At 33.3% G+C, this 72,089-nt stretch overlaps 2 protein-coding genes across 5 annotated transcripts; both read left to right on the plus strand.

Annotated features, from left to right (window-relative positions):
• Positions 1–7,867: 7,867 nt before the first annotated feature.
• LUM (lumican) lies at positions 7,868–15,300 on the plus strand. The gene is made up of 3 exons (XM_016160516.2): positions 7,868–7,999; positions 10,326–11,214; positions 13,999–15,300. Exons 2-3 carry the CDS (start codon positions 10,350–10,352, stop codon positions 14,151–14,153), a joined length of 1,020 nt encoding a protein of 339 aa, XP_016016002.1. The 5' UTR covers positions 7,868–7,999; positions 10,326–10,349; the 3' UTR covers positions 14,154–15,300.
• Positions 15,301–25,921: 10,621 nt separating this feature from the next.
• KERA (keratocan) lies at positions 25,922–52,793 on the plus strand. 4 transcript variants are annotated; one of them, XM_016160509.2, is made up of 4 exons: positions 25,922–26,612; positions 46,135–46,185; positions 47,641–48,534; positions 52,356–52,793. In XM_016160509.2, the coding sequence occupies exons 3-4, from the start codon at positions 47,649–47,651 to the stop codon at positions 52,526–52,528; spliced, it is 1,059 nt and encodes a 352-aa protein (XP_016015995.2). In that variant the 5' UTR covers positions 25,922–26,612; positions 46,135–46,185; positions 47,641–47,648; the 3' UTR covers positions 52,529–52,793. The 4 variants fall into 4 exon arrangements, with proteins under 4 accessions (XP_016015995.2, XP_016015997.2, XP_016015994.2 ...); XM_016160511.2 differs by lacking the exon at positions 25,922–26,612 and adding an exon at positions 45,654–45,961; XM_016160508.2 differs by lacking the exon at positions 25,922–26,612 and having other exon boundaries at positions 45,654–46,185.
• Positions 52,794–72,089: the final 19,296 nt, after the last annotated feature.

Raw genomic sequence — 72,089 nt, forward strand, 5'->3', positions numbered from 1 at the left:
CCATTGATGGGAGTGATTATGAGAATATTTTGGAGACAATTAGGCAATAACTACAAAGTCTTAAAATGTACACATACTTTTTCCAGAAATTCCACTTTTAGAATTTTTCTAAAGCTATTTTACATTAGTGCACAAAATTTGCTCACTGTACCATTGTTTGTCATAACAGTGAAATAAGAAAAACAAACAAAAATATTAAAACCATTGAATACTATTTAGCAAAAATATGTTTAGATACACTCATACAATGGGGTATTCTGTAACCATATAAAACATGAGGCAAAGTTATATGTATTAATAAACAAATAATATAATATAATAAAATAAATAATATAAATATTTTTAAAATATATAGGACAAGAGATACAGAAACTCAGAAAGAGAGATGGAAATGAAATTCTGTTGTGTGTATGAAAGTGTCTGAAATATCTGATGTATAAAATCTAAGCAATAATTACTTCTAGAGAGTGGGATTGGAAAGTCAGTTGGGTGAGGGTTTATTTTAACCTTATATTCTGACATGCTGTTAAAGATTTCAGTATTTTATACCATTCATGTGCAACATTTTTTATAATGCAAATGAATTAATGCACAAATATAATAAAGTCTATTATTGGTCATTCTAAAACTATATTTTCATGTCAAATGCCAAGGGAAATGGAAGCAATTGTAGAACGTGTTTAAAATTACACATCTATATGAGCATAGGGACTATGAAAGTAAAAGATAGTCCCATGCTCCTAAGAAATGCTAAAATAAGATGGTAATAAAGTAGAGGGCTATTATGGATTAACCAAGACCCAGACAAAGCCAGTACTTAGGACCTAGGAAAGCAGAGGTACCAAACAAAGACAAGAAAATCTTTGTTCAGCTTTTTGGCATCTCAATCCACATTGAAATCCTGATGACTTATTGCTTTGACCTAAAGAAAATAATTGAAAGAAACAATCAAACTGAAGAACCATCTGAAGACTAGCTGAACAGAACTCCTGTAGCTAAGGTTCTAAAGAAGAGGCCACATCGAGAAGGGTAGGAGGGACAAAGACATGAAATGTACTGGTCCCACACCCAGGTGTGGCAGTTAAAAAGTGGGATGGATATCTTGGCAGCAGAGGTCCCACACAGGGGCTCTCCAGCCCAGAGTTCTAACACCAGGAAGAGGAGTCCTCACAAAATTTGGCTGCAAAACTCAGCAGGAATTCCAATCATTGGGATGAAAAAGAAGCCAGCTGGAAACCCAGAAATCCCCTTAAAGGGCCTGTGCGCAGATTCACTCACTGGAAGGCACTCACCTGGGGCTTTGGTGGAGGGATAGTAGCTTGGGAAGTGCCTCAGACACATAGGGAAAGAGTTGTGTGGCTTCGGAGTGAGAGCTGGAGGGGAAGCCACCATTGTCTCTATGTTCAGCCCTCCTCCTGTGTGCCTCCAGGTAGATGTCATCTTGCCTGTATTGAGCTCTCCTCCAACAAGGCCAAATCTGGATCTGCATTGGTTTGGAAAAATCTGCATACTCTATCCCTGTGACTCCCAGAGACCCTGCCCCACCCAACTTGCAAATTGCTGGTGGCAATTTTGTGGCCGAGCAACCAGCCCTACCATGCACTCTCCTCAGGGAGTTCCTTCAACGGCAATGAACAGGCTTCAGGTTGCACACCTCAAGAGACACTTTCACTGGAGGGCAATCCCTGGCCCGAGCTGCAGTATTTCTCGAACAAATCTCGGAGATCTACAGGCCTGAGGTAAGCAGAGGCTGTGTTAGGTGTGGTCTGAGACTTTCGCAAGTGGCCACAATCTCAGCATTGGCAATGAATCTGAATGTACACTAACCAGAGGAACAAAACTTGCCTCGCCTGGTGATTCACTGGAATCCCACCTCAACTAACTTATATACTATCCAAGGATAGTTCAGCTGCTGAGTCTTAAAAGCAGCCAGCAGAAAGAGTCAGTCCTTAGAGTGACCTGGGCCTTTTGCTGAACAGTCCTAGGCCTGGTACTGGTGGCAGCTGACCTCATTTTGCTATATGTCCTCTTCCATGTGTCCCCACGTCCAGCACAGGCAGAGACCAATTGCGAATAGCTTCGTAGCTCCTACCAGGAAGCCACAGTCTGGTCTTAGGCAGCAACTGACCTTGGCCTTTATAGGAACACTCCCAAGAGGCTCCATAATCAACAGACCTGGAGGCCAGTGTTAGACATCAACAGAGTATTACCTTATTAGTCCCACAAGCACCATATCCAAAGGATGGTCTAAATAGGCACACAAGCATGCTGGGATGCATCCCACTCCATGGAGTCGGCCCTCAAACAGCAGCTCATACACAGTGGGTGTGGCCAGTTTTCTCAGCCAATTAGCCTGAAAGTCAATTCCATTCACTGATGTGCCAATGGCAAATGAGGCTCAACTACAAAAGGAGGACACATATTGGCCACACAAGAAACACTCCTGGTGCACCTGGCACAGGTGATCAGGGAGACTGTATTATGGGGCCACATAGGACACCTACTACATGAGCCACTTGGCTTAGACTGGGAGGTGTAATAGATCTACCTAATACATAAAAATAAACACAGAGAGGTAATTAAAATGAGAAAATAATGAAACATGTCTCAAATGAAAGAACAGAAGAAAACTAATTAAGTATAAAAGAGTCAATCAACTTACCAGATGTAGAGTTTAAAACAATGATTATAAGGATGCTCAATGAACTTAGAAATTTGTAAGTCATTGAAGAAAAAAACTGAAGGAGATACAAATAAATGGAAGCATATATAGTACTCATAGATAGGTAGATTTAAAATTTTTTAGAATATTCATAATACCCAAAGCAGTCTAGAGATTCAATGCAATCCCTATCAAAATACCAATGTTATTTTTCATAGAACTAGAACAAATAATTCTAAAATTTATATGGAACCACGAAAGACCCCAAATAGCCATGGCAATCTTGAGAAAGAACGAAGTAGGAAATATTGCACTACCTGATACCATACTCTACTACAAGGCTATAGTAATCAAAAGACCATGGTACTGGCATAAAAAGACACAAAGAACAATGGAACAGAACAAAGAGCCCAGAAATGAATTCACACCTATATGGCCATTTAATTGATGACAATACAAGGGGGTAAAGACAATCTATTCAATAAACGGTGTTGGGAAAACTGGACAGGCACATTGAAAAAGATGAAACTGAACCACCTTCTTATAACATACACAAAATAAAGTCAAAATTGCTTAAAGAGTTAAATGCGAGAGCCAAAACCATAAAACTCCTAGAAGAAAAAATAAGTAGTAAACTCTCTGACATTGCTCTTAGCAATTTTTTTCCTGATATATCTTCTCAGGTAAGGAACACAAAAGAAAAAATAAGAAAAAGGAGTACATCCAACTAAAAAAAAAAAAACTTTGTACAGCAAAGGAAACCATTAATAAGACAAAAAGATAACCTACTGAATGGAGAAGATATTTGCCAATGATACATCAGATAAGAGGTCAGTACCCAAAATTTATAAAAAAAATTCATACAATTTAAAATAAAAAAGAAAACCAACCAATTCAATTTTTAAAAAAATGAATAGAAGATTTGAATAGGCATTTCTCCAAAGAGGGCGTACAGATGGCCAATAGATAAATAAAAAGATGCTCAATGTCACTAACCATGAGAGAAATGCAAATTAAAACCACAATGAGATACCACCTCACACCTGTCAGACTGATTATCATAAACTAATCAAAAAACAACAAATGTTGGTAAGAATGTGGAGAAAAGCGAACACTCATGCACTGTTGGAGGGACTGCAGATTGGTACAGCCACTATGGAAAACAGTTTGGCAGTTCCTCAAAAAAAAATTAAAAATAAAACTACCTCATGACCCAGCAATTCCACTTCTGGATATTTATCTGAAAAACAAAACAAAACAAAATTTGAAAAGATATTAACAACACCATATTCACTGTGGCACTATTTACAATAGCCAAGATATGGAAGCAACCTAAGTGCCCATCAATAGATGATTAAATAAAGAAGAGGCAGTACATAAAACCAATGAAATAGTACATGGCCAAAAAATGAAATTTTACCATTTGTAATGACATAAATGGACCTAGAGTGAAATAAATGGGACAGAGAAGACAAATACCATATGATTTCACTTATATGTAGAATCTAAGAAACAAAGTAAACTAACAAACAAAACAGAAACAGATGCATAGATATAGAGAATGAACTGGTGATTGACAGATGGGTGGGAGGTTGGGAAGCTGAGTGAAAAAGGGGAAGGAACTAAGAAGTACAGATTGATAGTTGCAAAATAGTTATAGGGATGTGAAGTGCAGCATAGGGGATATAGTAAATAATATTGTAATAACTATGTATAGTGCCAGGTGGGTACTAAATTAAGTGGGGGGATCAGTTCGTGAATTATATAAATGTCTAACTGCTATGCTGTACACCTGAAACTAATATAAAATAATTTTGAAATTCTCTTGAAAAATAAACATTAAAAAGAATAGTAATAAGATTGGCGTGAGGAGAGAAAGAACTTTCAAATCCATTCCTTTATTGTCTCATTGAAAACGCAAACCACTTACTAAAAGATATTTGTATTTAAAGTGTGTCCATTGAGAAAAGCAAGGTAGGTACAACCAATTTGAAGAATAAATTTTCACTGTATGTGGTAATTCTTTACAAGTTATAAGAGAACATTTTCATTGTAATATTAAAAAAATAACTACATTATGATACATCTATATAACAGAATTTCATGTAGTAAATAAAAATTACATTAGAAAATAATATTTAATGATATAGAAAATTATTCTCAGCTAATTGTTATGTGGAAAAGGATAGAAAATTACAAATATAATATTGTATTATTTTTGTGAAAATCAAAGTATCTATAAATTTGGGTGTGTGCACACTTATACCCTAAGGAGAAACACCAAAAGATAATTATCTCTGGACTAGAATATCTATTTTCATCTTTCAATTGTAAGTATTCCCCAAGTGTGCTAAAATTCTTATTTTCTTCTTTTTCCCTGAATTTTCCAATGCTAAAATGAACTATTTTTATGAAAAATGAAATAAGAAAATAGTTCGAAGCATCCATGTATAAAATGATGAAAACAGAACTTTCTCCTCTACTTATAGAAAATTGTCATTATATTTTATCATATCCTATGCTCCCAGATTACTTCACTCATGTAGTTGCACAGTCATATATCATTATGTACAGAGTACAGGTAAAAGTGTAAAACCATTCATTTACCCAAAACGGAAAACAATATCAGCGTTTGTTTAGATGGAGTACTAGAAACACATTAGATTTAGCTCTTCACATGAAAATAAAAGAACTGCAACAGAACTTGAGAAATTTGTTTAATAGTATCCATCAATTAGATGATCTCTGAAATTAATTAAAAATCTGTGATTCTATGACTCTACAAATAATAACTTATAAGGGCTATAAGATATTAAGCATTTCGATGAATCAATCCCTTTTTTTTATGCCAAGCTCTATATCAATAGCATCATATACATGATATCCTATGATGCTCATAAGTTTTCCTACAGACATCATCATACTCAATTTAAAGGTACTAAAGATACTAAAGTTATCAAGATTACATAATTTTTTTTTTCATTTTCACTCTTGGTAGATTGCTATGTAAATTTTAAAATTTATACCTATCTTTCCACAAAACTATGTCCTATTACTTTACTATTTCAGGACTGACTTTTCAGAATTCTAGAGCTACACTGAGATAAGCAAAATCTGCCATCAGAATGGTTATAGAAAAAGAAACAGTCAAGTTGTAGTGACCTGGGGCCTTTGAGAAGTCCAGGGTTGTACCCAGAATGAGGTCAAATAAAGGTGCTAATCATCCCTGGTAGTCTCAGGTATCAGAGGACCCTAGTTCGTGGGCAGAAAGGTCAAGTCAGTCATCTTAACTTGGATATTGATGAAACCTCCAACATCCATTACACAAATGACCCAAATCATCATGTGCCAGGTGGAAAGCTCATTTATCACCCAGAAATGTATCAAAGTGTGTATGTGGGTGTGTGCATTCATCTGAGTATGTGATGTACAAAGAATGAAACAATGACTTAGTTAATTTTTTGCTATTTAAAAACTATTGCCTAGTTAATATTTCAACTTTTTCTTAACTGATAACATTGTCTTTAAAATTTTAAACATTATATTATCTACCTTGTGTCAGTTCCATCCTGTTCACCCACCTCCTGATGGCTGAAGATGTTCATGATTTTGTTTTTCCATTAACTAACTTGTTAGGTGACATTTAACAAATTATTTAGACTTTCTGAGTCTTCATTTCTACTTCCAAAAATGTGATAATAATACTTATGCAGATTTTAAAGCATAACACTTAAAGTCAGTAAAAAGAAGCTATTGCCCTATTAAGAAAAATTCTAAGAGCAAATAGCTGGAATTTTTCAAACAAAATCTCAGATTATATAATTTGACACACTTGAAGTTATGCTTAGAATTACTTTCACTATTCTCTTACAATGAGTCACTTAATTATATATGATTGGTTTATTTGTCTTTTTATCCTGATTTTTTTCTAAGTTTATTTCCTCTACTATAAAATTTAGGTCTTTCTATAATCTTCCTAAAATAATAATGATAATATGTTATGAATCACCCTACCATTCTATGGGTTACTTTCAAGAAGACTATCATTTTTTTTAATCCTTCTCTAACAAAATGAGGCATTTACTCTAATATTAATTTTGGGGGCAAATTTATTCATGATCATAAAGATTAAATATCTTTTCACAGGTTTCATAACTAAAAATGATATATTTCAATTATTTTAAAAGGGAAAATTCTTATAATTCTAAATTCAAATTCTAAAATACCTGATTCTTAGAAACATGAGGAAATGAGAATTTTGAAGGAAAATTCTGTAAGTACATCTGATACAATCACAAAATAGAATAGACAAAGAATTGAGTAGATCTCTCATTTGCCAGAAGTATGCATCAGAAACTGTGACAAGAAAAGATATATCAAACTAGGCCTTTGGGATATTACAGCATTGCGTAACTTTTAGTTTTGAAAAAAATATATATTGCTAGCATGCAATGACAGAGTGAAAAATTATTGCTTTGTGATATTTTTAGCATACATTTTTTTTCATGTTCTTTTATGTTTTTTGGCATTAAGCTATAGAATACTGTCCCTAAGTAAGATTTTGGATGAATTCCTAAGTTAAATCCACAAAACAAGAAACAGACAGGACATCGATGATTGGTTCCAGACATGACTAGTATAAAATATGTCCCCTTAACATAAGAAGTGAACTGAAAATGTTGATATTTATCATTTGTATCAGAGTGTAAATGAAGCATTTTTCATATTTTAGAAACTAATGTAAGTTACTCTCCTGGCCAAAAGTTAAGTTAGTCCAAGTATATCAATATAGATTTAGAGTGATGGGCAAAAGGATTATATTCCTCTGAGTCTGCTCATTTGCATTTTCCTGAAATTATTTATTGTTTATGATTTATGAGACCTTCAGATGAACATGATAGTTGGCTGAGAGAATTGAACTTAAGTAAAGAGCTTTGCAAGAGAGATGTTCTCACTGTAGATGCTTCACTTACAGCAGGACTGAATTCTCCGTTGACAGCGATGGCATTCGCGCAAGTTAAACACATCCCTCTGCCATTCCATAGGGAACGCACTGGGCTGTCCTTGCTCACCACGTCCACCTGCACTTCGTTAGAGAGCAGAGCTTTCACATGCCACACCACCAGATCCCTACAATGACATAACTCCATTCAGAGACCGGCGTGACTGGGCTGGGTTTCCCCCACCCCGCCCCCCGCAACCCTCCCTTCAGCTCTTGTATCACTAAGAATCTGGCAGCCAGTTCCGTCCTGACAGAGTTTACAGCATATATTGGTGGATTCTTGTCCACAGTGCATCTGCTTTAAGAATTAACGAAAGCAGAGTCAAGACAGTAAGGTAAGCGCTGTTTTAACTATAGCACTGGGGATGCTGACTGTTTGGGACAGAGTTTATTGTAACAGGAACAGAGAAAATTCCAGAGCAACTTTGCCAATTGCTATTCAACTTTCACAGTTTGCTTAGTATGTTCTCCATGATTTATGGATTTGAGATCAATTTTATACAACGTATGCTGTATTGCTTGGCAAAAGAAGTTATAAAAAGTTTCAGGTTTGGAATGAGAAAATATTTAAACTAGACAGTGAAAATGTATGGCAATTAAAATATTTGTTACTTTATGCTAATTAGTTATATATGTTAGCATTGTTAGAACCTAATTTTACTGCAAAAAAGACCATTTCAATCAGTATTCAAAATGTTTTGCCATACATATATTATAGTTTGTTATAATTTGTCATAAACATTTTATGTTGTTATAAAATGTGAGTTAAAAGACTTAGACCTTTTTATTTCTATTTTGTTAATTTAAAAGATGTTTTTCGGATGTAAGCTGTAATGAACGTGTTTTGAAGAAATTCTAGGAAACATGATTTACTTTTTCAAAAGAGTATTTCCTTCATAACCACAGGTATTTGAAAAAACTGGGGGAAAAGTAAATAAAGTGCATGTATGCTTCACAGTGGAGTCATTATATGCCTACAAACTCTCTTTGAATTCGAGCCCTTGTTTTTATTCTGCCAAAAAATATGGAAGCATTTTTGCATTACTAGTCAGTACTCACATTATAGTTACCAACCTCTATTTTACTGTATACTGAATTAAAGTAAAGCAGAAGCTTATTAATGAAACAAGACAAATCTTTACAACATTAACATACTATAACTTAAAAAGAATTCGTACTGTGTAATTATTCTCATGGCCAAGTCCTGTCGACTCCATTAAATGACTTCATCATTATCTTAGGAAATAACTTACTAAGTATCTGGTTATGTGTTACATTACTTAGCTATCAGAATGTTTCTAACACCCTTTTTAGTGTTTTATCTGCTAAAATAAATTGCCTCATAATTTCAAGTTAAGCAAAGAATAAATGTTTTAAACTTCTCAATACTAAATGTCCTACTTACCCCAAACTACCTAGATCCAAAAGTTTGCACCACACTTCTCACTATATCATGGTGTCTATTGGTATGTGGATCCTGCTTCACATTAAGAACATTACCAACCTCTCTTCATCCACAACTCTTCATCCTGCAAAAGTCCAACTCCTATGTCATATTTCCCTTGACCTAAGTTACTAAACCTGTACTTCCCCAAGGAATTAAAACATACTTTATTGATCTCACCTTAAAAACATGTTCACAAGAGAACCTCACTATTACAAATAGTTTTCAATTTGTATTCTCAATTGTATTCTTTCCTACATGGCTCTTAATGCCTCTGTTAAATACAGACTTTCCTCAATTCTCAGCTCACTCCCACTTCCATTCTGTAAGAATAACAAAATCAAATAAGTGAAGCATGCCTTCTTCAATTTGTTAGTTTTTAATAGAAAGAAAAACTAATTCAAAACTTAGAAAATAATATCTCTATCAGTTGAATCTCTTCCTAGGTTTAAACATTTTTAGAATTTGTGATATTTCTCTGATTAATAAACTTTAGTTTACCTAAAACTTATATGCTAAATATTAATTTCAGCACATAGTTTTGTAATGTGCCTAAAAGTATGGAATATTAAACAAAAGTTGAAATAATATGCACACACACCCACACCAAGAATTCTCTTCCCCTTCTTCAGAACCAACAATAACCAGACATTTTTAAAGGAATTTACTCCCCCCTTCCACTCACCTTCTCCCCCTACACACACACACACACACACACACACACACACACACACACACACACACACCCCTTTCCTCCAGGCAAAACCACAGATTACCCATGTTCTCAGTAAGGGTCTTCTTAATGAGACATTTTAATGATGTTGAATGGTAGGGTAGAGAGTACAATTTAAAATTATCTTCTCATTTTCGTTTTTTTTTTTTTTCCTGGTTTTTGAAGAGTGTTCTGAAGCAGCGTTCTAAAGTGGTGGTCAGTAGGCACCACACATAAACCTCTTACAGGAAGTTATTTAAGTAACCTGTAGAGAATGACTGGAACAGTTAGTCCTTGCTCGCCCAGAAGGGGGCGCATGTGTATGAAATCTAACCCGATCCGTCCTTATTCTCATACTTAAATAAGAACTAAAAATACATCATAAGATGCACTAAAAAAGCATTATTAAATAATAAAATACACTTTTTGTAATGAATTTAACATTGGAAATCGAATATCCTTTTCCTGAAATTATTTTATAATTACATGTTTTCCCTCTATTTAGAATTCAAAACAATTGCCAAAAAAAATGAATCTAGGCGCTTTTAGTCTTCTCTTGGCACTAATCAGTGGTGCCAGCAGCCAATACTACTATGATTACGATTTCCCCCTATCGATGTATGAGCAATCGTCACCAAACTGTGCACCAGAATGTAACTGCCCTGCAAGCTTTCCTACGGCCATGTACTGCGATGATCTGAAATTGAAAAGTGTGCCAATGGTGCCTCCTGGAATCAAGTACCTTTACCTTAGGAATAACCAGATCGACCATATTGATGAAAAGGCCTTCGAAAACGTAACTGATCTGCAGTGGCTCATTCTAGATCATAACCTTCTAGAAAATTCCAAAATAAAAGGAAAAATTTTCTCTAAACTGAAACAACTGAAGAAGCTGCATATAAATTACAACAACCTGACAGAATCTGTGGGCCCACTTCCCAAATCTCTGCAGGACCTGCAGCTTACTAATAACAAGATCACGAAGCTCGGCTCCTTTGAGGGACTGGTAAACCTGACCTTCATCCATCTTCAACACAATCAACTGAAAGATGATGGCATTTCAGGTGCTTTTAAAGGCCTTAAGTCACTTGAGTACCTTGACTTGAGCTTCAATCAGATGACCAAACTGCCTTCTGGTCTCCCAGGATCTCTTCTAACTCTCTACTTAGACAACAACAAGATCAGCAATATCCCGGATGAGTACTTCAAGCGTTTTAAGGGACTGCAGTATCTGCGCTTATCTCATAATGAACTGACCGATAGTGGAATACCTGGAAATTCTTTTAATGTTTCATCCCTGCTTGAGCTGGATCTCTCCTATAATAAGCTTAAAAATATACCAACTGTCCATGAAAACCTTGAAAACTATTACCTGGAGGTCAATGAACTTGAAAGTAAGTATAAGGCTGTGCTTGTGTTTAATTGATGTATCCTCAAGTTTTTAAATGCCTAAACTGTGCAACACAAATACTGTTTCTGACTCCATTTAAAAAAATGAGTTGAAATGTCAACAAAATATCAACCTAATTGAACTACATAAGAGTTCTAGCTCAGTTATTTATCCAATATCTGGCCTTTCTTTAGAGTGTCCAGATTTAAAAATAATAATTTAAACACTGATTTGTTTAAATTTAATATTTTGGGCTAATTCTGCTGTGCTATGGCTTGATAATTCTTATTATTCGCCTCCTTCATGACTTAGATTTATGTCCTACATTTATTTCTTGGCATGATCTAGCTGAGGGAGGGACAAACAAAACCAGAAGAGGCATAGCCAGCAGAGGCTTTCAAGCTTTTCTCCTATTTATTCCCAGAGCAGCCTGTACATTCTCATTGTCACCCCTACAGCTTTACTTGGGACTCAACATATTATTCCGCTATGACCACTGCCCATCTCTGTTATCCCTGCGTTTGCAGTTTCACAGTGTTTTCATGAAGACTGTGAGGAAGATTAAGGAGGGAAGGAATATGATAAGGATTTGGAACATTTTTTAAATAGTATTTACTGAGCTCTTTTTTCTTATATATAACCCTTTACCCCCATTTTATTTCTCAACAGTTTTTCCTTCCTTTTGCTTGCTGCCATAGTTTATTTTTCATTTATCTTATAGGTGGAAGCTTGACCTGATTCACTTGGACTATTTACATACTCTTCCCATCTTCTGAGATGTTTTTCAATTTAAGCAATACAGATTCAGATGGCAAATTGACATTTACCAATCCCCACCTTACTCTTTAACAGAGCATGGCTGAAGATAAACCTGTGATTCTTGAATAAACTTTCTAAATAAAAAATCATGTGGGAAAAACTGATCACACATACAACAATTATATCTGTAAAATAATCTATTAAAACCAAGCATCTTTATGTAAGTTAGTTCTCTTGTCATGTGGGATAAGAATATTGACATTCTTATCTGAAAAATTACAGTGCACCTTGTTAATGTGATATTTTGTATTTCTGCAACAGCTTCCTGTAATTCTGAGTAAGGTTAGGGTGGTCTCATGTAGGCGACCGTGATTGCCAACTCCCAAATGCCACATGCTCTTTCTTGTATCTAAGAGAAAAACTTGCTTGTTATATAATACACAGTCAAGCTATCAGAGCTGAACTCCCACAGTTATTTCCAGTACAAAACTCACTATATGGCAGTATATTATCCAACACTATAAACATTTGTTGTTAGGAGAAAAGCTACACAGACTACCCAAAATGCTAATGGAATTTAAGATGTTCAAGGGCTGAAGAAATCCTGTTAGATATGGTGAGTGGAGATTTGCAGCAGGAGCAGGGATACCTCCTTCTCTGAGATAAGAAAGGGGAGAGATACAAATGCAGGAGAATTTGGAGACATAAATGCCAGTGAAAGGAGGGCCAGTGTGGGAGAGTGAAAAGGTTATCTATAGGAGATTCCAATAGCCACTTAGTGCCAAGTTGAGATTGAACCCACAGTGCCCAGCACATATGGTCTTTTGGAAATTAGTAGCTACCGTTCTTCCTTCTTTCTCCTGGATATTCAGGTATATACATTTCAGGTATTCTTGTCATCTGACTTTGCATGCACATCTTCCATTTAGTTAATTGTGCCGCATGAGAATTATGCAAGCCAATTGTCCACATTTTCTTAAATAAAAAAGAAAAACTCCCTAATATTTCTCTACCATTAAGAAGTCTATAGCTTATAGCACTAGCTTGATCACACACCTATCTAATTGGTGTAATTTGGAAAAGAGGACAAAATTAAAAGAACGCCAGTAATTATTTAGGACATATTATATACACTTCACTCTTCAAAGTGCTTTGCATAGCTTAATTAATTTAATCTTCATGCAACATAGTGTGAGAAATATGTTATACCTAACAATAAGGTCAGATAAGTAGGTGTCATAAAAAAAGATTCCTAGAGTTTGACTCATGAATTATTTAGGATAGCATCAGAGAGGTAAGGAGCACAGTGTGTTTGAGCTTCCCCTGAAGTCATTGTCAACTAGAATTTGAGAATACAAGAAAATAAGATAAAGGACCAGATAAGCTTAACATTAACTCTGCAAACTAGTAATAATCTTAGTTTCTATTAAAATAAATCAGTTGTTCTCTTGTGGCAACTTTTTGACCATGGAACAGGATGTGGGCTGCAATGGTGCACATTACATGACTTGGAGTTTTTGATCTGTCATGATGTGTGGTTGTTGGAAACTCTTTAGAGGTCATGTAGTTAACCCCTCTTTTTTTAAGATGCAGAAACCCAGGATGCTTATATCAGTGAAATTGTTCATACAACAGCACCAATCTTACATATCTTCAGTCTAGATTAAATAGTTCAAAAAAGTTCCTAGATAATATGATACATTGACACACTTATTGAATGTCTTTCTAAAATCAAGTCTTTCTAAATAAAAAAGTTACAATAAATAAATATTGTTCTTTGAAATTTTCTAATGAATATCCTGATCCTTCAGCTATTTTTTTATTAAATATTGCTGTATAATTTGATAGTCTAAAATATTTCTTTAGTAGTTTCAAATTCAAAGATTCATTAAATAAGTGACTTTTTTTTTTTAATGGAAGAAGTCCTATTAGATATTACTATGGATTTAAAGATTTTTTTAATGATTGTTTCAAGCCCATGTAATAAAAAACAAAACATGATTACAACTTTCCATTCTTTAATTTCCAGAGTTCGAAGTAAGAAGCTTCTGTAAGATCCTGGGGCCATTGTCCTACTCCAAGATCAAGCATTTGCGTTTGGATGGTAATCACATCACCCAGACTAGTCTGCCACCTGATATGTATGAATGTCTACGGGTAGCAAATGAAATCACCCTTACCTAATATCTGCTAATTTCAATTATATTGAGGTGTACTCTGGAGCAACAATCTATGATTATGTTTTTTTTGTGTGTCCATTTTTATAGTGTTCATTTTGTTGTTGTTGCTCTTTATTACTTCCATGGATTTTAAATTCTGAGAAAAAATGTTTTGTAAACATTTTACTACTTTTTTAAAAAGAGAAGATGAAAGGCAGGCCTGTTTCATCACAAGCACACACACACACACACACACACACACAGTTAATGCTTTATTCGTAAGTTTAGTGTTTTCTACATCTCTATGTCAAATGATGTGCAAAGCATTTTGGTGGTTGCATGGAAGTCAGCCGAGTTTTGTGATTCTTAAATCTTAGCTTAATGTACCCAAAAGCCTGGACTACATACATACGGAAATTTACTGTCTTGAACCAAATTATCTTAATGTGTTCAACTTTGATTAGCTGAAAAACAGGTGGTGAATTTTGAGAGCAATGATTTTGCAAAATACTAAACACAATTCATCAAGTCACATACATTTAAAGCAGAATTTTTAGTATTAAGAATTTATATATTTACCTAGAGAAACTTTTCTAGAATTATTTTTCACTTTAAGTCATGTGTATGTTTCTTTTTTTATTATTTGCATGTTATGTTTAACAAGCTAAGAGCAAAATAAAACATAGCAAATAGCATCATTGTGTTTGACTTCTTATGAAATTTATCTCTTTCATGGATAAAATACAACCATGTGCCCTATAATGACATTTTGGTCAATGACAGACCACATACATGAGGGTAGTCTCATAAGATTGTAATGGAGCTGAAAAATTTCAATCTCCTAGTGACATCACAGCAATCGTCACATTGTGGCACAATTCATTACTTATCTATTTGTGATGATGCTGTTGTAAAAAAAACTATTGCACTGCTAGTCGTATAAAAGTATAGCACACAATTATGTATAGTATATAATACGTGATAATGATAATGAATATGTTATTAGTTTATGTATTTACTACATTATACTTCTCATCATTATTTCAGAGTGCATTCTTTCTACTTACAGAAAATAAGTTTGCTGCACGTCATGTTACACCAGCAGCAGCCTCATACATCTCATGTTTATATTTCTGGATTTCATCATTTTTTCTTGTGCTTGATTTAATCTTGTATTATTTTATAAATTTGATACAGCCTAAGTGTACAGTGTTTATATGATCTACAGTCATATACGCTAATGTCCTAGGCTTTTATATTCACTCAGCACTTACTCACTGACTCACCCAGAGCAACTTCCCATCCTGTAAGCTCCATTCAAGTGCCCTGTAAAGTGTACCATTTTTTCTTTTATACTTTAATTTTACAGTATATTTTCTATGTTCAAGCATGCATTGTGCTGCAATTGCATAGCATATTCAGTACAGTAACATGATGTACAGGTTTGTAGTCTAGCATCAGTAGTTATGTCACACAACCTAGGTGTGCAGTGAGCCATACCGTGTAGGGTTGTATAAGTGTACTCCATGATTTTCACACAATGACAAAATCACCTAACAATGCATTTCTCAGGACACATCTCCATTAAGCAGTGTAGGACTGTAAGAAATTAGAATTAAAAAACAACAACAACAACAAAGACAACAGCAACTATAGCCTGCAATATTTTACTGATGTTAAATAGAATTTTCCACTAAATAAATTGTCTGCTTCCAGCATCAACTTGCAAGGAGTTTTTAAACACATCTTACAGATCGTACCTAAAAGCGTACAGATCCCAGTTCCAATTCATGGGTGAAGGGGTTCCCCACCATCAACAAACAATTCCCTGGACATCAAGTGAGTGTCTCAAGACCCACTCCTTGGGTTTTATTAATTTGCTAGAACAGCCCAAAGAACTCTGGAAATTCATTTACTCACTAGATTACCAATTTGTTATAAAAGAATATAACTCAGGAGCAGCCAGATGGAAAAAATGCATAAGGCAAGGTTTGCAGAAAGGGCATGGAGCTTCCATGCCCTCTTAGAGTGTGCCATTCTCCCATAATACCCATGTGTTCGCTAACCTGAAAGCTCTCTGAACCAAACCCTATCCTTCTGTGGTTTTATGGAGGCTTCATTGTGAAGGCATGGTTTGTTAAATCATTGGTCATTGGCAATTGAACTCAGTCTCCAGTCCCTACCGTCTCCCAGAGGTGGTTGTGAGGGTGGACCAAAATTTCCAACCTTCTACCCCCATAGTTGATTCTCCTGCTACCAGACCTAGACCCTTAGGTTACTGAAAGGTTTTCAAAAAATCACCTCATTAACATAACAAAAGATAACTTTATCACTCTTATCACAGAAAATTCCAAGGTGTTTTGGAGCTGTGAGCTAAGAACTATGGACAAAGACCAAATTATATGAAAAATATATTCTGGTCATCTGAATGAATAAATAGATATTCCTTACAAATCATAATGCAGTATTTAAATTTCACAACTTGCTTGGATGTTTGCTGTTTTCCCCATTCCTGAGGGTTTTACTGATTCATATATAATAACATTCAACTAAATAAGAAGAGTTAAGATCTCAGCAACTTCTGCTTGGTTGATTGTTAGGTAAAAATGGTGGATAACTTCCAGGAATGAAAATGTTGAATGTATATAAAAGTTTCTGAAAATAGGACTTAAAAATATTAATTTATCTCAAAGCCAATACATTTGTAACATAAGGTTAGAGTTTATAATATAGTTACAACAGCTTTTAGCTTTCTACATTATGGACACCCATGATTCTATACAATGGGACATAATACATACATAATTTATGAAAATAACTTCTACTTTATTTAGTTAATAATAAAGCATGTGTTTGGAGCCATCATGCAGGCAAAAATATACTCATTCCATATGAGTGAACATATAGTCTCAAGTGTACCTAAAACAAAGGAAGCACCTCTCCAAAGCATATGTTTTAAAAGAACATTTTTAATAAATTCTGTCTTTTAGTAAAATGGCCTATCATCAAAGGACCATCATCGATTAATACTGAGTTGACTAGCAAATATGTGAAATGTGCATTACATTAGGCACACCATGTATTTTTGATTGTCATGTCATTTTACATAAAGGTACATTTCCTGACCTATAAAAGCATTCTCATGTCACATTTTCTTTCAATAAGACTGTAATATAGAAGACTGTAACATTAAAAAAATGAAAATAGAATGTACAGACTTAAATGAGCTTTTTCTCTATATCACTTAAGGAAAACTTCTGGTCAGCTGACAGTCTACACCTTTAAATGCATTTGATTTATCTCTATCCAAAGTCATATGCTATTCTTAAGTCTAAAAATCAAAACCATAAATTTTAAAACAACAATTTCCTTTTGTAGTTAAGGTTGGTTGACAAGGACCAAATTCAGTACAAGATACTTTCTTGTAGAAGCATCTGGGAAAGCACTAGTTAGATCCTGTCATGGAATAGCTTCCCTTTCTAGCAGAAAGACCCCATCTCTCCAGGGAAGAGCTGGAGAAAAGATGATTCCTGCTTGCTCCTCCACTCATAGCGGCAGCCCTAGTGAGGGAAGACTATATGGAGACTTCTTTATATTCTCTTCCCTCAATTCTTCCCAACCGCAGTTAGAATAATGTTTTTAAAAAAATTTCAAGTGTGTAATCAGCATACTGGAATACTATTCTAAATGCAGATTACCAGACACAATGTCCCAGACATGCAGACTCAGTCCTAAGTTATGCAATGTAAAATTCCACATTTTCAAAGAACGTCTCTGGTGGTTCTGGTGGTCAGTGACACATATCTTTCAAAACACTAAGTTAGTGTGAACACTATGATCAAGCTATTAAAATTTCAAAGAGATAAAAAGTAGAAGATTCATTTTCTCTAAGGAAGCAGAATAGAAAGAGGGCTGCTGTTTGAAATATATGTACATAGAACAATATTTATTCATATTATAACTTTATTTAAGTCTCTAACCTCAATTTATTCATCTGTAAGCAAGGACTAAAAATGACAATTTCATAAAAATACTATGAGACACTTCTGCCACCCAGTTGACTCCAGATTTGCTTTATAAATACTTCTTGCCGGGCTCTGCTCCTTTTCCCTTCAGTGACATAGCCAGTACTTTTTCAAAAGAGATGGCTTAGGATTCATTTCGATTAAATTTTTAAGAAGGCACCTAAGGGAAATGGTTAACAACACAGTGAATTTAAAGCAGGAAGTTCTCTCTACTGTGTCACTAAAAACATTGATTCTGATTTTGTCTTCTTCTGGATAAAAACTATATAAATGAATTAAAGCATTGAGACATATTGGTTCTTTCTTAAGATTGAGTCACTGAAGATTTAACTGTAAACACTGATTTGGGGTCTACAAATGGAAAAATGAGAAAGTCCCAATATCTCCATTTGAAAATCGGGACTGGGTCGTGCCTTTGTAGGAAGGACTATGATGTACTGGTGCTTTAAGGTTTGTGATAAATTATCATGCCCTAATAATAAAAAACAAAAAATATAGATGAATGGTGCACCATTAAATGAGCCAGAGGAACATTGATTTTTTTAGTTAAAATTTCTCCAACTGGTAATAGCTCTTTTCATAAATACTAGTGAAGTTAAAAGGTGATTTTACAAAGAACCATTTTTGGGTGCTTGTAATCTTTTAAGTTTTGGGTTCCTCCCCCCCCCCCACCTTTCTATAGCTGTAATTTTAGATTTTCTTTGGTTAGATTTTGTAACCCTTATAAATACTTACTTAACATTTTACTCAAAAGTAAAAGAAAATGTTCATTTTATTTAAAGTGAATTCTAAAATAACTTTATTACCATAATTAAAAATTTATATAAAAGAACAATAAAAGTTAATAGACATGCTCTAAGTATATGAAATATTTTAAAAATATTTAGCTAGTTATATTTATTCACTCACTCATGCATTTCATAGCTTTTGTTTCCTAATAAGATATAAGAAATTGAACAGAACACAAGCAGAGAAAAGTTGAAATTTAGGCAACATAAAATGGGTGAGGTTCCATGCATCTTTATCTCACTTTGATGACCCAAATATTCCACCTTTGCTTTGTAGTAAGTCCTCTTTCACATTTTGGTTGGTCCAAAGAGTATCACCTACATGTGCACCTTTTCCCTTAAAATGAACCTGTTTTTCTATAAAACAGTATATTCTATGTGTTAAAAATATTAGAGCCTGAGCTACCTCATCTATGAATCGTGCCTCAAATAAACTCCACTCTATTCATGCTGCCACTGCTTTATTCTAAGATTTGCTTAATTTTCATATAGATTTTTAAAGATTATCATATTTTTCCTAACTTCATCATCCACAATGTTACTGGAGTGAGTTTTCTAATATATAAACTTGGTCCTTTATTATTTACCTTCGATCCTGTGACTGACCTGGAAATTAATATAATAAAGATTTAATTTCAATAAGAATGATTTCCTTAAAATACAGGGCAAAGAAAAGACATTTACTATCACTATTTCTATTCAACAGTTTATTGGCAGAACTTGTCACAATGGAAAAAGACATGGAAAGCATTAAGAATTTAAAAAGAGAATAAAACTCAAAAATTTTACAGATTATATGACTGTTTAGATAGAAAATACAAAATATTCTACAGATACATTATTAGAAATTATGAAAGTACCATTTATTTACCTATTGAAGCTCAGATCTAATGACATTTTTTTAATACTGTGTCACACTGGGCATGGGACTCTGCAAACTACAGTCCTAGGTAACTTTCCCTGCAGAGGTTTGCCAGGGAAGATTCTAGAAGAAATTTGATGGCAGAAGAAAAAGAAAAAGAACTTCCAGTGTAGTTTTTAATTTTTTGGTGAACTTGACAACTGATTCTAAACTTTATGTTGAAAATCAATGAACCGAGAATAGCCAAGACACACCGAATGAAAAACGATGGAAGACTTTTCCAAAGATAAGACTGTATAAAGTGATAATAATTTAGATACTGTGGTACTGGCATAGAATAGAAAAAATGACCAATAGGATAGAATAGAAAATCTAGAACCATATTTACATTTAAATGGAAATTTGATGTATGATATACATCAAATCCTGAATAGAGATTTAATAGAAAATACTATAACAACAAAAAAGATGGTCAACTCATTCAAAATTAAAGAAATATAAATTAAAACCACAAAAAATCATTTTTTCTCTTCAACTGTCAAAAATTAAGTCTGACAGTTTAAAGAATTGGAAATGTAACCATTCTTATTGATTAATGTTATGAATGTAAACTGGCACAACTATGTAGGTAAATAATTTGGCATTATCTTGTAAAGTTGAAAGTTTATATATCCAATACTAGCAATTCCCTTTTCACAATATTTCTGAAACTTTACCATGCATCTGAATAAATCAGATTATTTTAGTAAATTGCAAATTTTCAGGCATGAGCCATGATTGCATGTTTTTAACAAGCTCTCTGTGATGACCATGCTGCCAGTTAGCTCACACTTGAGAACAAGATACACCCAACATAAACTTTATATATGTGCAAAAGGAAATGTTCACAGAATATCCATAACAGTTTTTAAAAAAAAAAAATAGCAAAAGACTGGCAATAACATAAATGTACATTATTAGAAAAATTAATACAAGATAGTTCCCCCCAAAATATAATTCATTAGATTGGATTAAACTAAGCAGAGTGAGACATCCCCAGATCTCTCCCCTTGAAAGAACAATAAACTAAACATCTAAAAGTCAATAAAACACACCCAAACTTCACACCAGCACATACGAGTGTGGGATCTGCGCATAAGAGCTACCACAGGTCAGAACCCCAGGTGTCAAGTGGTGGACCGGGAGAAACAAAGAAGCTGCCCCTTATAGCTGGAGCTTCCTGGAGGAAGAGGGAAAGGGAAGAAGGAGCGCGACTTCCCTGAACAGCAGCCCTGCCTGGGAGCGCTGTGAGCTCCACGCGGTGAGTGGCAGTATCCAGTCATCAGGGCAGAAGGCAGAGAAATGGGGACAGTAGAAAAGTGGGGATGGCAGAGAAACAACAATTGATTTTTACCAGATGTGGTTGCAAAACCAAGGCTGAGCAGCTACGTCATCCCCTAACCCAGAGGGCCTCTCCACCCATACCCTCTGACACTGATCACCACCAAGTCCCAGAGGAATCTGAGCAAATGTTATCAAAATTGTCACTAACACTGACAGGAACTGAGACTAAGGGTAGCGAGCATGATTAAACATTTATAAGGGAAAAAAAATTATTAACATTTTATATAAAGCAGAGCTCCAAGAGGCTTAGATGCCACCGACCAGAAACCAAAAGAAAAAATACCTCCTTTGCAACAGTCTAGGGACCATTATATAATAAAACTTTCTGGAAAAAGAAAAAAACAAAACAAAACAGAACACACTTCCATTAATCTCAGGTGGAGAAGTAGTCCATTAAACCCCATGAACAACCAAGATGACAAAGCATCTCAGAAAAAAAAGAGGAAAATCTCCAGAAACTAAGCTTACAGACATAGAAGTATGGGACTTAAATGTCAGAGAATTTAGGATGGTACTTCTGAAAAACTCAATGATATCTGAAATAAATTATATCAACAATTTCAAGAATTTAAAAATAACTAGATGAGCAAAATTAGTTCTTTAGCAAGGGGATTGAAACTCTCCAAAAGAAGTGAATAGATCTTCTGGAGATAAAGAACACACTGCAAGAGTTGAAAAATGAAATAACAAGCTTGGGAAATAGAGTCAACCAAATGGAGGAAAGGCTCAGTGATATCAAAGGCAGAAATCCAGAAATAAATCATAAGAAAAAGAGAAACCAAAGAATGAAAAATAATGAAAGAAAAATACAAAAATTAGCTGATAGCATCAGAAGAGGAAACATAAGAATAATGGAAATTCTCAAAGGAGAGGAAAAGGAGCAGGGATTAGAAAGTATTTTCAGACAAATAGTTGATGAGAATTTCCCAAAGCTAAGGAAAGAGTTAGAGCTTAGAATTCAAGAAGTCGTCAACAGAACACCCAATTATTTCAACTCAAAAAGCCCTTCTCCAAGACACATTATATTAAAATTATCAAAAATCAATGATGAAGACAGAATTTTCAGGGCAGCCAGGGAAAAGAAGACAGTAACCTATAAAGGAAAATCCATTAGATTATCATCAGGTTTAGCAGCACAAATCTTACAAGCAAGAAAGGAATGGAATCAAATATTCAAACTATTAAATGAAGGAAGCTACCAGACTAGAATAATGTATCCAGTTAATCTCTTCTTTTGTTGTGAAGGAGAAATAAAGACCTTTCCAGACATACAAAAACTGAGGGAATTCTCCATTACGAGGCCTGCGCTACAGGAAATACCGAAAGGGGTCAGCTCACCTTAAACAGTGACACAAAAAAAATACATAATTAGAATTAAGGTGACTAGAATGCTGATAAAAACAGAGGAGTGCAACCCTTACTAGGAACAGGGCATTATAAGCTCAAAATAAGAAGAGATTTGTTATAGCAAGATAGTAATGAACATTCAGCATACAATAGGGACAACCTAAGACAATAAAGACTGAAAAAGGGAGGATTCGAAGATCCATATTCGCAAAGGGGAATGGAGATAAGGCAGGTGCAGAAGAAAAGGGACAACTGTTTATATAGATAACCATCCTTTACATATTTATAGTGGTAACCACACGCCAACGATTCAGAACCAAAGTATATAACATAGAACAAGAAGAACTAGAGGGAAACCCCACAAAAGCCAATCAAAATAAAGAAAACAGAAACACAAGCAATGGAAACACCGAGCAACCAAAAAGCAAAAGATAAAATGGCCGTAAGAAGACCTCATATTTCAATAATCACCCTAAATGTAAATGAACTGAAATCACTAATAAAAAGGCACAGAGTTGCAGATTGGATCAAAAAACAAAACCCAAACATATGCTGCCTCCAACAGACACATCTCAGCTCCAAAGATAAATATAGACTCAAAGTGAAAGGGTGGAAAATGATATTTCAAGCAAGTGGCTTTCAGAGAAAAGTGGGAGTAACGGTACTAATATTGGATGGAATAGACTTCAAAATAAAAAAGGTAAAAAAGATACTGAGGTACACACCATAATGATAAAGAGAATCATGCACCAAGAAGACATGACACTTATTAATATTTATATTCCCAATCAGGGATCCCCAAAATATATAAAGCAATTAGTAACAGAACTCAAGGAAGAAACAGACCAAACACTATCATAGTAGGGGGCCTAAATACCCCACTGTCAGATATGGATCATAAGAATCATATGATCATACCAATAGATGCAGAAAAAGCCTTCGACAAGATACAGCACCCATTTATGATCAAAACACTTAACAAAATTTGCATAGAAGGAAAGTACCTTTACATAATAAAGGCCATCTATGACAAATCCTCAGCCAACGCTATACTTAATGGTGAAAAAATAAAAAAACTGCCTTCTAAGATCAGGAACAATGCAAGGCTGTCCATTAGAGCCACTGTTTTGGACATCCTAGCGAGTGAAATCAGGCAAGAGAAAGATATAAAAGGCATTCAAATAGGAAATGAATAAGTCAAACTGTCATTATTTGTAGATGACATGATACTTTACATAGAAAACCCTAAAGACTCCACAAGAACACTACTAGAAACAATAATAAAATACAATTAAGTTTCTGGATACAAAATCTATAATGTTTCTATACTCTAATAACGAAGTGTCAGAAAAAGAAGTGGAAAAATAATTCCTTTAACATTTACAACAAAAAGAATAAAATATCTAGGAATAAATTTAACAAAATATGTGAAAGACCTATATAATGAAAATGATAAGACCTTGTCAAAAGAAATTGAAAAAGATACAAAGAAATGAAAATATATTCTGTGTTCATGGATTGGAAGAATCAACATAATTAAAATGACCATATTCTAAAGCATCATACATATTTGATGCAATCTATCAAAATCCCATCACCATTTTTTAAAGAAACAGAACAAAATCATCAGATTTCTATGGAAGCACGAAAGACCCCAAATGGCAAAAGCCATACTGAGAAAACAAATCGAAGCTGGAGGCATTACTCTGCCCACCTTCAAATTATACTATAAAGCGACATTAATCAAAACGGCATGGTATTGGCAACAAAACAGACACACGGACCAATGGAACAGAATCTAGAGTTTAGAAGTAAACTCCTATTTACATGGGCAAATAATTTTCAACAACAACGACAAAAAAAAACAAAAACATACAGTAGAGAAAGGAAAGTCTCTTCAATAAATGGTGCTGGGAAACTGGAAAGCCATCTGCAAAAGAATAAAGCTAGAATATTTTCTATCACCGCACACCAAAATTAACTCAAAATGGATTAAGGACCTGAATATAAGACCTGAAACATTAAAAAGCATAGAAGAAAACAGGAACTAAACTCAAGGGACTTGTATTTAAAGAGGATTTTATGAATTTGACCTGAAAGTAAAGGGAAGTAAAAGCAAAAATAAATGAATGGGACTACATCAGACTAAAAATCTGCTTGGCAAAAGAAATCATCAACAAGGTGAAGAGACGACCATCCGAAAGGGAAAATATATTTGCAAGCAATGCCTCCAGTAAGGCCTAATAACCAAAATATACAAAGAACTCATGCAACTCAATAACAATAAAAAAAAACAAATGATCCAAAAAAATGGGTAGAGGACCTGAACAGACATTTCTCCCTAGTGGCCATACGAATGGCCAACAAATATATGTAAAGATGCTCGACATCACCAGCTATTAGGGAAATACACAAAACCACAATGAGATACCATCTCACACCCATTAGAAAGGCTATAATTAACAGGACAAGTATTAACAAATGTTGGAGAGGATGCAGAGAAATAGGAACCCTCATACGCTGCTGGTGGGACTGCAAATTGGTACAGCCACTACGGAAAACCATATGGAGGTTCCTCAAAAAACTAAGAATTAATCTACTGTATGATCCAGTAATCTCTCTACTGGGTATTTATCCCAAAGACTTGAAAACTCGTATCCGAAAAGATATTTGCACATCGATGTTCATAGTAGCATTATTCACTGTGGCCAGGACATGAAAGCAATTGAAATGTCCTACGATAGATGATTGGCTAAAGAAGCAGTCATACATATATACAACAAAATATTACTCAGCCATAAGAAGAGATGAAATACTACCATTTGCATAACATGGATGGACCTTGAAATAATAATTCTAGGTGAAATAAGTCAGACAGAAAAGGTTGAAAATCACATGATATCAATTATATGTGGGATATAAACCTAAAAGCAGCAAATGAACAGAGCAAACACACTCATGGATATGGACAATGGGCTAGCAGTTACCAGAGGGGATGGGGAAGAGAGGATGGGGGAAAAAAATAAAATGATAATAAATATAAAATAAATAAAAATAAATTGAATTAAAAATTAGAAAAAGACAGTTCCAATGGAATATTATACTATAGTGAAAATGAACGAACTATAACTAAACACAATAATATGGATAAATCTTGGTAATGGAAACTTGAATGAAAAAAGCCAGTTTGAGAAACTGTGATATACTTTTTATAAGGTTCAATAATAAGTTAATAAGATAATAATAAGTTAATGAGTTCAATAATAAGTTAATAAGATAATAGCACTCAAAAATAAGATAATATATTGTTTATGCAAAAAATATATGCAATAAAATTACAAATTTTGAAAACAAAATCAAAATGTGATAAACACACAATTTAGGACAATAGTGGGAGCGGCCAGCAGGACAGCAGAGGAGCAAGGAAATAGACACAGAGAGGACGATCTACTTCTTGAACTGGATGTTGTATCCTTGAATGTCATTGTTATTTAAAAAAATAAATCTCACAAATGTATCGCCCCTCAAGAGAAGACATCTAACACGTATATTTCATTACTTCACACTTATTTTGACAGATTTTATCTTGTCAACATCCCTATGCATTAAATAGATCCATTTACAAATGAAGAAACTAGAGAATGAAGAGAAAAGGTAACTTGCCAAGAGTTGTACAATGAATAAATGAGATTTCTCAAGACAAAAAATTAGAGAGCATCTTTGCTTTTCTCTTATTCTCATAACTCACAATCAGTTCATCAGCAATTTCTAATTAACATGCCACCAAAATGTATCCCAAATTTGTCTATTTCTCCCCCCATCTCCACTTCTACTTCCCCTGTGCAAGCTTTAGGTAACCTCACCTGAACAAACTTAGTGGTCTCTAATCAATCTTTCTGCTTCCTCTCTACTCCCTGTTATGGATTGAATCGTGCCACCTAAATATTTATAAGTTGATGTACTAACCTCTAATATCTCAAAATAACTATTTAGGGGTCTCTATAAAGATTGAGTCCGAAGGCTGTCTTCTCAACTGCTTGCAACATTGTTCCTAGCAGATTTCCAGAGGTCATTCTTGGGTGAGTTGTTCTGTTTCATGGGCCAATATGTCATTGAAAGACTTGGGCTGGATAATTACAAAAGAAACTTTCTTGCTAATGTTTTTCATAGACTTGTAAAACTTTTGACTTGAAGTGACCTAACACAGAGATCTTCTGGTATTTTATTTTCATTTTGGTATCATGTGGATTCCCACTCTACATCAATTTGTTTTAAATATTGCTGTGAAAAGATGAGGAGGAGGACTGCAGAGATCATTTGTCCTAGTGCTTGGCCAGTGTTCATTCTTTTCAGTTGTTCTATTCCCCAGGCAAATATATAGACTGAACATCTGGGTCATTCTCATGGGACCTGAGCATTTTGTTGATAGGAACATAGCCTTTCTTCTCTTTGGTTAGTTAAACTTTCCAAGATTTTGCAGTCACTTTTCAAATTTGTCAACTCCCTGGCAAGAAAAAGAATTTCCATCTGGCTTTTCATTTCTGTTTCTTGGCATTTCCCCATAAAAATTTCAGGGATAAAGGTTTTACTTCAATTTTTTTAAATGGCCTTTTGCCCTGAGTACAATTCTCTTAATTTTAGTTTTAGTGTTAAACTTTTATTGGACTACAAAAATAAGGACCTCTGTTTACCTAAGATGGAAATTACAATGGCTTGATGACTATTAGGATACATAAAGGTATTCAAATGCTTTAGCTTTTAAAATGTCAGGAAGTTCTCCAAATCCTTAACCAAGATTTGCTTAAAGAAGGATTTTTTTTTTTAATTAAAGAAGTAAAATGTGTTGGTCATGGCTTAAGCATCACAATTTCGATCATTTCAATGAGACACGTTGCCTAGCGGACATTTAAGATTTTAGTAGAAAAGACTGACATTGATGCAAACAAATCACCATAGTCTCAGAAGATGACAAACCCACATAAGACCCACATAAGTTATTTTTCAGATATGGATTTTAAAAGACCCTTGGGGGAGAATTTCATGACATCTATAATGTTGAGAACTACCTCTCACTCCTAGTTCCCAACCATTTTCATAGTTATTTCAGCTGTTACTAAGGTTGACGTTTCCTCGACTATTGCTAGCATTATTTGGTATTTCTAGGGTTGTACTTTTCCTCCCCCTAAGAACCATTTACTGTGTTCTATTTACTTTATTCACTCTTTGAGTTATTAAGCTAAAAAATAATAGCATTTTAAAAATACCTAAAAGTAAGCCTAAGGAATGCCAGAAAGTAACTCTAGAGCAATTTTAGCTTATCTTTTTGCAATAGATATATTTTTACACATTCTCAGTTTCAAATAAGACAACCATTCTGAGTTTGCTTTATCTCTAGCCTTTCTTTATCCTTCCCCAGATATAAGAAATGAGTGGAATTAGATTTCACTTAGACTTTGAAAAAGCGCCTGGAGGTATACTTCATTGCTATTTGTAACCATGATAAAAGTCTCTACACTCAGTACCAGAGAAGTCTTTCATCTGTGTGTTTTTTTCTAAACTGTATCTAATTCTCTCCTTAGAGATGAAGTATCAGGCAGCACTCTGCCAGGTTGCAAATAATTATTTTTCTGTAGAAGTAAAATGCTTTCTTTGTTTCTCAAGTAAACTCATCCAGCACCTGTAGAGTCGAAGCATTAGATAGGCAAATTCCAAAAGCATGAGTCCAGCATCTCCCTGAGAGGATGAGAATATTTAGCTTAAAATAAAAGAATCCCTGTCTCCTGTATCTTTCCATCTCAACTTTAGAGTGGAAGGTTTGATTATTCATCTGAAATGCAAGCTTTGATGGTGGCTCCTCACCCCCTCCTCCTGTCTTCTTGTTTTTCCTCTTCTTTTTTCCTTCTCCTGGTTTTCTTCTTCTCCTTCTTCTTTTTCTTCACCAAGGACCATGTAAGCTATAGTAATAAAAATAAGCAACATTAATAAAATAAATAATTTGATGTATACAAACCAAAGTAGTCTATTTTTAAAAAATTATTAACAGTTTTACTCAAAACTCATACAATCATCTCCTTTAAAAATTACAAGAGTTCCATGAGGTAGAACCTATCCCTATTTCATAAACCAGAAATCTGAGGCTCAGAAAATTTATATTAGCAAGCCAAATTTCACACAGATAAGCTCTTCAGCTAACACTTAAACCCAGACCTGTCTTATCCAAAACACTGTGAACATTAGTCTTTTATATAGATATTAATACTCATTTTTGAAAAGAAGGAAATAAAACAGGGTTTCCTGGCAAAGTAGGTGGCTTCATACAGGCAGAAAGAATACTCAGTGGGGAGCAAAGAGGCCTGGGTTTCAGTCATGTTTGTGCCACTAAGTATATGGATAAATGCTGATTTCTCTGATCTTCCGCATCCTCATACATAAGTCAAGAACACTGTACTAAATGAGCCCTTAGTCTTTTAGGGTATAAGAGTCTGTGCTTTTTAACTGCTTCAAGGTTACGGAGCTAGATTTTGGGATCATCAAGTGTCTTATTGTTTATTTCAGTATTCTTACTATCAGGTCTCCTTGATGAGCAAGAAACACAGACACAGGTAACCTAGGCAGTTGCAGAAAGCAGGGCTAGTCATATGCCATCCTGTAAAGAAAACAAAGTTGGTCTTTGACTCATTCTGTGTTATTGCCCCTTTCATAATCTCTCTATGGTCTATGATTTCCAGATGGTCTGGTCAATCTAAAATAACCTTATCCTACCTGAAAGCTGCCCAAAGACACTTAGAGGAAGAAAATAACCAAGAAGAAAATGCCCAGGAAGAAAATAACCCCTAGGCTTTTCCTCATTTTTATGCTCTTAAGAAAAAATCAGGTTACCCAGTTTTATAGATACAAATTGGTTCCTTGTTTTCCTTAATTCAAAGGCCTGGTCCATACTACCCACTTTTTTCCAATGCCCTCCCTCCTACAGAAACTCCTCACCTCTATAATATACTTCCTCTGCCTCACTTGGTCATAGTTGATTTTATTATGACCCGAGATAATTCAGTAATATTCTCTCCCTTAGGAATATAAAAACTCCGAAGGAGGCACAGAGATGACTGTCCTCCCAAGGCAGCAAACTAAAGGTGAGGTCTATCAGCTCTTAGGGTAGAAGCCCATGAATGTCTCTTTGGTAGTTTCTTCTTAAAACTGTAAAGTATTTATTTGTTTGTTCTATTTTTGTTTGTTTGTTACATATCTGCTTTTTTGTTTTCTTTTTTTTTATTATTTATACAAATAACCCTGGTATCTTTTAATATATATCCCTTAATGTTTTACATTAGCCCAAGTTGATTTTGGTTATAACTCAAAGAACCTAAGTTGATTGGGGATTATTTGCCACCCTCTGACCCTTATAAAATGTCACCTTGCTCACATTCCCTTGACTAATTCTCGAAGTCTCTTCACACATCTAATCCCACTCCCTGCACTTGTTAGCACTTAATATATATTTTTTATTTATTTATATTTTCTTATTATTGGTTTACCCCAAGAGAATATAAGTTCCATGGAAGCATATGTTTTAGTCTTTTATTTCTAACACTCCGTCTCCAGGACCTAGAATAGTTCCTGACACATATATGTCACTTAGCAAATATTTATTGGGTATGGAGACATTTATGAGACTAAATTGTTGGGGCATGTTTTATTTTGCTTACTCAGGAATTTGAGTTCCTTAATAAGTTCTCTCCTCTCCTCCCTTCCCTTCCACCTCCCCCTTCCTCTCCTTCATTATTTTTCTGTCTCTGTCTCTGTCTCTCACTTTTCCACAAGACCACTTTTGCTTGTTATTTTGACTTTAGGCTAGCTGACAAATTTGTAGGATGATACAAGATAAAATTTTCCTTGGCAGACATATGCCTAGGGCTCACCATCTTATCTTTCTAATAGTATAAAATAGAAAAATCAAAATTTAGATGTAGGCATGGAAAAAATCAGGCTACCTTCAGTGTTGTTGGCCTCTGATGTCTGACTCTAATCTAGGAAAAATGATGTTTTACATGTGGGCTGGTATTGTTATGGAGTAACATTGGGGGTGAAGGAATGTGTCTCAAAGAAATTTGCATTTGTATGGACTTGACTTCAGTGCATTTATTCTCCAGATGCCTGGAGTGGAGAAAAGAAATGGAATGTAGGTCAGTATAGAGACAACTTGAGCCTTTGGTCTTGGCTTCACTCAATATCTTTTTGTCTGTAGATACTAGAAATCGATTAGTCAAGAGAAAAAGCAAACGTCAAGAAACTACAGCAAACAGAAATAACATGATGAAGTCCACATTCCTTATTCCACATGTAATCCATCAGGTTTCCTCACATTCTTTTTTAAAAGTATGCTAGAACATTCTATCCAAAGAAATAAAATAAGTTTATATTGGTGTAAATCAAATATGCATAAATTTTAGATAGCCAAAATCTTTTTCTTTTGTTTTTGGATGATCCTCTATAATGCTTTTTTCCCCTTTCTTACAAGAACCATAATAATATCAGTAAATTGTGGCATTGAAGCCAGTTTTAATAAGATATGTATTTCTTTCCTGGAAGCTAAACTATAACTGAAGAGGAGGAAAATGTAACACCTGTAAAATCTTTCTTAAAAACCCTTGTATTTCAGAGATTACTCTGGCTTATTTTTTGTATGTTTTTGACTAGAGAGTAAAGAAAATTTTGTAACTTAGTCTTAAATGATTAGGTTGGAGAAATAAAAGAAATATGTTCAAACATTACCAAAAGCCCACAGATTTTTTAATAAGTTCTGATGTGAGGGACATTTCTTATCATTAGTTTATTCCTTTTAAACTGAAATCTTTATCTCTTGGCACCACCTCCCCATTCTCCACCCCAGCTCTCTCCTTATTTCTCATGGAGCTGATCCTTGTAGAAACTTCTTGGAAAAAAAAAAAATATATATATATATATATATATAATTCAAAAAAGGTGAGAATTTCTATCAAAAGCATATGAAATCATCTACCTAATTTGTAAAACATGATGTAGCTCTAATTGTTCTCAAGTATTATGAAGGTTGCAGATTTTTAATTAAGATGAACATTATTGACAAGTTTTAATATCAAGCACCATTTCATTAAAAACACCTACCACAGCCAAGAAATTTGACTCTCTATCATCACTTAGCCTAAAGTTTTAAAGAAAAAGAAGAGCTTGTCTTTCATAATGAAATCCTGAGATGCTCAATATAATCTGTGTTGTATAATGCTCGCTAGCTCCCATGAACTCTTATTTTATGTCCTAGATAACTTTCACTTGGCTAAATACTGATTACCCTAATACAATATCTAGTGAGGTGTTCATCAGCAATCATTCTAATGATGCCCCTTTTAGACCCAGCCTGACCACTCGCTATTCTTAATATGTCATATTTTCTCATGCCCATACCCAAATGCATTAGGGGGGATTTAAATGCCGCTTTTTTAGTCAAGTCATGATTGTCTACTTTAATGAGATCAAATTGCCCCCTTTCTCATTAATTTCTTCTTCCCCTGCTTCCTCTCCCCTTATTTCTTTTTTTTCCTTCCTTTTCTTCATCTAACCCTGATGACATTTACCACTGCCGCATGCCATATATTCCTTGGCATTTTATGTTAAGCTTGTTTATGCACTTTTTATCCACCCACTCAAAACAGGAGTTCTACAGAAGAGGTGTTTGTCTCCATGTATTCAAATAATGACAGGATAACAACTGTCGGAAAGTGTGCTAGGCTTGGAGGATTCGGGCTTCCCACCTGCAGTTGAAGCCTGCTAAATATGCCTGAACATCTGTTGTGCTAGACCAGTTGGGAAAAGAAGAGTTTCCTTTTTCTATGCCTAGAGAATAAGCTCAGGATAAGAAAAGAATGAGTAAAATGAATTAATGGTAAAGACTATACATTTTGCAATGACGTTTAAAAGTTCTACAGGAATAGATGCAATGCCTGCAGATAGGGATCCTGTCAACACTGGAGCTGACAGTTTGTCCACAGCACACCCCACCCATCCCAGAGGGCCTCTAAAATGCATCGTTATGATAGATTCCATCTGGTGAAAATGGAAAGAAAATGATGCAGGTTTTTTGTTACAGTCCCCACAATGACATAGTAGCCAATTGGCAGAATGTAAATTCAAGGTTTCTCTATTTTCCTATCCCTTCTCATAGGCTATGGAAAGTTCAAAATTCTAAAGAACAACAAGGCTATATTTCAGAGGTGACAGAGTGAAATTCTATGCCATTCTCTGCACTTTAAGCTTAAATAACTCCTTAACGATAGGCTATAATATAGCTTAAAAAAAAAAAAAAAAGCCAACTTACACTCTGTGTCTGCTGCAGCTGTGCTCTGCCAAGAAGCACAACAGAAAAGACAGTGGTTGAGATCAGGAATCAAAATCTAATTTTAAAAAAAAAAAGAGAGAGAGAGAGCAAACTTGTCTAGAGCGTCATTTCAACAATCTGAATCAGCATCATCCTGAACTCTATCTCAAGCCCACTAACTCAGAATCTCTAAAACTTAAGAATATGACATTTTGACAAGCTCCCTGGATGATTCTAAAATTTAGGATTCACTTAGGTAAGGGAATTAAAAGTATATTGAAAGATTCTAGAAGAAATCATCATTTTAAAATGTGCTTTCAAAAAAGTCTTTTTAAAGAATAAAAGAAAAAAAAACACATTTATTTGTAAAGATATATGCACCCTAATGTTTATAGCAGCATTATTCACAATGGCCAAGACATGGAAACAATGGAAATGTCCCTCGATAGACGATTGGATAAAGAAGATGTGGTACATATATACAATGGAATATTACTCAGCCATAAGAGAAGATGAAATACTACTATTTGCGACAACATGGATGGATCTTGGGATTATCATGCTAAATGACATATCTCAGAAGGAGTTGAGAACCATATGATTTCACTTATATGTGAGATATAAAACTGCAAGTAACAAATGAGCATGACAAACAAGCAGAGACTCATGGACACTGACAATAGTTTAGTGGTTATAGAGCGGAATGGAGGAGGTAGATTAAAATAAATAAAATAAAATAAAATAAAATAAAATAAAATAAAATAAAATAAAATAAAATAAAATAAAATGAAATAAAATAAAATAAAATAAAATAAAATAAAATAAAATAAAATGAAATAAAATAAAATAAAATAATAAAATAGAATAGAATAGAATAAAATAAAATAAAATATCTTGTATTATTTATAAAATACATTATATTTGAAATCTGAATTTAAATCATCATTCTTCTAAGAATTACAAGAGTAAGGTGTATATGTAAAGTTACTTTGGGGTATTTTCCCTAATAGTAATAGAATAAATATGTTAAAAGCAATGCAATTAGTTGGCTATTAAAGGACTTTAAAAAGCCAAAGAATTCACATATTCTTTCTTAAAGTTTATGAATTTGAGATAAAATCTTAGAAATGTGTGTAAAGAGTGAGTTGTCAACATAAAGCTGACAAGTTGGAGGTATTTTTGAGCACTTAAAAATGAATTTAATAGTGAAAATATTTATTGTCTTTTGGCTGAAAATATTTGGAATTAAGTTGTTTGGCTTGGGAGAAATTTATGAAATGTATAGTGGAATATATGGCCAACTCTTTTTAGATTTCTAGTATTTCAAATAAAGTCTGCAATTCTCTACCCAAGGGAGAAAAATGTTTAGTGGCAAGTACTCCTGGCCAAGTCACTTTAGGTTCCAATTGCTTTGCTTTACAAGAATTCTTTTCTATAAAATGTGTATGCTTGTTCCATTTTCCTCTTCACTTTTTTCTTTAACAATTCTCTTTAGTCAAATTCCAAGCAGATGGAAGAATAACTTTGACTACAATGGAAAATACATAAAGAAGAAAATAAGAATCATGTCATTTTGGATGTAGTTTTTTTTTTTTTTTTTTTTTTTATAAACAAAATGCTTGAACTCACTTCAAAATTTCAGCTAAATGTAAAGATACTTTTTTGTAGTTTGAGGAAGCAAGGAAAAAGATATTTTGAAAACTCAATGTGTATCAGTCCTTTTGTTAAAGTGTTGAGTTTGATTTCAGTGTGCTAAGACCATTTCAAAGGGTTTCAGACAGTCCTTTGATACTGTCTCATGTGGCCCAGCTAATCATGTTTCCCAGGTAGAATTGCAAACTGTAAGTTTCCATAAAATTTTAACTTGATCTTTATCTTTCTTTGCTGGTTCAGTGAGACAAACCCATCTTTAGCAAAAACAACCACAGACACACACACACACACACACACACATACACACACAGAGTGTGAAATGTTAAGGATTCTACAAATAAGATCTGCAGAATCAACAGACAGACATAGTTAAAATGATGTTGTAGGTATCATTCCATGGGATCTTCATAGTATAAAAGTCAAATGTGTGGAAACACAACAATTCAAATTGGATTTAGCAAAATGTTTTGATTGTGTAATATTTTAATAACAAAATGTAATAATTGTTTCAGGGAGGATTTGTTCCAAACTCTTCTAAAACTCTAGTGCCCATTTTGTACTTATGCTTACAATTATTTCATAATATCCTTAAACACAAATTAGAGGACAGTGATTTTGAGTGGTTGTTGTTATTGTTGTTGTTGTTGTTGTTTAATAAAAGATCAGTCTTTGGGAGACTGAGCAACAGGTGAATGAACAGGGAAGTGGTTTGACATGAGTTCTTATGAACTCTGAGGCAGAGTCTGCTATATCACTTGTGTCTTTTATAATATTTAGCAAGTTATGTCTGGTTATTTGTAAATGATCGTTAATGAGTTAATATTGATCTAGAACTGAAATATTGTGACATTTCTCTGCTTAAAGATGTGCTCCGGTGTCATATAATTAAAAATTTTCCCCAATATTGCTTTCTATTAAAATCTTTCACATTGTTTTTCTTTACCAAATAATAACTTATGTTAAGGCCAATGGTTATTACCATTAAATGCTAAATTAATTACAAGAAAAGTAAGTTACTAAGATGGTTACCATTTCAAAATCTTTATCCTCCATGAACTTTCTGAAACATTGAACACTGACAAGTAATTGGTACTAAAATTTAACTAAATTAAAATTCTTTGTTTCTTGACCCTGAATCACATGGATTCTGTTTCCTGTTTTTTCTTTCTTTCTTTCTTTTGTTCATCTAAATAGTACTCTATTTGTATATGCACCAGGGCGGGGTGGGGAGGACTAAATTACACTATATACAAAATTGTGAAAAATAGTTTAATTCTAACAGGTTAATATTTGTGATTTTTTTTTTTTTACTACTAGCAAGTGTCTTAGAAAAAAAACTTGGATAAAGAAAAGGCATCGATTGAAGCTTTCTTAATACATTTGCAATCACTTTATTTCTGCTTCCCTAATTTAGCAGATAGAGGGTGAAGAAAGGTTAATTGTATTACCATCAGTGCAGCTTATTTATTCAGATTCAAAAAATGAAATTCCTAGTGGTTCCTGGAATCTCTATTACTATACATTGGCAACAAACATAGAATAACAAACATATTTTACTTGATTTTATTCAAGAATTACACACAAGAAAAGTAGGTTTGTGTTATACTTCTTCAAGACTTTAGCTATTGTGACCATACAATAGCACCGAACAATTTTTTCTTCATAGTTTCTTAGATAATTTCTTTCTTAATATCTGAATTAGGAATGACATCTTTTGAATTAAAAAAAAAAGTATTTTATCCAAAATTATGAATATGGAAACTATGGCTGTGGTTTCTATCCAGGAACATGAATGACTATTCCAGAAAGAAAAATGAAAAGAACATTGTTATACAATATCCTAGCTATTTTTCAAAGAATATCTCCTTAAGAAAAAGACAGTTTCTCAGTTAGAAGTAGTGGATAACATGTGCACATTGCAAGGCTGAATTATAGAAATAAATTGTTGGTTAAAAAAAAAACAAAGAGAGATAACCAATAATATTTATTTAAATTTAAATGCATTCATATAAAAAGTACAATATAACAGGAATTAATACAAGAAAGGTGAATAGTGAAAAAATGCAAAATAGTAATAAAACACTGTAGAGGTCTTTATGGACAATTAACACAAGCATATGCACTTGAAGTCTTGCTAAATAAACAAACAGAATCCCAGTTTCCTGATATTGTTAAGTTGCACAGAATTCTTTTTAATTCTAATTAGACTTTTTTTCTTCTAGCTTTCTGACTCTCTTAGCCCTTTTGATAGTATTAATATTAAAAGCTAAACTTTCATGATTGCAGTTGTTCTACATGTTTTACATATTGAATTATGCCCAATTTTCAGAACAACCAATAAGGTAGGTGAGACTGTTGCCTCAAATTTACTAATGAAGACGATTAGGTGAATCACCCAAAGTCATGGCTAGTTAGGCATGTGACTGTAGAGCCCTCCCAAACCATTGTGCTCCCTCCAGATCCCGCCGCAATCCTGCAGGTAGCTGATGTCAGTGTTAAGCATTTAATTTACATATCATCTTTAGCTGTCCTTTAAAAAGTAAAACAATTTTACCTTCCAATGGGAACAGCAATGTTTTTATTTAAAACTATTTTGTTAATATATTTTAAATTTTGAGGAAAATATAAAAAGTCCCTATTCAAGGATGATTTTTATCCTAAAAGTCTTAAGAAGTAGGATTTAACAAAATAAAAAAAAAGGACAACTTATTTATATGGAAGTAATTAATTGGAATATCCAATTCCAGAGAGCAGGTACAATCAGCAGGACTGAAAATTTCTATGAAAATAAATGATAAATATGATAATTAACAATGTTAAATAATGTTTTATAACCAATTCTCACAATAGAGAAAAGATTGAAAAATTAGATGCTTAAAATTCAAGGGAATGGGTAGCTTAATATTATCTTGTTAAAGAGTTAATGATTGGTTGACTAAAAGGGCTATGAGAGCTATTGACCAAATTTAATCCCTCTTCTTCATCACATAGGCATCTATTAAGCATCGATGATATACTAGCACAATATTGGTCAATCAAAAAAGAATTAAAAAGCAGGAAAAAAAAAATGCCTTACATCAAGGAACCAGAAGGCAGGTATAAAAACAACCACAAATTGTTTTAGTTGGAATTATTTGAACATACATTGGTTAGAGTAGTTTCAAATAGGAGCATATACTTATTTCTACAGGTGGGGAACAGGAAATACTGAAAGCCTTTATGGAGGAAGAAGTGTTTTATTTGAATTTGTGTTCTATGGACGGATGGGTTGTAAGAGGATTTCTGGTAGAGGAAACATTAGAAGCAAGGCCTGTAGTGAAAGTATAAAACTAAACTCAGAAAAACTGCAAAATTCTAGTAAAGCTACAGCCTTACCTATGAATGCAGGATGGGGCTCCTTTGAGAGAACCCTGGTCCTGAGGTAAGCAAAAAGCAAATTGCGAAGAAAATTCCTATGCCAAAAAATATCAAGTTTAATCTGTTAATTGAGCAATTATATATCCCCAGGTAAAAGACATCTTTTGTCTTTTTTATCTGCTGCAACTTCAAACCCTTTTCCTTCATGTAGGGAACTGCCCTTGATTGTATCTTAGTGGGACCTAGTAGCCCCTAAGTATCTCTTCTCTCCCTACACTCATAAAGCCCAGGGTGGAGCTCGTGGTAGACCTAGCCAAATAGATGTCCGTTTCTGGTTTAGAATTTATCTTCGGCAGCCCCAAGAAAGGTTCTCCAGTGAAAGCTGTCAGAGGGCCCCTCTGGTTCTAGTGATGTGCTGTAGTAATGGCTGGCCAGATTATTTCTATTTTCTAAGGATCTCCTTGTTTTATGCTTGTTTTTCAAGTCCAGTCTTCCAGCTTCCTCTCATTTATGTAATCCCATATATCATCTTCGAAGAAATCATTTTTTGGTTAAAACATCCAGAAGGGTTATTTGGTGTTTGTAGTCTAGGATCCTGGTTGGCAAATATATAGATACTAGAAATCCATTACTAACATTGGATTATTGGAAATGTGGGGAAATGTAAGATTGATTATCTACATAGCTTAGGTACATAGCAATTAAAACTTTGAAAGTATGTCTGGAACAGAGTGACCCACAAAAATCAAATGTATCATTTGTAGTTACCTGAAATGACATACCTCTTGAGGGTTATGTTTTGAGAGACCATATAGCTATTATCAAAGAAAAATGTGAAGTACATGAAACAGGATTAAAGGGCAGAGTGGTTACCACTAAAGGACCACTAAACATCTGGAAATGAGAGTATAGCAAGCTCAACTCCCTAAATTCTTAGCCCAAATTTAGGGCTTGGAATATAGGGGCTTTATGAAATTATTTTTTTTTTAAAGGTAAAGGTCTTTTTTCTTTCCATTGCATGATGAAAAAGCTAAAATGAGAAACAAAAATCTGAATTGGAATTTATCTTGTCAAATAGTCTTTTTATAAAAAGTTCGAGAATTTATCTGAAAACAGAGCCCCCCAAGAACTGGAATACAATAAAGTCCAGACTAGTGGGAGTACCTATGATCTGCAACCCCACTGAACCCCATTTGCTTGCTAAAAGCCCCACTTTCCCTAACCTGTAAAGCTATTCTTACTTTTTTAAAGATGCTGTTACTCCTTCAACTCAAATATTAACTTTAAAAGGAACTTCATTTTTTTCATACCGATTTCTCTTAATCTTCAATGATTCTTAACCTATAATAAGAGGTAGCAATAGGGTATCAATTAGAAAGTAAAATCTAGGAATTAAAATATAGTCAAACTACAGGAATTTCCTAACTTGCATAAGCTAAATATTTGGAAAGAGATTCTGAGGGTACTTAATCTAGGAGAGAGACCGATAATATTAGGTTAGGCTGAATTTAGTTTTTTTGAGTGTCTTTCTAGAGATTCAGGATTTATTAAATTAGTTTAAGCAACTGGGAATCTGTCTGATGGTTTGCTGGAATACATCACAAAATGGAGCTCAGCAAAAGCATACATTAAATAAAATTGATCCTTTCATATATTATAAAGGCACAAATAAAAAAAAATCACAAAACTGGATTCTACAGATCTATCATGTATATCTATACATTCACCTTCGCCAAGCATTGATGCGTATATTAAGGATGGAAGTACCAGCATCTTTAAGAAACTAGTAATGATCATGGGTTGCTGGTGAAAAGTCTAGCAATGAAAATTGATTCCCTCATTTCAGGGAGTGAGGACAAATCTAGAGTGAAAGAAATTTAGCATCATTTAGTTATCAATGAGTAAAATAGGCACTTTTCACAGTAATAGGTATAAGGATCAGCATAAAGTCAGAATAATCTGATCCAAACAGAACTTAATGGCCAATTGGAAGTTAGATTTCTGATAATGAAAAAGATGTAAAGTCCTCCATGAAGCTATTTGATTTATAAAGTTAAAATCCCTCCAGAACTGTTTTATGAGGGCCTTGGATGAACCATTATGACATATAATGCAGAATGTATTCACTGAATTTTTAAACTTCAGTCAAACCATGGACCTAGAGCTAACAGAATGCAAGAAAGGTTATCTTGTCTTAAATAAGTATCTTGCAATGGTATCACAAATGTGTGATATATATTTTTTAACTTAGTCTTCCCCTAAAAGAACCAGAAGTCATTACAGAGTAACTGTGCCCTAAGGAAGAAAATGTGGTTTTGAAATCAAACTAATTCCTGGAGACAGGGCACTTCTACAGTCACTAGTGAGGGCATTTTGGTGTTAAGATGGCAATGGAAAATTTACTTTTATCTAGCTCATGTCCTGCTCATATGTGTTTCTCAAGTTCTTGTATGTATAGTTGGAATAGATGATCTCAGAAAGTGATAGATTTCTCACACTGGCTCTGTAACCCGTGAAGGAAGGACTTTTCTGATTGGAAAGGCCAAGCGGAAAATTGCAGTGTTTTCTACCCCTACAAAAAAATGAAATTAACAGTAATACCACTTCAATAAAATAATCAGAAATATTAGCACCACCTTCAGTGATGAAATATGCAGGTTTAATGAGTCTCCTATTTCCATTTAAATCTAGTGTTTGGTGATGGAAGAATAGTTTTAGAGAATAAAAATGGATTTTCCAAACTTTAATTAGATGGCAGCTCCTATTGCAACTGCTGTTTCTTATGTGGTCCAAATCATTATAGCTCTTAGTCCCTTTTATGAAGCAATTGACCTGAATAATGTCTTTTTCCTCTATTTCAGCAAACGAAATTGCTAGGAGCAGTCTGCTTTCTTTCACCAGACAGGAACAGCAATAGAAATTTGCTATACTGTTTCTGGATTGTATTAACTCCCTGGCTTTGTGTCACATTTTAGTCAGAGAGATTACCAGTTCACGAAACACGTGATACTATCTAGAGGGTAAATCTTATTGGATATACTGCTTAGGCACTTGGATGCCAGAGCATTCAAGACAAATATAATGGAAGATCATAGGACTGCCGAGTCATTGATGTATTATAAGGGTTTCGGGTCTAGGAAAAGTCGGGCTATCTCTTCAAAGTGAGGATTGTGGGTCCCAGGCCTAGCTGGTCCCAGGTCTGGCTGTGATCCAGGCTCACGGCTAGGAATAGGACCCTGGGTTTAGAACGTTACATTAATATAGTAGGGCTACACTATCCTGCGCCTAAAATATGTAAACATAATTTATAATATTGTATCATGCATGTGTAGCTGAATGCCACTATTGTACTCTGATATGTGTGGAGCCCATGTGGTCCGCTAGGAGGCAGAAGAAGAGCAGAAGCAGAAGCGCATGCTCCCTGCAATAAAGTTAGTGCCTGCTGTTTCATTCTCGTGTTGGCCCCTTGAGCAGTCTTCCGACTAGGCATCCACCACCCAAATCCTTCCTTTCTCGATCAGCTTGGCATTGACAAGAACAAATTGCTGAATCATGTATCCATTAGCACTAAGAACAAGGAGAGTTTCTTCACATTTTGGAGGCCACATATTACTGCATATGAGTCTGGAGCTGAGAAGTTGTAAGATTTGTTTGTCTCATGGCAAAAAGAGGCTCTCCAGGTAGTTGAGGTCACAGTGACCTCACGACTTCTCACTCATCACATTAAATAATATTTAAATAGTGTGAGGTAGATTGGGTCACTATATGCTGTGTGTAGTAAGTCTTAATAAGAAAATAAAATCCTAGCTTTCCAAAGCAAGGGCATGTTATATCGACCAAATGCTTATTATCCTTTTGAGAAACTAGACACAAGGGGAGGCTGAACCACAATTTGATATTTGCTGCCCAAAAACTCAATATAGTCCAATCTATCTAGCCTAATCTGTGTGTAAAGCAGACGTGCTATCCACTACACTATGGAGCCACCCCCAGGTCTGCCTTTTAAACAGCATACTACGTCGCCCCTACTCACTGGGTGCTAAAATTTTTTCAAAATGATTTTACAATTCTAGTTGAGATTTTGAAAAATATTAGTGAAATATTTATATATATATGTATATAGAAAATACTATATATAGCTTTATGTAGTATATAAATGTGGTATAATAAAAAATTAAAATTTTTTTTACTATTTTAGAACAATATTTATATTGCATAATAATGTATGCAGTGACTAATCAAAATTTGTGATATACATGCATTAGGTGTAATCTAAGGGAATCACGCTTCAGGTAAGGTAAGGAGTAGGACTAAGCAAGTGTGCTAAATCCCTATCTAATGAGAAAATAATAAATATTTAAAATTTATAAGTCAAAAAGAAGACAAGCAAGAATATTAAAGTAAATACTAAAAGAAATCTATAATAGAATTGAAAATAATAACCTCTTGGGAGTGGGACTTACACTGAAATGTATGAGGTGGCGATTGCTACTTCATGATCAGTTTTCAAATGAGTTATTACTATATTTTAAATGTATTATTATGACAATTTTTAAACAAGGTATATTAATATGTGTGTCAATATATATTTTAGAGGATTTCTTTTATATTTCTAAATTATTTGACAGGGTTTAGTCAAAACAAGGCTGAAATCAATATATTAAAAGACAATTTTTCTCTTAAAATTCTGGTCAATTGTACAAAACAAAATTCCTGGAAGCAACTAAGCAGTCCAATCACAGCTAACTAAAATAGATGTGTCAGACACATATTCCAACAAATTTGAAATCCTACTAGGGTTCTGTCATTTATATTCTCACGCTTTGCCTTCTCTTTTAAAATGTCAATGATCTTCATTCGGCAATGTAACAAGATAAACTCCTCAGACTAAGACAATTTATCAAAATAGCTTCTCTATTAATAGAAAGGAGAAGCAAGATAAGCAAAGAGGAAACAGTTAAAAAGAGGAATAGGGTTTAAAATAACAACACAACAAGTTAACCCCACCTCAGTTTTCCAGAAAGAGTTTTCTCAGGTAAGCCCAGGTGCCCACTATCACATTCTCAGCCAAAAGGAATTTCTGCACCTCATTTTTCTGATATTAAAATGAAAGAGTTTGAAGAGATGATTTATAAGTCCTCCTTGAGCTTTAGCTTTTTTTACTATGAAAATTTTTTACGCTTTTCTAACGTGTTCACTTTCATTATTTTATTTGACTTTTAAAACACTTCCTAGCAGTCAGGGCAGGTGCATTATGGGTAAACGTAGGCTCATAATGCTTAAATAGCCTGTGTAAGCTCAAACAACTAGTAAGTTGTCTAAAGAAAACTCTAATTCATATTTTTTTTACCATATATCTAAGGTTCTCCGCTATGTTTCTATTTATATAGTTATGCTGATCAAAAACTCATGAATATTATAGTGATATTTATGCTTTATGTATTTTATTTGTTCATTTATTCATTGAGTAAATATTTATTTACTTTTTTATTTGACTATTTACTATATCAAAAACTCCATGGACTTCTAAAATATCAATCTGTTATTAGAGAGACAATGCCAAAGCCACATCATTACACCCTACACCTCCTTTCTCCATCTTAGCAGAGTCAGATAAGATTTGGCAGTCTTTCATTTTTTCTTACAAAGCATAACAGACATTCTCACCGCCATCTTAATTTAATTTATGGAACTTCCATTAAAGCAGTTCTAATGAAGAGTTTAAATCTCCATTCTTCAGAAATCAGTAATCATAGGAAGTTAGATTAGATTGTTAAAAAAAAAAATTCAAAATATAGATAAAGATTATACTAACAGTGGAAAAATATCCTGTGATTTTAGTCTGGAAACAACGTTACCAAAGCTGGCAAGCATTGTAGATGGTCGTTTTTATTTATATCCTGTCTCCTAAGTTCCTTAAAATGTGATTGTTATCATATGCTCACAAAATGAGAAGGAAGAGTAAGAATGACTTCCAGATTTCTGGTTTAGGAGACTGAATAAAATGATAGTATGATTCAAAAATATAAAATGACAAAAGCAGTTACAACTAAAGGGAGACAGTAAATTCTATTTTAGATATATGCCTCTGAGACATGCAAAGAAAATTTCTAGAAAGCAGGGATATATATACATTGGGGGGAAAGTCTTCTTCCATAAGCTGATTGGTGAGAGATACTCAGGAGTTATCATAATAGAAGGAATAGTTAAAATCACGAAATAGCACAGGAAATATGTATACAGCAAAAAGAGCCCAGAACAGAGGGAAGAATCTCAAAAACCTTTAAATGTTTGAAACACTTTAAAAAAACACTTCAGAGAAAACGGAGAGCTTCAAGATATAGACAGAGAGAAAAGGGGAGGAAAAATAAGAAAGAATGATGTCAGAGACACTAAGAGAAACATTTAATTAAAGAAGAGGGTCAGCATGCTCAAGAGTCACAAGTCAAGTCAGTTAAAAATTAATAGACTTCAACATATTAGTAAATATAAAGATCATTGCTGATTTTGTCAGAGCAATTTTAGGGAAGCAGAGGGATAAGTAGCCATATTTTGATGGGTAGATCATGGATGGAATGGTGAACAGGAAATGAAGAATAAAGGCAGCCAGTATACTATGCTAATGTCCCTACAATGAACATGTAAGAGCATTTGTATAATAATATTAAGAAATAAGCTAAATAAGTTTTCCTAAAAAAGAAAATTAAGAAAAAAGAGAGTTGCCGAAGGGAGGAGATTTGTGCAGATTAGAGGATCATCTGTTGTTTATATCCTGAGGATTTAGAAAAAGAAGAAAGAGAAAAGAAAAGGATGCAGTAGAGAGACATCATTGTGAGAAAGCAGATAACGTTTGATTTTTTTTTTCTTGAAATATAATATAAGTATATCTGTAAAGCTATGGAGAGATCACGTCTCAATGAGATCTGTCTATAAATATTCTTAAACTTGAATTCATTTCCCAGTCGAGAGTGTGTGGCTAATACTAAATAAAAGTTTACAATCCCATAATTATTTACGGCAAACTAGGGCCATTACTATTTTGCAAATGACAAACTGAGCTCTAATTGACATGCTAATGTTTAGGAGGGAAGAGGCAGATGACTCAGAAACAGTCCTTTGAACCCAATGCTCTCTCCTCTTTCCTGTGCTCTATCTTTGATAATTTTTATGTGACTAGTGTTGAATGAGTCATATAAATTAAGCTTCCTGATCCCAGAATAAGACAGATTTTGAAAAAAACAAAATAATTACAATGAATAGAATGTCAGAAAATAAGGTTTCTTTTATTAGCATCTTTCATCAAAAGGCATAACAATTTCTTTCCTCAAATAAAAGAACTAGAAGACATTATCTTAAGCTTATGTGTTAAAAAAAAATAGCAATGAGACAGAATGTCATGTAGTGAATTAAATGCAAAATATTTATTATAGTGAGAAAAAATTATTTTAAAAAGTATTTGGAATAAAACTCTCAGTAGGAAATAAAGATACAAAAAATATTTCTATAAAACTGAGTCTAACACTATCTTTAGTGCCAACATCAGATATAGCTTTCCAGATTTCATTTTAATATTTTTCTCTTTTTCTCTTAATCGAACAAAATATATCTAAATAGAATTCCAGAATCTGTTTTATATGAGAAAAATATATGTATATAGTTCTATATAAACAGAAGTCATTGGCCTTTATTTCTTTGTATTCATTTTTAAAAAGATCTTCTAGAAAAAAATTTTTTAAAAACTTTTGTTACATTTGAAACCAAAACTGCCTTAAGTTACCTGCTGATAGATTAAGTCTAGATATCAGTACATTACAAAATCTTTGAAACTGTGAATTCAGAGTGAAAAATTGCCCTTTTCTTGTAGGTTCTTGAGATTTAAGTCAGAACTTCTTGTGCTGTGCTGCCTAGGTACTGAAATGCGGTGGTTGTTGTAGGGGTTAAAGTTGGAACTACTGATGCATATATATTAGGGAGGATTCATAAAACACAGCAGTAGAGCCTGGATCAATCCATTCCTGTGAATGAGCAGTGACCAATAGAGAGGGGAGAAGAAGATCCAAGAAAACTGAGGTAAGCGAGCTTCTGCAGCCCTGTCAAAAGTGGAAAAAATACATCCAAAGTTGTTCATGGTGACTGGTCAAAGTAGGTTTTATTTTTTTCTCATAGGAGACTTGACAGTATGAAATGAAAACAAATTGCTTTAGTCAAAGTTTTTTTTTTCTTTTTCTTTAACTTACTGTTAGCAAACTTCAGACCCAGACACAAGACTCTACGGTATATTCCTGGACAGCAAGGTAAACTATTTTTCACTTTTTAAAAAGCTAAGAATTCGAAGCTCTGATTCCTCTGAAGTAGGGTTACTGCTTCAATAATTAAAACAAAAACAAATTCTTCCGAAAAAAAAAAGGAATATTTTAATGTGTCTCCTTTGGAAGATGACCAGTGCAGCAGTCTGCAGTTGTAGGAAATTTGACAGCTTGCGGAAGCAGTTCTGCACTTGTCATTGCCCCCAATTTAGTGGCAAATAGAGAGATCAGCATTTCATAAATGATATTGATTTTATCTTTTTCCTAAGGGATCAGTAAAATTTATTCAGTCTCCATTTATAAAGCAGTTGAACTAAATGTGCATTGGTTGAATGTTACTGTTACACACACACACACACACACACACACAAACACACATATATAGGTATATGTGTATAAACAAGTTCTTTGTTTTGTTTTGTTTCTTATCAACCATAGTAAGGCCATAGTTGAATACATTATTTACCTCATTGCTACATATATATGTATATGTATATGTGTATGTATACATACACATAAAAATATGGTTTTTTCCATTAAAATAGTTTATTGTACTCATAGTCTTAATATTCGATGAGAAGGGTTTATGTTTTTTAGATGTATCATTTATCAGTAAGTGCTAATCTATTCTTTATTAGCAGCCATACTGAAAATATGGAGCTCTACCTGCCTTCTAAACATGTTCCTCGTTTTGTTTTGTTTTGTTTCTTATCGACCATAGTAAAGCCATAGCTGAATACATTATTAACCTAATTGCTACATATGTATAAAGTTCATAATGTAAATTTCTTGGCTGAACAACTTGACTTTGTACTTATAATATTAAAAGTGTCTCTCCGCACCCCAAAGTAATACTTACCTAAGAAGTTGAGCAAAAGAGTAAGAGATTAATAACACATTTTTCTTCAGATCTTAAAGCCTTCCTCACAACAAACTGCTAAAATGTTCTTTGATCACTCTTTCTTTGGTTCAAGGGACAAACAGCCTGGGAAATCTCATCCAGATGTTCTGCTCATTTAAGAGTAAAAGTAAAAGCATATGCCTACTTCCTAGGAACAACTCGGATTTTTGAATTATTTAAAGGTTACTTTTTTGTATTCTTGTATTTAACTTCAGGTTTCATTTAATTTTCTTGTATTAAATAGCTTGATATGGAAAAGCATTCAGAGCTCCTAAAATTTGCTTCCCAGTTTTCAGTTTTCATTGTATTTAGGTTAAAACCAGAAAGCTTCAAATTGTTGAGTAAGTTTAAGTTTCAGTGTTTGCAAATGCTTTGCATATTGTGCCTACTAAATAAATGGATATTAATTGATAGCTATATATAAAATATTGATATGCATTTACCTTTCCCTCAAAGAAGCAATATTTACTGATCACTTGAGTGCATACAATTCTCTAAATATCAAGATCTTCAACATCTAACAGTTGTATCCCTTATTCTAGATACTATAATGGCAACCACAATCTGTTTCATCATTTGGGCAGTATTCATAACAGATTCTGTATGGACTCGAACTGTGAGACAGGTCTATGAGGTACATGATCCAGAGGACTGGACTGTGGAAGACTTAGATTGCCCTAGGGAATGTTTCTGTCCCCCCAGTTTTCCTACTGCTTTATACTGTGAAAATCGAGGTCTCAAAGAAATCCCTGCTATTCCTTCAAGGATCTGGTATCTTTATCTTGAAAACAACCTGATAGAAACCATTCCTGAGAAGCCATTTGAGAATGCTACCCAACTGAGATGGATCAATCTAAACAAGAACAAAATAACCAATTATGGAATTGAAAAAGGAGCCCTGAGCCAACTAAAGAAGCTACTTTTCTTATTTTTGGAAGATAATGAGCTAGAGGAGGTACCTTCTCCCTTGCCAAGAAGTTTAGAACAATTACAATTAGCTAGAAACAAGGTATCCAGAATTCCTCAAGGGACCTTCAGCAATCTGGAGAACCTGACTCTTCTTGACCTACAACACAATAAACTATTAGACAATGCCTTTCAAAGAGACACTTTTAAGGGACTTAAGAATCTCATGCAGTTAAATATGGCCAAGAACGCCCTGAGGAATATGCCACCAAGATTACCAGCCAATACAATGCAACTGTTTTTAGACAACAATTCAATTGAAGGAATACCAGAAAATTATTTTAATGTAATTCCTAAAGTGGCCTTCCTGAGACTAAACCACAATAAATTATCAGATGCAGGTCTCCCTTCAAGTGGTTTTGACGTATCATCAATTTTAGACCTTCAGCTCTCTCACAATCAACTCACGAAGGTCCCCCGAATCAATGCTCATCTGCAACATCTTCACCTTGATCATAACAAAATTAAAAGTAAGTAACTGTCAGGGTGTGTCTTTGACCAAAACATTTATGGTCATTACATTCATTCTATATCTTCTGTTTACCCCCCCCCCCCAACTAATATGCCCTTAGATTTTTCAAAGTGTATTTTCAATTTTCAGTATTACGTTTTATCTATTTACAGATAATCTTGATGAATCGAGAGGTCCCAATCATCAAATTGCAGATTGAAAAGTGGACTTTAGTGATCCACAGAGAGCTTCTTGGAGAAACTGAATATTTTTATCTTCTTTAACTCTGAGGAGTTTCCAACATTTCTGCCTCACTGGGTAGATTTGAGGTGTTCCGGGTACAAACAACCTCATTAATAGTAACAAAAGGAATATCATTTAGGAGATATCAAGAAGACACGTTTGTCCTCAAAACTACAGTACAACTAATTTCTAAAATCATTCTAATTAGAGGTTCGGCTTTAAGTCAGTGGGTTTCTTAAATTTTAGTGTGCACAGACTGGTGATTCTACCTCACAGTGTCTAATTGAGTCAGTCTAGGTGAGACCAGAGACTTTTCATGATGACGCTGAGACTGCTGTTCTGGGGACCATGTATTGGGAACTAACACTGTAGTTTAAGTTTTTGCTCAACTTAAATGGAAACAAATGCCCTGGGAATTTGAAAACTCCTTAGAACTAATGGCAATCAGCAAGGTAGAATACCTTCACCTTCTTTGAAAATAGCTTCCAATAAGGGAGAGTAAGATGAGTGCAAAGTGCCTTGAAGGCAAAGGTGCCATCAAGGGAAGATGTAGTTATAGAAAGAGGATGGAGACATTAAAGGCAAACTTAGCACTTTCACAATTTTTCCTGAGACCAGGCTGACCCTGGTAGGGAAGTGGACAACATCTTGGTGCAGCCACGGGGATGTTGGTATCAGCTTGTCACCTATCCATCCATCCTCAATTCCAGCACAAGCCCTTTAGGAAGGCAATCTTAAGGAGACATCTCCTGGGCAGCCTCAGAAAATACATTCCTAAGGTGAGAATATATCAGATGGTTTGTAGGACAAAAATAGCACAGATAATTGTCAGAAGGTTGTACTACCAATTATTATTCACTAAATTTTTTTACATATATAATCACATAAACGTCCCATTTATGAAAATACACAATTTTCTACTGCATACTTCTCAGTTATTCAAGATTTGTTTGATTTTCTAACAGCATCCTTGAGCATAAAATCCAGGAAGTAATAAGCAGGTTGCTGACGCAGCAGTTATTTTTCCTTGGTGATGAGACATTGTTTGTTTGTTTGTTTTATCCTGCAGTCAAAAGGAAAAGATGCAACAGAAAAGAAAATGTTAATAGCTGAATATGTTTCACTAAACCAAATAGTACAACAGCCAATATTGACCTAAGTATATACAATATTTTCCTGATGAAAATTCTGTGCTGATATAGTTATATTCCTTATTTGACAAGAATGACCACATAAATATTTGATGTGGGAAGTTAATTTAAAGTGATTCCATATAGATTTCTGTTTTTGAATTAGGAATTCCCCTAAGAATTTGATAATGAGGGTGTTTATGAGTGAAGTTGCAAATTTCAACACAAAGTGGGCACATTTGCTGGGTACTTACATTATTATATAAAGTTATAAAAAGAAAAATAGGACTCTACTTTTTTTACTCATGTTTTGGAGTTTTTCCAAAGTGTTCCCTCATATACTTCTATTTTTAGTTGTTTTCAGATTTTAGGATGCATCAAAATCACCTGGAGGTCTGCAGTGCAGCGAACCATCTTGTTCTGAGGTAGACAGTTGATGCTGCTGGTCCAAGGACCACAGTTTGAGAACCACAAATTATCTTCCAAAGAGCCTTGTATGCTATTATTAGTAATTTCCAAAGAAAGAGAAACTGAGGCTCAACTAGGGGAGAATATTTACCAAGAACAAAGAATGAATATAATAGCCAGGGCCTGAGCACAGAGCTTCTCATTTTAAGTAATTTTTTCCAACTCATACAGGATAATTGCAGAACACTTTTCTTCAATTCTGAGACTAAAATCTTAAGAAATATTTCTATCAATACAGGTAAGAATAATTTTAGTACCAACAACATCAACAAAGATAAATCTATCTGCTTCTTAATGTGGATATCAAGCTCGATTATTTGTATGTTCCAAGAAAATAAATTTAAAATAAGTATTTCTCTGGCTAGAATTATTGGCTCACCATTATATCACACTGTGTTATAACTGTTAAAGTACTTGTTCTTCTGGCCACAAAATCTACTCTAGTTGTTAATAAAGTGGTTTCCAAGAAACGAACCTTTTATAGGAAGAGTTCTCAGAATTTACAAGGCAGTAAACCTTTCTTATGCAAAATTGTGGCAACACATTTATTTCTTCTGAACACCTTAAGGAACTTTAAATTTGGCAAAATGATATGTATTCAAATAATTTACTTCTAGGTAGCCTCTCAGAAACGCCATAATTAATTTATAAATATATAAATTTAGAACACTTTTTTACATTCCTTTTGTTGCACATTCATTGATTAAGGGGGCATTAAAGTAACACGACTAAGGAGATAGCACATAGAAGGGATATAATCTCTCGAGGGTCCCTTGCCTCCTAGAGAGATCGTGCAGTAGAAAAAGAACAGGCTAGACTCCAAGATATTGCTGAAATATTTTGTGTGCTTTACTCTCCTTTTTTAAACCACTATTCCCACAGTACCCAGCTGGGGAGAGTAATAATATTACCTGATGAAGTCTGTATAATGATAAGGTGGTAATGTATGTGGGGGGGGGGGGGAACACCTTTATTTACACAACTGTTAACAAATATGAGTCATTATTTTTAGCTAGTGCAACTCACAAAATGGTATAAGATCATAGCAACACAACATCACTGAAAGTATAAAATCCATCAATACAGTATAAATCTGTATATGGCAACAAGATGCAAAGAAGGGCATCGCCCAAGTTGCATGGGTCTCATCTTCTAAGGAAGAAATAGTTTCAAAATGAGATTTAAAAACAATATTCAAATTCACGGTTGAGATCAGCTATTATGCACATGTCTCTGAATTTTGCTAGTTTAATAGGCCGTCTCTCCTTAATGCTCCTAAATCTCAATATAATTATTGATGTCAAGGGCTCTGATCCAAGGCAGGTGAACTATTTCTCACATCCTAACCATCTGAAGGGGCTGATGGGATATTTCCTGGCTTGAATTCTTTGTAATTCGATTCTTGGCAAATGTTTCATTTCCAATTAAATACACTTAAGTATGAAGATCAAGGTTATTTTCAATAAGCATTACGTATGTACATTTATGTTAATTGTACTTAAACAAAACTTATCACACACTATCAATTTGAAATTTGGTATTTTTAAGATAATTTTCAAGTACTTTCTCTAATAGACTGATTTTCCACCTATACATCCATCTGTTCATTCACCTCTTCTTTCAGAACCTGTGCTGCTGAACCATTTTCTCCACCTTTAATGCCCTAAATCTTACAAGGCTCATTCCATAGTAATCTAAGCATGCCTTATCTCATCGTTTCCATCACAACTTTTAAAAATGTTTCCTTTCTCGTGCTCGCTACTAAGTTTAGCGGAATATGGAGTGTGAAGACTATACATGGTGCCCATTTTTTCTGAATTATTTTTATAAAATGAATATGAACAATGCCTAGCTTAACACAAAAATGGTTTGCATCTCTACCACTTCCATAGATCATAAGACTGGCCCTCCATAAGACTGTTGTAATAGATTTTTGGTCTTTCCTCCTCTAGTCTCTTGTGTTCCAATTCATTTATTCATGCTATCTTTGTGTCCCTAGATGTGAACGTCTCTGTAATATGTCCTACCCCTACCGCATGGCCTGCAGACCAGGATTCCTTCCGTTATGGACCTCATCTGAGCTACCTCCGTCTGGATGGAAATGAAATCAAATTACCAATCCCAATGGATCTAATGACCTGCTTCAGGCTCCTTCAGACTGTCATTATTTAAAGACATCTCTACCAATCTAAAATTAGTTTAATAAGCTAATATTTCTGATATAAAATTTGGATAACATTCATAGGTTTAAGACAAAAGTCACATTTCCAATTGCTCTCGGCCACCATTTTCATCTGTGCAGCTAATTTTTTCTACTCAAAGATACTTTCACTAATAATATGTAGAACAACCTACTTTTTCAGTAAATAAAACAGACACAGAGTGAAGATAGTTTATCAACTCAAAGATAGTTCTTTTTTGTCTCTTTCACAGATTATTAATACGAAATAATGCAATTATTTCTATAGCATTGTATTTCTATAGCATTGTTATGCTATAGAAAGGACATATTTGTTTGCATATGTTCAAAATTGCTTATGCGGATACTATATTTTCAGTATAAATACAATAATCTAACAGGAAATAGATCCAAACAAAATTTTTAAAATGAGGTATTGCTTTATCATAATCATAAAGAAATAATTAAATTTAGATAGCTAAGTAGCTTTTGTAGGTACAAGTTTAATATTTTACTCAAGAATGAGTATTAAATTCATCTAATGCTTCATAAAAAGAGAGCTTTAGTCATTTAATACCAAATAACAAAGCAACAGTCTACTATTACAATAGCCACTGCTATTTTCCATAGCTGCTGTTCTTAGGTACAGCACAGTATATTCCAGCAATTAAAGTCCTAAGTTTTACATTTATTATAACACATTTCTGACAGAATCTTAATGTTTTAACAGTTGAAATCCACTTGAATTGCAGTCTTCAGCTCATATATTTATCAGTGTTTTTTGGATTTTTAAAAATAAAATGAGGGAATAATTTTTAACAAAACAGAAGTAAAATATTTATTTCAAGGGCATTATTCACAAGTTTTATTAAGAACATATTTTAACAAAGTGTTACAGGAACAATTACTTCCATTTTTTAGCAAGAATATATGCAAATATTATTTTCCCACTTTATTTTTTCTTTTCTTCCAGTAAACATAAGAAGAAGAAATTCATACCTTATCTGACATAACACACCTGCTTCTCATACGTTAAAAAATAACCCATAATTTTGTTAAGTAACAGAGTATATAGTTTACTTTAAACTTCTGATTTTGTAAGATATATGCTATAAATAATAAATATTCCATAGAAATTAATGCATGCCTTTTTATATTTTTTAAACAGTATTCTGAAAAATTCTATAAAATTTGATATATTTCTCTGGAAAAAGAACTGTATATATTTGTGAAACACCAGATTAAAGAAAGTCCAACATGTTACTTTACTCTAAGACACCTCATAAACTTAATATGTTATTCTGTAATGTGAATTCTCAAAAAGAGAATATAATATGCAATATTTTCTATTTATTTTCACATCAAAATTTGTTTGGAGTGGAAGAAAAGAACCCACTAACATACTTTGGACATAGTTTTTAAAGTCTTGGATAAAAGCAAGATATTAAATTAATTGAAATTAAGAAAAAATACTTTTAAAAAGATGTCAAAGGACATAAATTATGTTATGAAAAATACAAGTTGTGAGAAATTGTTAGGCTGGGGGGAAAGACTATATCTAGAGAAATGTAATATCTTTAAATGTTTGAAAACTTTCCATGTGAAAACAGGATAAGACGTATTCCAAGAAGCTCCAAAATGAAGAGTATAACATGTGGGACAAATTTACTATGAGCCATATTTTAGCTCTAGCTAAGAAAGGATTTTCTAATAGCTGTTAAGAGTCCCTCAGCAATGAAAGCAACTTTTCTTAAAGTAGAGTTAGCCACCACTGGATTTGTTTAAACAGAGAATGAGTGATGATTCAAGAGAAAAAATATAAAAGTAATTTCTGATCTGAAAGCAAAGTTGTGAAATATTTCCTGTAGAGCTTTTCAACTCTAAGAATTCTCTTCCTTCCTTCCTTCCTTCCTTCCTTCCTTCCTTCCTTCCTTCCTTCCTTCCTTCTTTCATCTTCCTTCCACCCTCCTTTCTTTCCTCCTTCCCTCCCTTCCTTCCATCTTTTCTTTTTTTATTTCAGAAATTATATTTGAGTGCCATATATATATATATATATATAAATACATATATACATACACACACATATACTAGATTATATTACACACAGGATATTTAATAGTACATACAGTTTATATATACTATAGTAGATAAGACACGAATTAGCCAAATAATCACAAATCTGTAATAAATGCTATTAACAGAGAGCTGCATTGTGCAAAAGAATTAATAGTAATTTGACAGAAGGATTCCCTAAAGAAATAATGATTAAGGGAAACCTATAACAGAGAGCAACTATTTAACAACAATGGATAGGAGAGAAGAATATTCCGGAGGTTTGAAGACACTGCAGTCCCTAGGAATAATTTGAAAGCAACTGAAGTGTTTCAAGTCAGAGGGATTATGTTCACTGAGAGGTAATATCATGTAATGGTCAAGAACATTAATACTGAAGCTAAATTTCTGAGTCAAATCCCAGGTTTACTATTCTGTGGTCCTGGGAAGAATCTTTAAATTCTCTGTGCCTAAGTTTCTCTTTGTCTATAAAATGAGAACAAGTAATACCATTTACCTTATGGTGAGAATTAAATGAGTTAGAATATGTGAAGTGCCTTGAACGGTGCCTCAGACATGGTAAATGTTGTGTTTATTATTATTGTATGTATAAATGTGATGTAGTTATAGATACCTAGATATAGATATCTATATATACCATATATGTGAATATACACAAAAGTTTCTTGTTGGCACAGTGAGTAAAAATGTTTGGAGGGAACCAAGACTAGATGTGAGATCAGTTATGATTTTAATCCTACAGTAACAATCAGAAAAAGCTAAGGTAGTTTGGAGTATAAATGCACTGATGATGGTTGTAAAAGTAGAGAGAAGTGGACAAGAGAGAATTAAGAGGTAAAATTGTCAGGATATGGTGGTTGGTTGCATAGATGAGAGAGGATGAGAAGGGTGTTAAGATTTCTGCTTATAAAATTGAATAGCTGGCAGTGTACTTTCTCTGAGAAACATTAGAATATCATGAGCTTGTTTTTAGATGTGGTTAGTTTGAAATCGTTTTGATCCATTTAATAGGAGATCGGATCGTATACGTTGATGAATAAGGACTAGGGTTAAAAGGAGAGGTCTGGATAGATTTATGTGAACAATATAGGTGGAAAATTCTAGATTCTATTAATACTTCTAATAATTTTGAAAGAATTCTACATGTAACTCATTTCCTGGTTAGAAAAAAAAAAGGTGCAACTTGCTGCCAACATTAATTTAATTTTATAAAAACACGCTCTTTGAGGTGGAAGCAAATCTGACTGTCTTTCAATGTGAAGTTGAGGTTATTTCTAAACAAAAATTATCTCTAATCCTAATGTAACAGAAATTTACACATAAATCACATTCAGTGAATGAATCTTTGGCTAACTACTATTTGAGAACAATGTTAGCGTCATGTGTAGGAATACCACATTTTCTAGGATTTGACATTTTCGGTGATTGAGAATCACTATATTTTGTAAATGGAAATACCACTACTAAAAACATAATGCTACAAATAGAATAATGTCATTGGTTTCCAAAGACTATCAATGTACTAGAGCGATACAAATAATAATAATAATAATAATAATAATAATAATAATAAAAGTGAGATATTTCATGGCAAACTTTGGAGGTAAAGTTAGGATTATAATCCACAAGTTATCTCAAGGTAAATACTGCAGCTGCAAATACTCGCTGGGAGGATTCTCAGAGCAAGTGGGAAATGGGTTAAGCCTTCATGCTCCCCTAAGATAGGACCGAAGGAGGGTGGGAGATGGATTAGGAAAATGCAAGGAAGAATTCTAACAATTGATGAATAAAGATATGAGAAATAGAATGAGATTTCTATCAGAAAGTTTTTAAAATATGTGCACAAATGTAATATAAAGTCTCTAAAATTTACAAGTAACCTGCTGTTCTCTTTCCTGATGTATAGATTGTGACTGCTACCCCCAAAATCAAGAAAAATAGCTAGGAGAAAAGCTTTGCCATTTTTCAAGTATAGGATCTTAATAAATGGTCAATGTCTCATTTTATGTTCATAACTAAAACATAAAACAAAATAAAACATTACTCATGATCTCTCCATCTAAATATTATAGATTTTGTGTCAGGTAAAAGATGAATTCTTCAGTTAACCATAAAATATAGGTAAAAAATGTATAACTGTTGAACTAAAACAAGGGAAAAATAGAGGGACAAAGAGTATTTATCAAGTTCAAAATGAGGCAAGAAGAGAAAGTAAAAAAAAAAAAAAGACAAGTACAAAACATATAACAAAACAGTATATTTGAAGCCACATATATTGGTAAATACATGATACGGTAGTTAGGAATTTGTGCTTTAGAGAGAAAGATTTAGTTTCAAATTCAGTCTCTGCCATTTACCAACTCTTTGATCTTTGGCAAATGTCTTAATATTTCTAAGCATTGGATCTCCATCTGTAAAATAAGAAATAATAACAACTATCTTACACAGTTGCTGTGAGGATAAGAGAGACAATCGTTGTGCAGTTCTTATCGCTTGACACATAGCAAATACCTGATAGATAGGAATTTTATTATTAGGAGGGACTCCAATACACACAATTGCACAAATTTTCTCCAGACCAGACCATTTTGCAAAAAGAAACAGAGAAAAATGAGTAGTGGAATTGATCCAAGTTAAATGTTTTAAGTTTTGGTGCAATCAAAGGGTAAACAGATAAGCAAATTTGAGAGTGATGGAACGGGGCCAGTAAACCTGGGACTTAAGATGGATCGTGAAAGAAATGAAGTAAGGAGGGGATAGGTAAATTGGGGGAAAAAGATTGAAAAGACTCCATGGGATGAAGTACTGGTTCGAGGGGAATTAAAATATACGTAACCTGGAAGGAAAAGAGTAATTTTAGCCTGGCAGACTACAGTTTAAAATTTCTTAAGTAGCTTCATACTGAGATATTAAAAGATTTAGGGCATTACCATAGGAAGTAACTGCCAAAATAAAGATCACCAAGGTCAAAGAGGTCAAGGAATTATCATCTTGTAAGTATCTCAGGTGCAAGTGATGATAGTTTATTTTAACACTCTGGAGAGAAGAGTCAACACAAAAATGACAAAATTTTGGAATAATACAAATCATTTAGGTATCTTGTTCTGTTGCAGCTGTTGAATGGCAAACAGAGTTCAAACCTAGTAGTCTGGTTTAAGAGCTTTTGCTTTTGACCACTAAGTATACCACTTCTCTTGATAACATATGCCATTATTAATTTTAAAAAATAGCAAAATTATTTTAAGATAATACATATATACCCATAGCAAATTATTATTAAAAATGCCAGTTTAAAATATAGTGAAATGTCTTATTTATAAAAAACTGTTGAAAAAAAGGTTTTTTTAATCTGAAATGGATCTCAGAAATACCTTCTTCAGAATACTTCAGTACTGGGAAAAGAAGGAAAATAATATATGTGTATTGCAGAATTAAAATCTGTTAAGTAAATAAAGCATATAATTTGAAAAATCACAGGGTTGTTATCTTGAAGTTTTAGTTTATTGTTCTGCTTTTGGAAAAATATTGCTTTCTTTGTGACATTCAGCTGAGTAAACAGAATGCAAGGGTAGAAAGAGACTCATTGTTCTTAAAGGTTTCTGAAGACAAGTTAAAATTATCCTGAAAAATGATCAGAGTAGTACAATGACTAGCAGGAATGGCTTTTGCAAAACTCATCTGAAAATCTATCCACAGTGTATGTTATGGTGCCAGGGTTTGCTTCCAACAAGGCTAGAGCCCTGCCATATATTTCATTAGCTGGGAGAGCTTTCATTAAAAGTGACAGAACAAAGCTGTTGGTTACTGGGGATATAGACTGAGAACACTGCAAAGGCTAAATAGGAACATACATTGTCTTTGGAGCAATGCAAACAAATGGAACAAACATGTTTTCTACATAAGATTAGCAAAATTAAATTATAAACACTGTTTTATATTATTAGGAGGAAAGGGAAAGAACGTGATTTAGGTGACTTAGTAGTTACTGAAGTATTAAAATTGAGGATGTGAGAAAAAGTAATAAAAGCATTGAGGATGTAGAATAAGATACAAATGAATTTGAATCTTAGATTTGCTAAGAGAAATGAAACAAATTACTCAAACTGTTTGATAATTGGTTCTTTAATTACAGTAGGCAGATAATAATACATACTTTATATTATAGTTCTTTGAGGATAGCAAGTAATATATTTAAGATACCTAGAATATAATAGGTGCCCAAAAATTAGATTACTCCCATTAGTATAATTGATATTATTAATATTACTTGAAATTCTTAGAAAAAGATGTGCTGAAAAAATTTAGACAGTAATGTATCTGGAAGGAATGTATGATAAAGTAAGAATAGTAAGATGCTAAGGATAGAGTCTAGGGGCTTGGTACATATGTATTTCCTAAAGATTATTTTAATTTTTCAGTTTGAAAATTTTTAGACTAAAATTTTAGAAAAAAAATCTAGAGGCAGAAAAAGAACTTGAATTTATTAGTTCTTTTTTACTCATAATATTCCAGTGATTTGTAGAGGTTACAAGATACTAATTATAATAATACTAAACCTATCTTAAAATGCCAATTTTTTAAAATTTTGATGTAGAGGTCCAGTTTTCATTCATTAGCATTTTCCTTTCTTTCTAGACACATTGAAGAATTAAACGTTTTTGTCCCGTTGAAGGAAAGCAGAGACTCTATGACATAATTTCTGGCTACAATGAGTGGAAATGACAGGTATCACTTTCAGGCTAGAGCATTTCATTGTTGAAGTGCAACCCACTATTGTGAAGAAAGGAAAACTCTCCTTGCTCTGGATTCCAGATGGTAGAGGGTCTGTCACTCTGTCAGCTCCCTGTGTATCTCTCTGGGGGATTATATGGGGCAGAGCTGCCATGCTAACTGGTAATAGCATAGATAACATTTGAGGGGAAGTAACATTTTTTTTGATATTACACCAATGAAGTCTGTGTTATTTACTATTATAACATAACAGTCTTTCCTTAAAAAATTATAAATGTTTTTACATATCTTTCCAATGATATGAACTGATAAATTCTAAAAACTTAGCACTTATAGGATCAGCATAATATTTGCAATTTAATTTTTAATTTCTTCCTAAATGATATATGAGCTTGGTAAAAAATCAAATAGCTAAGAAAAGCTTTCAATGAAAACAAAAACTCTCTACCCTATCCTTTTTACACCAGTTCAATTCTCTAAAAAACACTATAAACATTTACTGGTTTTATTTATTTTTGTAATTATCTCCACACTTCTAATAACATGTTTTTACCTCTCTTGATTTATCAACTTTAAGCAACCTATATTAACTCTATTATAGAAGAATATTTAGCATACTCAGAATTACTTATGCCCTTCTTCCTATATTTTGATAACTATCTTATTATTTGTACTTTTTAACTTATATAGTAAACATGATTTAAAAACTCACACTTCCATTTCCACTTTAAACAACTCTAAAAGACAATCTGAAATTTTCTCTATATGAGAGGAGGGTGTTAACACTCTAACTCTTCCCTGTACTTTGCCATCATCTCCTGTCAAATAAACCTTCAATTTCATGGTCAAAGTTGTTCAAGTTTATATTTACTTAAAAATTAACTACATTTCCTGTGCATTGCCTATAAGTTAATTCTAAAATGTGAAATTAAAAAAGAAAAAAGACAGTTTAGAATGTAATGAGTATATAAAATTGATTTTTCCTGAGTTGCAGTAAGAGACAAGATCCTCCTTTTCTGTATCCATTCCTTAGCAAATGTTGAACCATGACTCTTTAATTCATAAGTTAACGCATGGCCACCTTCTTTCCATGATTTTCCATAGAGATATTTAAATTTGCCATCTACAGTTGCTCTCATCTTCAATTATTTTTGCTGAAATGGATTTAGTTATTTTTAAAATTCTGCACAGTAATCGTAATGGGGTTCTGAGAAGAATGTGAGACAAATATGCTTCACGACAACTTCTCTGTTTATTGTTAAAGATTTAATGTCATGTAGCTGTTTGACATCTTCTACCTGTGGTATGTTCATGAGTCCTGGGAGGCAAATGTTAGAAGCAGGGAAGAGGAGTGTATGGTAAAGTGTCAAGAAGTGGAGAGTTAAAGGTGAGGGTGCGTGGTGCTGAGTGTTGGAAAGGAGTTACAGCAGGAAGGGAAAGGAATGATGCTTGGTCCCCTGGGTCACTTGACAGAGGTGACTAAACCTGGATGAACTTTGGTTACATTTCAGCTTGTAACTGTCGAGGTAGGTCCTTATTTCACTTTGGGTGGTCAGTGAACATTATTGTCTATGCTTTTAGTATAATTGCATCACTCCATTTGGTCTATATAAGCAACTTTGCTCATACATCCCACTGATGATAATCCAACGATCCCTCTATATCTTCTCCATACACTTTCACTCCCTGTATGCCTAATATTAAGAGATTCCTCTTCCTTCTAATTACAAGGTTTTATTCTTCAGTTAAATGTTAAAATTACCATGCCTTCTCCTCCTCTTTTTCCTTCAAATTCATGGAACTCCAAACAAATTATACTTGATCATCACTCTTTCCAAATGTATGGCTAAGTGTGCTTCTCTTTTTAAAACATTAACATCTATATATTCCTGTGGTTGGTAGGACTAGTTTGCTTTGCTAGGGCTGCCATAACAGGATACCACAGAGCAAGTAGCTCAGACAATAAAAATTTTCTCACAGTTCTGGAGACTAGAAGTCTAAGACCAAGGTGTTGACAGGTTTGGTTTCTCCTGAGGCCTTTCTCCTTGAATGGCTGATGCCTGCCTTCTCTCTATGTCCTCGTATGGTCCTGTATCTGTACGTCAGACTCTGGTGTCACTCAGTAAGTTCAATTATTTTTCCTTATATATATATCATATTAGATAAGAATTCACCCTTAAAACAAACAAACAAAAAAAAACCTCATTGTAACTTAATCACCTCTTGAAAGATTCTATTTCCAAATATAATTTATTCTGAGGTAGTGGGGATTAGGGCTTCAACATATACATTTTGGGGGACACAATACAGTCCACAACAGTAGTCACCTGAAAACTTAGTGTTTCCTTTTCTTAACTTTTTAACTATTTTATTTAGTAACTACTAAACATATACAATAATAGATTATGTGGATGTTTTGCCACATTTTGGCAGAGTAATCATTACTATTTGTTAATGTACACAGGCATATCTGCTAGGTACTTTTAGTGCTTTGAGGAAAATCTGATTGTGTTAGTTGCTATACCTTTAAGGTTGATCCAGTTGGTTCTTTTAAAGAGTTTAAATGCAAGACAGTCCAGAAAAAAAGGAAAACATACCAAACACGATTAAATGTAACACTCTGTTAGCCCTATCAGTCCTACAAAATAATCAAATAAACATATATGATTTCTGACAGAAATAAAACCAATCAGTGAAGTGTTATTTAAAACCAGATCTTTGCTTAGGAGAATGAAAGTTTTTACTTTCAGAGTCTAAGCAAATAAACTTCATAAAGAACAAATGCTCAATTTAAATGATCAGTAATACTAAATGGCCAAAGTAGTTCAAGAATTTCTAAGCTATCTGACAGAATCTTTTAGTCCTAAGAAATAATTCCAAATGTTTGGGGAAATATCTCAACAGAATAAAATGAGAATTGCCACATCAAAGCATCTGTGTTTATAAAAGAAACAGCTGTGACTGAGGAGCCTGAGAACAATAAATTAAATTTCCAAAATATCTCTCTGAAATGTAGTTATGAATTTAAACATATTCACAAGAAAATAAAATAAGACTACACCCACTTGAAATGATTTTTACAAATGTCATGCAAATATATACCGATTGACTCTCAATTAAATACCACATAATTAGTTCAGAGATGTCATGCAAAAAGTATATTGTAATTCTACTAAATTTAAATTGTGCACAGTGGTAAATGAGAATAAATGTTCCTAAATGATATTTCATTTACCATATAAACACATACGCACAGCACACCCCAGAATCAAACCAACGTAATTCTGGAAATAATTATATCAACTCTTTATTGGCAAACTCAAAAGAAAACGTCACAAGAAAACTAGTTTTACATTTAATTTCTCATATTTTATGCACACCAAGAAGAATAAATGATGGCCAAAAATTGGTTCCTGTGTATCTTTTGTTGCAGTCAAAAGATTGCTCATTCTATGAGCATAGTGTAAAAATGTCCAAATGGTCTTTCTTTATCTACTTTACTAAATAAGTATGTTGATTCCAGATGGTATAGATTTTTCAATATCATTCATCAAAAGTTGTGTGATTCCAAGCACATAAAACTTGCAAAAATGTAACTGCTGTGGAGTTCTTTTCTTTTCTTTCTTTCTTTTTTTTTTTTTTTTTTTTGTTGTTGTTTTTTCTCCCCTCCCTTTTATTTGCAAGAGGTGGAAATATAAATTTTGGGTAATTTGACACCTGAAAGTATCATTAAAAAGCAACAAAGATAGTAATATTCTTTTCTAAATGAAAAGTTAGCCTTTATTCACAATTCTTTTAACAAGTATTTCTTGAGCTATGTACTTTGTCTAAGGAAGTCTGAAGGCTATGCAATACAGTAGTGAAAAAAAAAGCCAACATGCCAGGAATTAGTAAAGAAACTCATTAGTCTAATTAATGTGGAAAATAATGTGTCAAAAAATGTTATGCTATGTTGATGAGATTTTCTTAAAAATCAGAAACCAGAAGTCCTACCAGAGTCCTATGTTCTCTTAGAATCAGGTTCCTATAATGAAATTAACCCATTGTCTGAGAACAGATAGCCTGGTCACCAAGGTTATGACTGAGATTAAGAAGAAAAACAGATGTCATGAAACAAATGGCTACAATTTTTAACTACTAAAGGTAAATTGTGAAATATATATTGATAACATTATAGGTACACAGCATCTAAAACATATTAATCAGTAAATAGTAGAATTTCAACTACACAAACAAATCAGTAATTTTTTTACTAAAGCAGAAACCAAAGATATTATTTCTCAACCTGGAAGGCATAAAAAAGAGATTACAGAATGAACTAAGGCAAAAAAGAAGAAAATTTGGTTCACTTTTATTTCTGGTTCACCCCAGCCGTAGGGAACATGCTCTCACATCCTGTAGTTAGTGGTAAGTAAATAACAGATTATATTTGTCAGTCACACCACTGACTTCTTGTATGATTTCAGCAACTACAACATATCCAGACTTTTTTCTTCGTTAAATGAGATTAATGAAAGTTGCTATAGTCGAAATGGTTGGTTGGCTATGCCAAAAGCCATGGCCAAGTCGCATTTTCTACTCTGCACTTCTCTATAGAGACTGGAAAGCCTAAAACTTCCCAATTCTCCCTTCAGTTATCACTAAAGCAAATTCTGAGGGGATGATTTGGGTGTAATTAGGAAAGAAAAGGAAATAATTTAGGGGAAAGTGAGATAGGAAAGCCAATAAAGTTTGTTTTAGTGAGCAATTTCTGCAGTGGGCAGCTAAGGATCAAACACTATGGGGACTCTGAGAGACTGAAGAAGTCATCTTGAATTTATCCAGTGAGTGGTGAGGAAGCTGAGTTCTTTATATAATTACTCCCATTCTTACCAATTCGGTTTTTCACCACTGTAAATCAAGCAACTAAACATGACTACATCATGAGTAATTGAAGATACAGGAGTAGTTTTTAAAAATCATGTTTAAAATATGTGCTTGTGGGAGTATTACAAATTTGTCTGGTAGTAGAAACAGCACAGAGTTTGGGCAGAAGATCTGGATTTTACCTCATCCTGGCTTTACCAGTAGCTGATAAAATAGAGCAGTCACTCTGTCTGGCCTTAGAGTTAAGTCACTTGAGAAATACTGAGCTTGAATTATTGATGAAACTGTTTTTCCAACTCTAAGTCCCAAGAATATTTGATTAAATATATTTTTATTATTTTTATAATAACTTTGCTCTTTTATTTGTTAGGACCTAAAAAATTTCAATGTAACATTTATGGTTTTTTATTAAAAAGAAAATAAAACGTCTTTCAAATATCAGAAAGCCATTTGTAAAGTGAATAAACTAACATAGCTAAAACAAAATCTCTCCATGGGAAAAGTCAAATTATGTTAAAATAATTGAACATAGCTCATACAAATTTTCACTATAGTCTGTGTAGTACAAGCAATACTGCTTTTAGGCTTGAAAAGAAGTTAGTCAGCATTCAATTTTGAACTTTAAGGAGAATGACACCATGTGCAAGTAATAAAGCTAGAATCTCAAACAAACCAAATCCTCAAAAAAAAAAAAAAAAAACCTTATGATTAAAATTGTTTCCTAAGCTACCATATTATTAATGCCAGATGTTAATCATGAAAACAGAAGATAAAAAACTTACGCAGCAAGAAAGTTCCATTTTAAACAGTAGGACATTAACTTAGGAAAATAAGAAGTCAGTGTTAGTCCGGTTAGCCAAAAAGCATTCTGAAATGTATTAGAATGTTTTTCCATGAACCATAGTTTACAAAATCCTTTCTACAGGTTGAAATGCATAATTCTTTTTGGTTAAAAGTCTTAAACACTGCTAGAAGTTTGAAGCCATGTGATAAATGCACACAAAAAGTTACATCTGAAGAGATTTCTATTTTTCCTCTTTTTTTTCATTTTCTTTTTCTACATTGAGATTAGAGTCTCATCTATGATTTGTAGCTATATCTCCAAATCCTGCCTTTTTCTTATAAGCCAAATGCAGAACTCACAGCTATTGTAACATCTTTACCTGGTTGCTACTTTAGTAGCGCAAACTTAGTAGGCCCAAACATCTGTTCCCTGTGAGTTCTTTTCTCTTGCTGATTTCCTTTTCATTCAACAATGTATTCTTTTATTCAGTCATTCTTTCATTCATTTATCATTTCTTTACTCAACCAATATTTAAATGTCGATCAGGACGTAAATATATTGGTAGGAATTAAAGCAGATGCAAAGCACAATAAAATAAAGTGACCCTGCTCATTAATGAAGCCAAGAATAGTTCTTTACTCTGCAAATTCTGGAAACATTGACTCAAATGGAATCACTTGACTTGAATCCTGAACATTAAATGACATTTTCCAGGGTACCAAGAAAGGCAGTGATACAGCATAAGCAAAGTTAAAGCAATGAGGAAAATGAGAACTGTAGCATGTCTAAACTCTAGATTCACATTTCAAAGAGTATAGTTTCATTTATTCCTCATTCTTTTTTTTTTATAGTAGATATCACATCTATGTATATTACACTTCTCCTAAAAGAGTTTAGTCAGTTCTGCTGGATACAAATACTCTTATTTTTTATTTATTGACATTGTCTCCATTTCACTTTTATTTCTGAAGATGTTTTTTTCTGAATATACACTTCATGGTTGACATTCTTTCAACACTTTAAAGATGTCATCTCACTGTCTTTTGACTCTATTGTTTTGGATAATCCAGGCTTGTCTGTATTTGTTAATTCCTTATAAGTAATGTATTGTTTTTCTCTTCTTATATTTTAAGATGGTCTCTTTATTTTTTATTTTCAAGTTTTATCATGAGAAGACTAGCTGTGTTTTTCTTTAAATTTATCTTGTAATGGGTTTTCTGGGGATCTCGGATATGTTAATAGATGTTTGTTAGCACATTTGGGAAAATTTTGTCCATTATTTCTGTTCTGAACTGAATTGTGTTCCTCTAATATTTGTATGTTGGAGTTCAAACCCCAAACATGGCTGTATCTGGACATACAAACTATAAAGAGGTCATATGTGCTAAATGAAGTCAGATGGGTAAGGCCTTAATTTGATAGAACTTAGTGTCCTTATAAAAATATACCTCCCTCTATAGAGGTAACTCTATAACCCCTCCCTCTACATATTTTTCTCCTCTTTCCTGCAACCCCTACCCTTCCATATGCCTACAAATGAAAGAAAAAGCCATGGGGGTACACAGTGAGAAGTTAGCTATCTACAAGCTAGAAAAAAAAAAAAAAAGGCCCAAGAAATCAACCCAGATGACACCTTGATCTTGGACATACTTCCAGAACTGAAAACAAACAAACGAACAAACAAACCAAAAAAAGTCTCTGTTATTTAAGCCATTTAAGCCACTCAATCTGTGGTATTCTGTTATGGCAGCCTGAGAAGACTAATACATTATCCAAATATATACATATTGTTTTATTTCCCGTTTTTTTTTCTCTCCTTTCTTTCATGGAGTCCAATTACATATATATATCTTAGACCCCTTGAGATAATTTCATAGATCACTAAAAATCTACTAAATTATTTTCAACTTTTCTTCTCTCTGTTCTCTATTAAAATTTTATATTTTCTATTGTTTTGTCCTCAAGCTTGGTGTCCTCTTATTTTACCATATATAAGAACATATTTATTATAAATTATTTCACTCAGTTGTAGAATTTCCATTAGGTAAATAAGGGTATTTACCTATTTATTATGACCATACTTTACTTGAAGTTCCCATGTTATTTATAATAGTTTATTTTAAAATATTTGTATTTTAATTTTTATATTCAGGTTATTTTATAATCAGTCTCTGCTGACACTTTTTCTTGACCGGGGGTCATAATTTCTTGTTTTTTCTTTTTCTACTAATTTTTTCATTGCATAGTAGATAGTGTGGGTGATACATTGTAGAGACTGGATTGTGTTATCTTTTTCTAAGGCTGTTGAATTTCATTCTAGAAGGCAGTTAGATTGGTTTGACTCAAACTTCAAATTCTGGCTCCCTTGAAGTGGGCATCTTCTGAAACTACTCATTTATCTCAGTCTTCTTTTTCTTGCTTTTCATAAAACTCCAAAATCTCCTCTGCATATGTGCAATTCAACAGTTAGCAAAGGATTTAAGTAGAGTTTATATACAGAATTGGGGCTCTCTTTTCTGTTATTTTCTCTTTATGAGATCTCCCTCCTTACTCTCCTCAATCTAGTAAAATTTGAGCTCATGTACTAACTTGAGAGTACCCTCAGGTGAATAGCTAGTTAGTGTATGTACTTCCTTTCTTTCATGGTTCAACTTTCCTTATTCTCTATTTCTTCAGATATTTTATCAAGTGCTTATAAGTTTTATCTGCTTAAGGGTTGGTCATATACAAGCTACTCTATCATTACAGGAGTATAAATTTGTGAGAACGTTTTTAATAATAGGGTTACATTTTTTAATAGATGTCGAATGTATTAGTTTTTCTTTTTTTTCTTTCTGTTCTTGGTCACTTTCGGTAATTTGTATTTTGTAAGTGCTTTTTTAGTTCACATACTTTTGTGATACATATTGGCAGAAATCCTGTTTTTTATTATATTATTATATTATATTATATTATAATACACTGTATCACGGAATCTGGTTCCTGTCCCACCTCTGGACTTTGAGTTGTGAATTATATAATATTACCTTTTAATATTAGAATTTGATTCAGATTTTTTTAAATTTATTATCTGAAAGTATCTGGACTAAATTGCTAAGATCTAGAACATTTACATTAAATATTTCCTTTATTTATACATTTCCATAAATAAAATCTTTTTTTAGATTGGCAATTTCTAATTTTTAAATGGCAATTTCTCTATTTCAAATGTTTCAATAACTGTCACCAATCTATGATAATGAAATTTGACTATTTCATTTAAAAGCTTAAAATAATTTGTTTTAATTTAGTCCTCTGTGGGTGCAAGTAAAACAGGATTACCCATTATTACCAAATAATGGGATACTATTTGTAAGGACACTAGTGGATATAAGGAAGTATGACACTCAGGCATGCAACCAGGTTTGAGAAATAGTAGATACCAGAACACTACCCAGTATCTCAAAGACTAGAACTAGATTCTAAACAGCTCTAGGTGATTCAGTCATGACCAGCCCTTAATGCATTTTCACAAACTTCCAAACATCTGCTTTTTATTCTTTTTCCAAACCAGACTGCTTCTTTATAGCATTTGCTCGCTTATAACTTGGTTTCCTTATGATTCCTCATGCTTTTCTCTGACATATGAATGGCCTCTATCTCTGTTTCTTTTAAGGTTCAGATTTCTTTGCCTACACATAAATTGTCTCTATATTAATTGGGATACTTTCAATTATCATTACTAGAAATCCAGAGCAAAGTACCATTAACATATAACATAACTACTGGTGTGTAGAACTAATAAGTGAAGGTTTCCCATTAAGTTCAGGAATGGTCAATGCAGGAACTCAAATGATATTTCTCTTTCCTATCCCTGTTTCTCTATCTCTATCTTAGAACAGATTGTACCATGTGATGAGCCATTTTGACACATCCAGTCCAAGTATTACATTATATCATCTTAGTGACCCAGTTGAAAGAGAGTATATATTCCAATAACTCCAGCATAACATCCACAAGATTGACTCTAAATTACGTAACATATAATGTGCCCATCTCTGAATCAATATTTTTTTCGTACCCATGACAGTGGAGGCAGGAACAATGTCAGCCCCTTCTGAATCATATCTAATAGTTTTTCTTTCTAGGTAATATTATTATATTATTATATGGAAAGTGTTATCGGACATAAGCACAAAGAAGGCCAGCATACTCTACAGTTCTTAGTTCAGATTTCTAACAAAGGTTATGTCACTATTCAAAGCAATATCCATTGGGCATTCTCATAGCCTGGCATGGATAAATGTTTTTTGAGTGCAGCATTCAGTCATAGTCTAGTTATAGGTTCTTACAGAGTGATAGCACACTGTATAAAACTAGGTGTACAGAGAAATACTGTAATAAGAGCTCTGTGTAGAATTGTTTTTCCTTAGAAATGTTTGTTGACTTGACAGGTATCATAATTGACGTGTTTAGTTAACTATTATTTTAGATGAAAAAAGTCAGTTGGTTACATTTCTCTTATAAACTCCAAAATTCGTCATTATTCTCTTTTCATTTCCATCTAATATTTCTATAAATTTACGCCTTAACTCTTATCACAATTATAAATGTATCTAAGGCATAGACGTTTTTGTAAATAAATATACTGGCATATACTATATTTAAATTTAATATTAAGGTTGACTAGAGAGGCAAAAAAAGAGTCGTAACAGCAAATTTCTCTTACAAAGGAACTCTTTGAAGTCCTAGATTGACTGTGATTCATTCCATAAAGTTAAACAGTTCCAGAGGTTAAAATTGTTATTGAAGCCAAAAGTAATGTTTATGCAAAAATGACTAGATATAGAAAGGGGAAAACAAATTTCATCCAGAATGGTGTCTATATTATTATTTGTACTAAATCTTAAAGCATGCTTAAATTTTGAATATCATTAACTTAATACTTTAATGTTAAAAGCAAAGTGTGTCAAGAAAAAATGCATAGAAAAATTACATAAAGAGAAAAAACACCAGATGTAATTGTCTGATTTTAGTATAAAATATCATAACAACAGGGCAAATGATGCTTCAAATCTTTAGATATTTTCAGTAAAACAATGGGGCATGTATAATTTGAATACCAAGTATAAAAAGTAATATTTCAGAGAAAATAAAACACAAAATGAATGAATGTTCCTTTTTTTTTCTATATCTCAACCTAGGAGAGGTTTAACTTTGAAATGTAAATTTTAAAATAAGTATTCAAAAACTCTAAAGATTTCTCAGTAAAATTAAAGGGAAATTCTCCTTTCTCAACTAAAAATTCCTTATGCATTCCTCACAATAAGAGATCTGATTGGACTCATTACTTACTTATTATAAACACTTGTGTAAACACAATTTTTCCACAAAGTTCATGAAAAGTTCACTCTACTCCAATCCAGCTGCACATGTTTGAAATATTTCACAAACCTTATCTTCATTGACAAATAGCAACAGAAGAACTAAACCATCGCCACGAACTTTCCCCCATGGTGTTTTTAACTTTGCTGAATTCGCTACAAGTCTTTAAAGGCAATAACGGTAGTGCCAAATTCATCATTTGGTTCTTAGGCATAATATTTGCCAAGTAAGTACTCAGCTAAGCTTTTATAAATGAGAAATAAAAAGTGATTTCAGAAAGGGCCACATTATTCTGAGTCCACAGGTAGGCGAGTGGCCACCATGGTACTGGAGTTCTCAAATATAACATTTGTAGTGAATTGATTTTCAGCTAAACCATCATCTTCTACTTCATGTCAGTTTATGAAACTCTGCCTCTAATTTTACAATTTAAACATATGAGATCTTACAACTAGAATTATAAATATCTGTACATATAAACATTTATAATCATATTCATGTTCATATTTGGGAATATATGCATAAAACATTTAAAAATTTGGAATAAATTTTAATTCAAAATTTAGTAAACAAAGAAAATTAATAAAAATAAACAACTGCGTGTCTGTATAATTGTGTAGTGTTTAAAGTTCATTCTGCACTCCAGACTTTATCTACTTTTTCCTTTAGAGTCAAATTTCATAAAAATTTAGCCCTCGCACTCTTTTTCCACTTTAGTTACTCTAATTTGCCTTCTGACCATGCTATATAACTGCAATTGGTTTTTTACTAGTGCTGCCAAGGACATCTTTGTTGATAAATCATAATTTAAACCCTGAGGCAGCGTTTTTCTCCTGCCCAATATCCATTCTTTCCTTCTGTACTAAACAGAATAGCAATTTCCTTTGGTATAACAATGTCCTATCAAGAACACACACACACATACACACACACAGAAACACAATTATATTTATCCATTTTATAAATATATCCAATGAAATGAAGTAAGTTAGAGTATAGGAGATTTATTTTAATGTTTAGATTCACCACTATAGGCACCATATCCAGTTTTGTTGCTTCCATCGTCTTCTTTCTGGTTGTATTACAAACAGAAAGTTCAAGGTGGAGAGCCATTTTGTGATTATAGGTTACCAGGAATAATTTTTTTTTACATGTAGTATAATATAATCTTTGACTGATAAAACATCTTTGCTGCACTTATCATTCACAATGTTGTTTATATGGAATCAATATCTTTCCTTGGTTTTGTGATACATTAACATTCTTCTCTCATTCTTCTCTGTCCCTACTTATTATTTAATGTGTTTATTTTAGTTTACTTTGTGTTGCTTTCACTGTGTTCTCATGTATATACTAATTTTATTTTATTTTTAATTTTCCTGAGCTCTGCCAAATCATTTCAATTTTTCTGTTGTCTTGCTAATTTTTCTTTGCACACATGTGTCTGCTTCACTGTGTGAATTAGAGCAAGTTATTCAATCTCTTTATGCTTCTGGGTTTTTTATTTTAAAAATGAAAATAGCAAACATACTTATTGTGTAGTTTTGTGAGAATTAAATGAGATAACATATTTCAATCATTCAGAACAATCATTCAGTATTTCTTAGGTGCTATTACTTTATAAGCTGATTACTTCATTATTTCTTAAATATTTTTATAGAACTATAACCACATTCAGTAAAGTATTAAGCTCAATGAATAACAAAAGGTATGAACAAAATTTATTGACAAAAATT

The sequence above is a fragment of the Rousettus aegyptiacus genome, unplaced genomic scaffold (genome assembly GCF_014176215.1).
Source record: "Rousettus aegyptiacus isolate mRouAeg1 unplaced genomic scaffold, mRouAeg1.p scaffold_m13_p_2, whole genome shotgun sequence".
Taxonomy (NCBI): Eukaryota; Metazoa; Chordata; class Mammalia; order Chiroptera; family Pteropodidae; genus Rousettus; species Rousettus aegyptiacus.

Excerpts from the sequence above, each read along its gene's own strand:
- LUM (XM_016160516.2), top strand. The coding sequence starts at position 10,350 with ATGAATCTAGGCGCTTTTAGTCTTCTCTTGGCACTAATCAGTGGTGCC. Across the intron at positions 11,215-13,998 it reads GGAGGTCAATGAACTTGAAA|AGTTCGAAGTAAGAAGCTTC; the intron begins GTAAGTATAAGG and ends TTTAATTTCCAG.
- KERA (XM_016160509.2), top strand. The coding sequence starts at position 47,649 with ATGGCAACCACAATCTGTTTCATCATTTGGGCAGTATTCATAACAGAT. Across the intron at positions 48,535-52,355 it reads TGATCATAACAAAATTAAAA|ATGTGAACGTCTCTGTAATA; the intron begins GTAAGTAACTGT and ends TTGTGTCCCTAG.